Below are 72,089 nucleotides of genomic sequence, written 5' to 3'. Positions count from 1 at the left end.
TTGTTACAGTGGCTAATAGGAAACTAATACACCTTCTTTCTGGGATCATTTTCCCTCTTTTCAAAACATCCTTTAGGTATTCTTTTAATGAAGGCTAATTGAGAGTCCCTTGGACTGCAAGGAGATCCAAACAGTCCATTCTGAAGGAGATCAACCCTGAGATTTCTTTGGAAGGAATGATGCTAAAGCTGAAACTCCAGTACTTTGTCCACCTCATGCAAAGAGTTGACTCATGGGAAAAGACTCTGATGCTGGGAGGGATTGGGGGCAGGAGGAGAAGGGGACGACAGAGAATGAGATGGCTGGATGGCATCACTGGCTCGATGGACATGAGTCTCAGTGAACTCCAGGAGTTGGTGATGGACAGGGAGGCCTGGCATGCTGCGATTCATGGGGTTGCAAAGAGTCAGACACGACTGAGCGACTGATCTGATCTGATCTGATCTGAATTGGTGTAAACTCATTTTATTATTTTTCTGGAAATTCCTTGATTATGTCCTTTTTCTTTTTTTATAATTTTATTTGCTTATTCATTTTTGTCTGAGCTGGGTCTTCACTGGTGCTTGGGCTTTTCTTTAGTTGCAGTGTATATACTTATCATTACAGAGTCTTCTCTTATTGTGAAGCATGGTCTCTAGGGCACAGGCACCGTAATTGTGACACATTGGTTTAGTTGCTCTGTGACAAGTGTGAATCTTCTCAGACCAGGGATCAAAACCATATCTCCTGCATTGGCAGACAGGTTCTTTACCACTAGCGCCACCTGGGAAGCAATTACACTCCAAGAAAAAAAAAAGGAGATATAATCTCAAAAAGGTTAAGAATCACTACTCTGGAGAAACTTCAGAAATGAAAATAAACCCTCAGGCATATTTTGTGTCTTTCTTCACTATCTCCTTGCTGTTCTGATTCCTAATCCATTCCTTCATTTCTGTAACTTCCAAGAGAGACTTTAGCTTCTTTTCCCATGTGTGATTTTGGACTTATACAAAATGGAAAGAAAAATACTAAAATTCCAATACATAAATTAGCAAAGGAAATTTTTCAAAAATTTGAAATCAGATAGAACACAGAAATTTAGAAAATACTTACCGTCTACCATTAACATTCAGAAAACTAAGATCATGGCATCTGGTCCCATCACTTCATGGGAAATAGATGGGGAAACAGCGGAAACCGTGGCTGACTATTTTGGGGGGCTCCAAATCACTGCAGATGGTGATTGCAGCTGTGAAATTAAAAGACGCTTACTCCTTGGAAGGAAAGTTATGACCAACCTAGATAGCATATTCAAAAGCAGAGACATTACTTTGCCAACAAAGTCCATCTTGTCAAGGCTATGGTTTTTCCAGTGGTCATGTATGGATGTAAGAGTTGGACTGTGAAGAAAGCTGAGTGCCGAAGAATTGATGCTTTTGAACTGTGGTATTGGAGAAGACTCTTGAGAGTCCCTTGGACTGCAAGAAGATACAACCAGTCCATTCTAAAGGAGATCAGTCCTGGGATTTCTTTGGAAGGAATGATACTAAAGCTGAAACTCCAGTACTTTGTCCACCTCATGCAAAGAGTTGACTCATTGGAAAAGACTCTGATGCTGGGAGGGATTGGGGGCAGGAGGAGAAGGGGACGACAGGATGAGATGGCTGGATGGCATCACCGACTCAATGGATGTGAATTTGAGTGAACTCCAAGAGATGGGTGATGGACAGGGAGACCTGGTGTGCTGCGATTCATGGGGTCCCAAAGAGTCAGACATGACTGAGTGACTGAACTGAACTGAACCATTAACAATGAAATCGTAGATAAAATAAAGTATTTACACCGGATGAATCAACAAAAATTAAGAAAAACACACTTCCCAATGTGGTTGAGATTGCAGTGAAATTTGATGACAGTGACAAGCTGTTGTTCAAACTTTTTCAGAAGATGACTGTGTGACATGTATTCCAAAAAAAAATGTATTATAAATCTTTGATTCTTTAATCCTATTTCAGGGAGTCTTTCAATAGGAAATAATCTAAAGGATTAAAAACCACATGATTATTTCAGCATAGACAAAAACAACAGAATGTTAGAAGAGACTTCAATGTGCAAAAAAGAAAAATTCATTAATAATGCTACATTTAGGGAAAATTATACAAAAATTTAAAGTGTTAAACTTTTTAAAAACTTTTATTTTATATTGGAGCATAGCTGATTAACAATGTTGTGTTTGTTTCAGGTGTATAGTGAGGGGACATTCTCCCGTAAACTCCCCTCCCATCCAGGCCGCCACATAACATTGAGCAGAGTTCCCTGTGCTATACAGTAGGTCCTTGTTGGTTATCCATTTTACATATGGCAGAGTGTACATTTCCCTCCCAAACTCCCTATTCCGCCCCCGCCCCCCCCAATAAAATGTTTAATTTTAAAGACTGAGTAGCAGACATGAAAAATGCTTAAAGCACACTCTTAGTTTTCATCTTAGAGGCTCAGAAAAGGGAAGGAGATTTCTGAGATGCAAAGTTCTCAGAAGATGTGGACCTAGGATGCAAATTTCCCTCTTTGTTAAAAACAAAAAAAAACAACTCTGAGCAGATGGCTATGCCTCATGTTTGGATAATTCTACTGTGTGAGTAACAAACTGAGAAGCCTATGACTACATGTGTATAGTTTACAGTTCTCAGAAAAAATATCTGACCAAAAATGTTACTCTGGCACATACTAAATGAACTACATAGTGATTGCTGAGCAGAATAATAAGTAGACCCAAATGTTCACCTACTCTGTTCTCATGAGGAACAATGTATAACCATCAAGGCTTTAAGACTCAGTGGGGAGATTTTCTTTTCACAGGCTCTCCAGCCGTCTTTCATGCCCCTGATGCCATCAGCTGTTGACTCATCATTGTGGTCACCAGCCAACTCATTTTTGCCAATTACATCCACCAACTTCATGTCTGTGTAATTCTCCCTCAACCCAGAATTCTTTTCTTCTGGCCAGAAACTCATTTACCTTTGAGTTCAAAGGCCATATCCTCTGGGACACCTCCCTGATGATTCTCCATCAGTGTTAGAGCTTTCTCCCAGAGCTTCCCTGCCTTTTTGTTTTTATTTCCATGTGGGCTTCCTCCATGGCTCAGTGGTAAAGAATCTGCCTGCAATTCAGGAGCCGCAGGAGACGTGGGTTTGATCCCTGGGTTGGAAAGATCCCCTAGAGGAGGAAATGGCAACCCACTCCAGTATTCTTGCCTGAAGAATCCCATGGACAGGGAAGCCTGGCAGGCCACAGTCCACAGGGTTGTAAAGAGTTGAATTGACTGAATTGACTTAGTACACATGCATAGATACTGTGTTATGGTAAATTGAGATTCTATTTATTTCTTCATTATGACTGGGAGTTTCCCCAAATCAGAATCATGTTCAGTCAGTTCAGTTCAGTTGCTCAGTCATGTACGACTCTTTGCGACCCCATGAATCGCAGCACACCAGGCCTCCCTGTCCATCACCAACTCCTGGAGTTCACTCAGACTCACGTCCATCGAGTCAGTGATGCCATCCAGCCATCTCATCCTCTGTTGTCCCCTTCTCCTCCTGCCCCCAATCCCTCCCAGCATCAGAGTCTTTTCCATTGAGTCAACTCTTCACATGAGGTGGCCAAAGTACTGGAGTTTCAGCGTTAGGATCATTCCTTCCAAAGAAATCCCAGGGCTGATGATCTCCTTCACAATGGACTGGTTGGATCTCCTTGCAGTCCAAGGGACTCTCAAGAGTCTTCTCCAACACCACAGTTCAAAAGCATCAATTCTTCGGCACTCAGCCTTCTTCACAGTCCAACTATCACAACCATACATGACCACAGGAAAAACCATAGCCTTGACTAGATGAACCTTTGTTGGCAAAGTAATGTCTCTGCTTTTGAATATGCTATCTAGGTTGGTCATAACTTTTCTTCCAAGGAGTAAGCGTCTTTTAATTTCACGGCTGCAATCACCATCTGCAGTGATTTTAGAGCCCCCAAAAATAGTCAGCCACTGTTTCCACTGTTTCCCCATCTATTTCCCATGAAGTGATGGGACCAGATGCCATGATCTTAGTCTTCTGAATGTTGAGCTTTAAACCAATTTTTTCACTCTCTTCTTTCACTTTCATCAAGAGGCTTTTTAGTTCCTCTTCACTTTCTACCATAAGGGTGGTGTCATCTGCATATCTGACGTTATTGATATTTCTCCCAGCAATCTCGATTCCAGCTTGTGCTTCTTCCAGCCCAGCATTTCTCATGATGTACTCTGCATATAAGTTAAATAAGCAGGGTGACAATATACAGCCTTGAAGGACTCCTTTTCCTATTTGGAACCAGTCTGTTGTTCCATGTCCAGTTCTAACTATTGCTTCTTGACCTGTATACCAGACCACCTGACCTCTCAAGAGGCAGGTCAGGTGGTCTGGTATTCCCATCTCTTGAAGAATTTTCCACAGTTTATTGTGATCCACATATTCAAAGGCTTTGGCATAGTCAATAAAGCAGAAATAGATGTTTTTCTGGAACTCTCTTGCTTTTTCGATGATCCATCGGATTTTGGCAATTTGATCTCTGGTTCCTCTGCCTTTTCTAAAACCAGCTTGGACATCTGGAAGTTCACAGTTCGTGTATTGCTGAAGCCTGGCTTGGAGAATTTTGAGCATTACTTTACTAGCGTGTGAGATGAGTGCAATTGTGCGATAGTTTGAGCATTCTTTGGCATTGCCTTTCTTTGGGATTGGAATGAAAACTGACCTTTTCCAGTCCTGTGGCCACTGCTGAGTTTTCCAAATTTGCTGGCATATTGAGTGCAGCACTTTCACAGCATCATCTTTCAGGATTTGAAATAGCTCAACTGGAATGCCATCACCTCCACTAGCTTTGTTCGTAGTGATGCTTTCTAAGGCCCACTTGACTTTACATTCCAGGAAGTCTGGCTCTAGGTGAGTGATCACACCATCGTGATTATCTTGGTTGTGAAGCTCTTTTTTGTACAGTTCTTCTGTGTATTCCTGCCACCTCTTCTTACTATCTTCTGCTTCTGTTAGGTCCATACCATTTCTGTCTTTTATCGAGCCCATCTTTGCATGAAATATCCCCTTGGTATCTCTAATTTTCTTGAAGAGATCTCTAGTCTTTCCCGTTCTGTTGTTTTCCTCTATTTCTTTGCATTGATTGCTGAGGAAGGCTTTCTTATCTCTTCTTGCTATTCTTTGGAACTCTGCATTCAGATGCTTATATCTTTCCTTTTCTCCTTTGCTTTTCACTTCTCTTCTTTTCACAGCTATTTATAAGGCCTCCTCAGACAGCCATTTTTCTTTTTTGCATTTCTTTTCCATGGAGATGGTCTCGATCTCTGTCTCCTGTATAATGTCACGAACCTCCATCCATAGTTCTTCAGGCACTCTATCTATCAGATCTAGTCCCTTAAATCTATTTCTCATTTCCACTATATAATCATAAGGAATTTGATTTAGGTCATACCTGAATGATCTAATGGTTTTCCCTACTTTCTTCAATTTAAGTCTGAATTTGGCAATAAGGAGTTCATGATCTGAGCCACAGTCAGCTCCTGGTCTTGTTTTTGTTGACTGTATAGAGCTTCTCCATCTTTGGCTGCAAAGAATATAATCAATCTGATTTCGGTGTTGACCATCTGGTGATGTCCATGTATAGTCTTCTCTTGTGTTGTTGGAAGAGGGTGTTTGCTATGACCAGTGCATTTTCTTGGTAAAACTCTATTAGTCTTTGCCCTGCTTCATTCTGTATTCCAAGGCCAAATTTGCCTGTTACTCCAGGTGTTTCTTGACTTCCTACTTTTGCATTCTAGTCCCCTATAAGGAAAAGGACATCTTTTTTGGGTGTTAGCTCTAAAAGGTCTTGTAGGTCTTCATAGAACCGTTCAACTTCAGCTTCTTCAGCATTACTGGTTGCGGCATAGACTTGGATTACTGTGATATTGAATGGTTTGCCTTGGAAACGAACAGAGATCATTCTGTCGTTTTTGAGATTGCATCCAAGTACTGCATTTCGGACTCTTCTGTTGACCATGATGGCTACTCCATTTCTTCTAAGGGATTTGTGCCCACAGTAGTAGATTTAATGGTCATCGGAGTTAAATTCACCCAGTCCAGTATGGGCAGCTGTGACAGCACACAGAGCGCGGCCGAGAGGAGCTACCACACGTCCAAGGTCAGGGGGTTGCTGTTGATTTGGAGTTGGATAAAGATGGTCTTAGATTTTGGCCACACACACAAACTCTGACCTTGGACAAATTATGGAGCCTCTCTGAACTTCTGTTCTTTCATCAGTATTCTAGAGGTTAAAGAAAACCTATTCATTAGGTTATTTGTTGGAGAAGGCAATGGCACCCCACTCCAGTACTCTTGCCTGGAAAATCCCATGGATGGAGGAGCCTGGTAGGCTGCAGTCCATGGGGTTGCTAAGAGTCGGACATGACTGAGCGACTTCACTTTCACTTTTCACTTTCATGCATTGGAGAAGGAAATGGCAACCCACTCCAGTGTTCTTGCCTAGAGAATCCCAGGGACAGGGGAGCCTGGTGGGCTGCTGTCTATGGGGTCGCACAGAGTCGGACACAACTGAAGTGACTTAGCAGCAGCAGCAGCAGCAAGCTATTTGTTGTTGTTGTTTAGTCTCTAAATCATGTCTGACTGTTTTGTGACCCCATAGACTGTAGCCCGACTGTAGTCTATGAGATTTTCCAGACAAGAATACTGGAGTGGGTTGCCACTCCCTTCTCCAGAGGATCCTCCTAATACAGGGGTTGAACCCATGGCTCTTGCATTGGCAGGTGGGTTCTTTACCACCGAGCCATCCGGGAAGCCCTTATTAGCCTATTAGGCCATTAACACATGCTTATTAGCACATGCTAAATGTCCAACAAATTTTAGCTATGCACTCAGGAAATGAACACCTGGTTAGACCAAGACCAAAGTCTTTTTTGTTATTTTTTTAAGCTTTTTTTTTTTTTTTTTAGGGGAGGTTTGCTGAGCTGGGTCTTTGTTGCAGCATGAGGACTTCCTCTAGTTGCAGCAAGTAAGGACTACTCTTCATTGAGGTGTATGGACTTACTTGCCCCGTGGCATGTGTGATCTTAATTCCCTGACCAGGGATTGAACCTGTGTCCCCTGCATTGGAAGGCAGATTCTTAACTATGGACCACCAGGGTAGTCCAGAGACCAAAATCTTTTGAATCCCAGATCAGTGATGCACTTCCTGGGCCAGGAAGAGGTGTGTGAAGCACAGATCTTCCTGCTCCTTGAGCCAACATGAGTCCAGCTCTGAAAATGTTGCTTCTCCTATCCCCTGGGAGCCCTCAGGCACTGGGGAAATCCCTTCACCCACCTCCTTCTGCCCCCACAGCAAGGAAGGCCCAGGAATAGATCATTGTAGGAGCAGGAGTCAGAGTCCCGAGCCACTGTCCAGGTTCCCACTTTCTCCCTGTCCTGACCAAAAGACAGTGAGTCACTACCACATCATCCATGACACCCACTGGTCTTGGAGCCAACGATCTCATGACATGAAGAAACTGTCTTTCTGAGAAGAATCTATTCCAAGTAACCAAAAAATTGCTTCTCGACGTCTACTACCATTTCTCTGAACTTAAGTTACCTCCAAGTGACCCCTTAATCCTGACATTACATACTGGGGACCTCATCTACCATGTTACTGAGAGGAATCAGGACATTTCTCAGGAACTTTCTCGACTTCCTTCCTCAGAACTGCAGTTGAAACATAACAACACATAACAATAAAAATCACACAGCCTGAAATCAGAATGGACCCAGAGATGAGGCTGGTTTCCATCTGTTAGTAGCTGAGTAATTTTTAGCACATTTTCTAAACTCTAGCCACTTATCTGGGCCACTAATCAGTGAAATCAGGTTTTAAAAAAACACCTTCAAGATGCTATGAGGATTAAATACAATAACGTGGTGAAGAACCACAAACTCTGTAGGTACTCATATATCAATTATCCACTTGTCTCCCTTTCAAAATACTGTTGTTTCTTCCTTTCTGTCCCTGAAGTTCCAGCTGTTAGATGGACTGCCTTGCCTCCCTGTCAAGTCACCTCAGTTGTGTCTGACTCTTTGAGACCCTATGGACTGTAGCCCACCTGGCTCCTCTGTCCATGGGATTCTCTAGGCAAGAATAGTGGAATGGGTAACCATGCCCTCCTCCAGGGGATCTGCCTGACCCAAGGATTGAAGCTGGATCTCTTGTGTCTCCTGCATTGGCAGGTGGGCGTTAGACACAGGACAACAAGGGAAGTCCCTGGACAAGTAGCTCTAATAATCCAGCATATTGGATAAACAATTCTAATTGGGGGAGAGGAAGGGTATAAAAATGGTCTTTCTTTTATGAAGTAATAGTGATATTAAATAGAATTTGCTATTTTTATTAAGGTCTTTGTTAAAAGTAAAAGAGGATTTCCCCAATTAAAACAATTATTGGCGTGAATTATTCAAAAGTCTGTGAATAGTTGTTTTAAATAATCACTCGGATCATAGAAAACCTCCTGCCCCCAACCCACTCTCAGTCTAAAAATGTTAATACCTCATTGGTAAAAATGTGTTACCTCTTTCTAACTGCAAAAGGAGACCATCTTGCTCGTAATGCTAACCTGGGTCTTCACCACAGGGTACCCACCTGTTCAGACCACTCCATGAATTCCCACATGTGTCACATGGATCTTTTACTGTCTCTACATTTATCTTTATTATTATGATTATTTGGGGGGCCACACTATATGACTTGTGGGATCTTAGTTCCCAGACCAGGGACTGAACCCTGGCCCTCAGTGGTGAAAGCTCAGAGTCCTAACCACTGGACCACCAGGGAAGTCCCTTGACCATATTGAAAACTCTCCACACTCCCCATTCCTTAGGTTTGTTTTGCTCCCTCAAACTGCCAGGTCCTCCTTCTTGCATGTATTCACCTGCTGAAATCATGGTGGATCCTCCAAGCCCCCACAGAATGCTGCTTCCTCCATGAAGCCTTCATGATGCCCCAGCCATTCATAGTCTCTTTCTCCTCACAGGCTGTTTGGGCCTTTCCAGCAGCACCAAACCTGGCTTATTTGAGCTTGGTAGTCACCCTCTGCTTGGAGGAGGAGTGAGTAGGGATGATGATAAATATAGGCTTTTGGTCAGGGAGGTCTGAACTGGAATCCAGTCTACAGCATTAGTCCTCAAGGCAAGTGACCTAACTTCTCTGAACCTTGGTTTCTTCGTTTGTATGATACTGTAGGGCTGCACCCTGCAGTAGGCCTTACAAGGTCTGAGCTTGCCCAGCTACAAGATCGAAGAAAGAGCCTGGAGTTAGCAACAGAGACATCGGTGGTTTGATGGATGGGGGAACTTACACATCTGAAGCAAGGTCCTGGAGCAACACCCCACCATGTGTGACACAGGGCAGGACATGGTGGCCATCTTGTCTCCCAAGGGAAGGGGAAATGGCCAGTTATAGGGGAATTGATGTAAGGTGGCTTCACTAGTTACCGGGGAAACCAGCAGAAGGGCATGCTCCTCACCACCACTTTGATAAGCTATCACTAGCTAGGGCCTGGGGCAGGTACCTAGGGACACAGGTGTAAGTGAAGCAGGCACTGGTCAGGCATGGTCCAGAGAGTAAGAGAACAGCCATCTTGAGTGGCCAGATCATACAGATAGGTTCTGAAAGTGCCCCTGATGTGAGGCACGCACCCTGAGGTAATATACTCAACACAGAGCCTTCAAGGTCAACCATTAGGCAGAGGTAATCAGTATTAAGATGAGGACCTACTCCTTCCATCTCCCAACACATCCAGCCCTTAGCTTGGTGAGCTTCTGTCCTGGTACCACACCATGACATTTTCTGCTTCTTTTTTCTTTCTCCTGAGACAGGACTCAATTAGCCCCTGATGGTGTGAATACAGATGGATCTAACCACAAAATGGGGCTGCCCAGGTGGCTCAGACAGTAAAGAATCCATCTGCAATGTGCGAGACCTTGGTTCCATCCCTTGGATGGGAAGATCCTCTGGAGAAGGAAATGGTAACCCATTCGAGTATTTTCTCCTGGAGAATCCCATGGACGGAGGAGCCTGGTGGGCTACTGTCCGTGGGGTTACAGTGTTGGACATGACGGAGTGACTGAGTGTGTGCATGCGCATGCAGAAACAAAACATCTCCAGCTTTAAAGAAAGAACAGAATGCTCTAGTGGAATAGTGGAATGCCCCTTCCTCTGTGAGTGGCCTTTCTCTCTATCCTTTTTTTCTCTTGATTCTTTTCCCCTCAGTTTGCCCCACCCCTCCCCCATGCCTGCCAAAAGCCTCCCCTGATTTCTATCCATTTCTCCAACCTTCCTGCCAGTTCTGGAAACTACCTGATAATTTTTTCAGTTCATTACCTTTCTATTTCCATTAGTCTGAGTTCCCTTCCATTACTTTCCCCACAGAACCTGGCTGATAAAGACAGACCTGTCAACAGTGACTGACTTTTCATACTATGATTGTCAACACTTCACCTGCCGTGCAGGCATTTGTAGTCACAAGACGTGTGACAGCTCTCACCGGCAGTCCATGAGCCAATTTCAAATCTCAGAGTATATTTTTATATTTCAATAGCATAATTATGTGCTTATTTTTATTGGGTTTGCCAATATTGGGTTTGCCAATAAGTTAGTTCAGGTCCTTCCATAGCATCTTCTGGAAAAACCAAAAGCAAACATTTTGACCAACCCAAATAGAAACAGAAACTTATGATTTATGTTAAAGTTATTATAACTTTAACTTATGATTTCAAGGATGTCATTGGAGGAAGAAGCTAAAGTCGATAATTCCTGTTTTAAATATATGCCTGTAGTGTAGCTTCTTTTTTGTTTTCTTTCCACCAACCAAACATGCTTCCCACTAAGGAGAAATCTTCCACTGATCATGTCTGGGAAGGAAGTAGGGCTTTGCTTTCCATTTCATAACTTGAAAGAACCAAATACTCCCTTCCTCTTCCCTAGACAGTGAAGCTGGGACAGGCACATGACCAAAGACGGGACGATTGGATGCTCCGACTGAGGACTTTGAACTCAAGGGAGTGACGCAAAGAAACAGAAAGTATTGTTACTTCACTCAGTATAAATATCATATGATATCATTTATATGCGGAATCAAAAAAATGGTGTAAATGAACTTATTTACAAAAACAGAATTAGAGTCACAGATGTAAAAAACATAGTTACCAAAGGGAAAGGGCATGCATGCTACGTCGCCTCAGTTCTGTCTGACTCTGTGCAACGCTATGGACTGTGGGCCACCAGTCTCCTCTGTCCATGGGATTCTCCAGGCAAGAATACTGGAGTGGATTGCTATGCCCTCCTCCAGGAGATCTTCCCTACTCAGGAATCAAACCTGCATGTCTGATGACTGGGATTGACATATACACATTACTATATATAAAATAGATAACTAATAAGAACCTTCCTCTCTATAGCATAAGGAACTCTAATCAATACTCTACTCAGTGGAACTCTACTCAATACTCATTAAAGTAACAACTTTAATGGGAAAAGAATCTAAAAAGGAGTGGATATGTTTATATGTATAAGTGATTCACTTTCTTGTACAGCAGAAACTAACATGACATTGTAAGCCAATTATACTTTAGTAATTTTTTTTATGCATTGGAGAAGGAAATGGCAACCCACTCCAGTGTTCTTGCCTGGAGAATCCCAGGGACGGAGAGCCTGGTGGGCTGCTGTCTATGGGGTTGCACAGAGTTGGATATGACTGAAGCGACTTAGCAGCAGCAGCAGCAGCAATTTTTTTTTTTTAAAGCATTATCTGTGGCAGCAACAACAACTGCTGTTATCCTGTACATGCCAAGCCACTTCAGTCCTATCCAACTCTTTGCGACCCCATGGACTATAGTCTATAGACTCCCTTGTCCATGGGATTCTCCAGGCAAGAATACTGGAGTGGGTTACCATGCCCCACTGCAGGGCATCTTCCTGACCCAGGGATTGAACCTGCATCTCCTGCATTGCAGGCAGATTCTTTACTGCTGAGCCACTGGGGAAGCCGCTGTTATCCTAATCACCCCGGCTATGGGTAAGCATCTGAGGACATGAAGCACTGAATGAGATCAATGTCAAAGTAATTTGCCCACAGTCACAGAGCTATTGGAGAGCTGAGTTTATGGTGGGACAAGACTTCTGCCCAACATTCCTTGCTTGGGTCCAGTGCTCTGCCAACTATACCCTCTCCATGGGAAGATATCAGACTTGTCACTGTGAGTCAGCCACCACATGAGCATGAGTTCTACATATGCTGATTCTAAATTGGGCTCCAAGCTGCAAGGTGGAAACCCAGGAAGGAACATGGACTTCCCTCAAGAAGAATGCAAGAACGTTGACTCGATTTTCAAATACCATGGGATAAGACCCAGCAAAGCCTGCACAGTCAGGGTGGGTTGCAGATGGATGAAAGCGGGAGGCAACCACCCTGAGTAGTTCTTTGCCTGCTCTCTGTGGTCTTAACAAATCATGTCTGGTTACTATGATTCTGTAGGCATGGGAAGGGGCAGTGTACATGGTAGCCTGTCTCCTCAGCCTCATTTTTAGCTTCCTTCCAGCTTGTCCTTGCAGAATCTGGGAAGCTGAAAACACAACTCTTAGACTCCCTTAGATTTTCAGTGACATCAAATCTGCCAATAAGACACATCTACAGGAGACCTGAATTTAGAATGCATTATGTGGGGAGAGTCATCCATTCTCTTCAGGCTTCTCAGGTGGCTTAGTGGTAAAGAATCCACCTGCCAGTGCAGGAGATGCAGGAGACCCAGGCTCAATTTCTGGGTCAGAAAGATCTCTTGGGGAAGGAAATGGCAACCCACTCCAGTATTCTTGCCTGGAGAATTCCATGGACCGAGGAGCATGGTGGAATACAGTCCATGGGGTGGCAAAGAGTCGGACATGACTGAGGATTAAATCACATCATAAGAGCACATGGGAGCCATTGAAGAATAGGTACAATACTATCCAGATGTAGCAGTGTGGATCAAGGTGTAGAACAAGGCCAACTGCTGTCAGGAGGCTGGTTGGGAAGTTGTCTCAAGTAACCCATGGATGCTGAGACAAGGTTCTGAACTGTGATGATGACCATCAGGATGGACAGAAGACCCGGGAGATATTTAAGAGATAAAATCAATAGCATGTAGTGACTACTGAATATGGGACATGACTCTTGAATATGGAAGGACAGTAGCAATCAAGGATATTCTTATTTGGGGGCATAGATAACAAGGGGAACACTAGAACCATTTATCGAGAAAGAAGATACAAGAAGAAGGAGGAACAGATTGTTCCTGAGGGTAGTGGAGAGAGAAGAGACTTAACTTAATTCAAGTTAAGTCCTGTTGTGTTGGCATGTGAATGACCAGTGGAGGTGTCCAGTTGGCAGTTGTACATACATACCTGGAATTTAAAAGGCTGCACTAGAGATAAAGATCCGTAAGTGATGGTTAAAGCCTGAGAGAGATACCTGAAAGAGAGTATAGAGTGAAGGGCAACCCAACATTTCAGAACTTACTATTATTATTATTTTACTTTATTTTATTGATGTATAGTTGATTTACAGTGTTGTGCTAATTTCCACTGTACAGCAATGTCATTCAGTTATACACATGCATATATTCCTTTTCACATTCTTTTCCAATATGGTTTATCACAGGATATTGAATATAGTTCGTCATAGCACTTATTAGTTTGTAATGTCATTTAAAAAAATGATTTGTTTCCTATGTTGGGTTATGAACTCTAATATTTTTTTCTTTGAGTCTTTTATCTACAATAGTACCTTAATGGAGTAAGAGCTCAAAAAGTTGGAATAAATAAATCAATAATGAGTTAAGTTAGTAATTTTAAAAGGGAAAGGTTTTAAATAGCTAGAAAAATACATCTTCCTCATGCTCTCAAGAAGAGGCACCAGTGAAGAGAGAATGGGGAAATATATAGGATTCATGAAAAAGGAAAATCAGACATAGGAGGGGCACCAATCTGGGCCTGAGTGATATTTCCAAGTGCAAGATGCAAGTGCTCAGTCATGTCCAACTCTTTGCAACCCCATGGACTGTAACCTACCAGGCTCCTCTGTCCATGGAATTTTCCAGGCAAGAATACTGTACTGGGTTGCTGTTTCCTTCTCTGAGGGATCTTCCAGACCCAGACACTGAACCCTTGTTTCCTACATTGGCAGACAGGTTCTTTATCACTGAGCCACCTGGGAAGGGGTAAGAGGCCTCTGAATATATTTGCCTCAAGGCCTTGACCAATCAGGGCACCAGAGAGGCTCACAGGAACCCAGAACGGATGCTCATGGACCACCTGGAAGGAGGCGCCCTCCTTGAAGTCCCTAGTTCCCATTACCAACCAGTAACAGCTGTATCTCTCAGATACTGTTCCTGATCTTTCTATGACCTTATTTAGAGATTGATTCAGAAAGTAAATCTCCTATATTTACTAACCCCTGGTAAAGTAAAACTTCCTTTTCTTTGTTCTAAAAATGTCTCATCTAAGTTTCAACGAGTGTCACGTCTGAAGTGCTGTCCACTTCCCTTTACTTCATCACTTCCTGAGCTGCATCCAAACCGAGATATCCTAGAAGCTGCCTCCAAGCCTCACACAGTTCAGTGAACCAAGGGACCCGTAGACAGCAATTACAAGTGTTTGTCATTGACCTTGAGGTCAAGCAAGTAGGAGAGGTCATACACCGATCAGAAGTTCTCCAGGGGGCCATATAGCTTCCCTGGTGGCTCAGTGGTAAAGAATCCACCTGCCAATGCAGGTTTGATCCCTAGGTTGGGACGATATCCTGGAGAAGGAAATGGCAACTCACTCCAATATTCTTGCCTGGAAAAGTCCATGGACAGAGGAGCCCGATGGGCTACAGTCCACAGGATCGTGAAAGAGTCAGATACGACTTAGTGACTAAAACAACAATATGGGAAATAATTTCTATGAAAACCCTGGCAGTTATTTTGCAAAATCCCATATCCCACAGTGATGGTTTGCAAGTCCTAACATGCTTTTCTCCATCTGCTATTCAGCAAAGCTAATTCTAAAGCTTATTCTAGCAAGCATTAATCCAATAAAATTGATCTGGGTTTACCCAGTTTGACACAACGACCACTGTACCCTCCTTTCCTTTGGAGGAACAATTTGTGACAATAAATCCCCATTTCCTCTTCACACCATTTATTCTCCATCTAACAGCCCTACTTTTTATCTCAGATTTTGTGTCTAATGAAATTACAGTCAGTGTATATTTGCTTTATGTTTATTCTCCATTTCTTGCCACTGGAATTTATTCCTTAATACATCCTAATACCTAAAACAGGATCATACACAAAGCAAATTCTCCACAGTTATTTTTTAAATGGATGACTCTATCTTTTCATTCTCTTTACTAAATACCTTTTAAATATTTATTTGTTTATTTGGCTTCCCTCAGCATGTGGGATACTTGCAACACATGGGATTCAGTTTCCCAATCAGGAATCGAACCCAGGCCTCTTGCTTTAGGAGTTTGGAGCCTTAGCCACTGGACCACTAGGATAGTCCCTTTTTTCTAAGTGTTCTTTCAATTTTCCTCTGGGCTGAAACCTGGCTGTCCTTGGGGTGTCACAGTTACCCTGAAGCTTTCGCAAGAGAAAGAACTCAAGCCTTTACCCTCAGATATCTCTCAGCCTAGAAGTTGGGGGCCAGCATCAGGTCCCCTCTTTGCTGATAATACAATATGTCATCAGCAACTTTGTTAGATGAAAACCCACCAAAACAAACAAAAGCCCAGTTCTTTGATCATTAGACCATGGTATACCTCTCTTTGTAACTTTCAACTATTGATCTCTTGATCAGCCCGCTCCACTTCTTAAATATTTGGCAACTGGAACCAAGTCCTCCTCTTTGACCTAAACCTAGGGAACCTGGACATCCATTTGGATGACCAGCACCACAGCCTTCAGCCCTTTGCCTTTCTCACCTCCAGTCACTTCTGCTTCTACTTTCTTTTCTATCTACCCGCTAGGTCACACCCTGTGCCTTGTCATCACTCTTAACCTCTTCACATCTAACATGTTCAAACATCCTACTCTCTGACCACAACAGACCATCTTTGTGGCCTCCCTCCCTCCTCTCTTTCTCCCTCTGTTCCTCACTCTCTCCAGCATCCCCACTATTTGTGTATTTCAGCCACCAGAGATCTCTAACCCTTTGGTCGACTTGACTCCATCATTTCCTCCAATTTTTATTTCTTTTCAGCCCCCCACCAATTTGACAAGCTTTTGTCAATTACTCCCCCCTGCTTGGCCCCTCTGCCCTCTCATTGCTCTTCCTGGCAAAGTTCTGGATCTGTCTAATATCTGCCCTCTCAAGTCCTACACCAAAGTCAATGAGCACTTTAAGAGAACATGGACTCAGGACTTCCCTGGTGGTTCAGTGGCTAAGACTCTGCACTCCCAATGCAGGGGGCCTGGGTTCAATCCCTGGTTGGGGAACTAGATCCCACACAATGCAACTGAGACCCAGCACAGCCAAATAAATATTAAAAAAAAAATAAAAAGAGAACATGGACCCCATTGCACATTGATGATACAAAAACCAACTGGCCTTTATGGTTGCTTAACAACCCTTCCATGGTTCCATAATTTGATGGCTATCCCATCCCCACAGGAAATTATCCTCCTGTTCTTCAGTGTTCTACCCTACTTCCTCTTCCCTCACTTTAGATCAGAGTAACAGAAGACTTTCTTAACCACCAATCAACCCACTTTAAAACCTATTGAATCTTTATTCTTTTCTTCTCTCCTGTCATCCAGTAGAAGAAAGATTCCCACTCTTATCCAAGGTCAGTCTCTACACTTTTACTCTGAGTACCATCCCATTCAGCCTCCTCAAGGCTCTTCTCTCATCAGTCATTCTCCATCACTTTGTGACTCCCTGTGTGCCTTGCCCCATGCTAATAGCTTGGGGGTGTTAACTTACTCAGTCTTCCTCCAAAAGACTGTGGTCAGTCTATGATGTGGTGGTCACTCAAAGTATATACCCCCTTAACTAGTCCAAGTTTATATGTGGTGGGAGAAATACATTTTATGCTCCTTATTCCAGTATCATTAAATAAAATTCTATTTAGTCCCCTTTCCAACTTTTTCTGGTAAAATTAAGCCAAAGGCCTGCTGTTTGCTTATTATACAAATAATATGCCCCTCAGTGCTAGTCTTCATAATGAACAAACAAAAAAATCTCAGCAATACTAGCAGTGTTCACTTCCCCCAACAGCTTCCATAGGAGAAAGAATGGTTATACAACAGAAACCAATTCAAAAGATCCATGTTGAGAAACATTAAGTTAAGAATAGCCACAAGACTCTCATTGTTTTTCTGTGCATTATGATGATCTGTATGAATATTCATTACTATCTCCAACTTTTCTGTTCTTAGTTAAAATAAATATGCCCTTGCAAGCAATATTTGAACAAAAAGATCTTAGACAGCATTGAAGCCTTCAGAAGTTGCTGTGTCCTCTAAAATTAAGCTAGAAAAAGACAGCTGTAATTTGAGTGTGTTGTTTTAAGGGCTAATGTGTTGCCCTTCTTTAGAAACATGCCCCCATATTCTTTGAGACTTTTCTCATTAAGAGATGGAGTCAAATTTCCCTTCCTTTGAATGTGGGCTGACGTTAGTGATGCACTTCTGATGAATACAGTGAGGTAGGAGTGATGCTGAATGACTCCTAAAGCCAGTCATCAGAAGTTATACAGCTTCCAGGACTTCTGTGGTGGTCCAGTGGTTAAGAGTCTCCCTGCCAATGCAGGGGACACCGGTCTGATCCCTGGTCTGTGAAAATCCCACGTGCCTCAGAGCAACTAATCTCTTGTGCCACAACTACTGAGCCCACACACCCATAGCCTGTGCTCTGCAACCCTCAAAGAAGCCACCACAAAGAGAAGCCTGGTCACCACAACTAGAGCGTAGCCCCTACTCTATGCTACTAGAGAAAGCCTGCATGCAGCAATGAAGACCCAGTGCAGCCAAAAATTAATTAATTAATTTAAAAAAAGGTTATGCAGCTTCTGCCTGGCTCTCTCACTCTTGGAACCCAGTCACCATACTGTAAGGAAGCCCAGCCAGCATGGAGAAACCATGCAAAGGTGTTTTGGGAAACAATCCCACTGAGGTCCAGCAAAAAGCCGGTATTACCTCCCTACCTGTGAGTGATGGAGTACCCAGGAACTCCAGCTCCTTCAGTTGACATTGTGTGTACAAGAAACAAAAGTTTCCCTCGAGCCCTGCTCAGTTGTAGACTCACAAGCAGAATAAGTATGGCCTCCAATTTTTTTTTTCTTTCTTTCTTTAAGGCACTATATTTCAGGATAGTTTATTTCACAACAATGGATTAATGAAAGTGTTGCCTTGAAAATAATGCTGAAAAAGCATTTCCAGATCCTTAAGTGATATAAAGATGTGAAAGATTTCTTGTTAAGACTGAGGAAGGTTGTTGGCACTTTTGTTTCAAATGTGTCATGGAAAGATAAAAGAATATGACTCCCTGACATTTGTAATTAAAAAAAATGGGTAAGTCTATTTCATTCAATTTACTCAGATAGGAGGTAGCAGAGAAGAAATTTAAAGATATGTTTTCTCCAAAACTCATGTCCTTACCCAAAAACCCATACAGTACCCCCACTCTGTTTTTTAAAGGGTTTTTTTTTGATGTGGAGCATTTTTAAAGTCTTTATCAAATTTGTTACAATACTGCTTCTGTTTTATGCTTTGGATTTTTGAGCTGCAAGATGTGTGGGATCTTAGCTTCCCAACCAGGGATTGAACCTGCACACGCTGCATCGGAAAGACAAGTCTTAACACCTGGACCAATCTCACTCTGCATACAATTAATCACCCAAACCCATAGACTCTACCTTCTTACTTAATTACTTAAATTCCTTAAATTAATTTACTTCTCTCAAACCCCTGCAACAGTCATTGGGCACTCATCTCTCAGCTGGATTGGACAAGAGCAATGCTGGAGCAAGGAAAAACCACTTGAGAGGCTGTGCCAACATCTGTTCCCCAGCCAGCAGCCAGCAGCCACTGTTTTCAGAGATAAACCTGATCATCTCATTCCCCTGCTTGAAATCACCCATAGGGGCCTCTTGCTGAAGAGCAGGCTTTCAGCATGCCATAATTAAGTTCATGATCTGGCCCCTGTTTTCTCTCAAGCCACATCCTTGCCTCATCCTCTTTCGTTATATGCCTTGCTCCAGCCACTTGTGGCTTCTTGGAGAGAATTAGAAAAAGGCTTCCTTTCCTGATTTTGTTCTCATCAGCTGGAAAGTCATTAAAGATACTGGATTTTTTTTAGTACAAGGCACTTTATTGCCAACTGTCAAAACAATCTCATAGTAAATAATAAAGAGTATGATATGACTTCCCTGGTGGTTCAGTGGTTAAGAATTTCCCTGCCAATGCAAGGGTCACAGGTTCAATCCCTGGTCTGGGAAGATTTCACATGCCGAGGGGCCACTACCAAGCCCTTGCGACTAGAGCCTGTGCTCCACAGCAAGAGAAGCCACCTCACTGGGAAGCCCTCGAACTGCCCCTAGAGAGTAGCTCCTGCTCTCCACAACTAGAGAAAGCCTACAAACAGCAATGAAATCCCAGCACAGCCAAAACTTAATTAATTAATAATTTTAAAAAATAAAGAGTATAATATTGAAATGTGAGTGGGACCCCTGGAGTCAAGGCATAAAGCCTACATAACTATATGAGGTGATCCTAGCAGCTTACATTCATTTGTGAGCATATGGGAATGAAAATGCCAAAGTCTTCATCCCTTAGGAGCTCAGTCTGGTGCCATAAAATAGGAATGTTGATAGAGGCAAGTACCCACCTGCTGCCAGCAGAGTACTGCGGGTAAGAATGGGCTCTCCCACACCCACATTCATTCTCTCTTCAGGATCTCTTCAGGGTGGAAATTCCTAACCCTTTGGTTAAGTGGTTGGTCCTAGCTTGGGAAATGCCACCCACAAGATACAACAAAAGTGTACCCACGAACAACACAATAAGGAGACACCCTATCTCCAGAACAGGAAAGCATGCTTATAACATTAGCCTGACCCATCACCCAAAAAACATGCCTCTTCCTGCACTAGTCAGTCCCTGGGCAAAGCACCTCCTGCCCCAGTGGAGTCTATTCGAGTGAATTCTCAGAACAAAGCTTCCCTGAATTTCCATGCTGGTCACCCCTTTGGCCTCTCTCGCAGGACTTATGGGGAAGTAATGACTGATGAGCAGCCTCTCATAATGAGGATGATTTTCCGTCTTCTATGACTAATAAGCCTGAGCAGAGAATGACATCTTGGGTCACATTTGAGGCACATATTTATGTACAGGAGAGTTATGTTTTTATTCTTAACTTCCTATTTTAGTCATTCCTTTTATTGTCATGGAAATAAACCCATACAGAGTGTCATGTAGTCTGATTGGGACCTAATTTCTGTGGGGGCTAATGCTGAAGGAAGTTTGATGTACATTGGGGATCCTTAGAGTCTTTCTTACCAAGAATCAAGTAGAGGCTTATTAGAAATTCAGGTTCCTCAGCTCAGCTGTATAGTTTTGTATCAGCCAGTTGGAGGTGGGGACCCAGGAATCATTTTTAACTAGCTGATCCTGATATAAGTGGTCAAGTGAATCTGAGAACCTCTGGTGCTCTAAGGCCAAATTATAGTTTAACGTAGTAAACAACTTGTCAGGACTTTCCAGGCAGTCAAGTGGATAAGAATTCACCTTCCAGTGCAGGGGATGTGGGTTCGATCCCACATGCTGTGGAGCAGCTAAACCCAAGGGCCACAACAAGAGAAGCCAGCACTGCAACTACTGAGCCCACACACTCCTCAAAAAGACAAGCTCTTGCATTACAACTACAGAGAAGACCCCAAACATCATTGTTCTTGAGGATATTGATGAAAATGTTCTTTGCATCTACAGTTTTCTTAGAATTATTCAAAGCCATTGATTAAGCTCTCACTGTGTGCACAGCACTGAACTCAGGGATTCGGAGAGCAAGAAACAAAATTTTTTTTAATATTAAAAAAAAAAAACAACGAAGTAAGAATTTAAGAAGACTGGTGTTGGGGAAGAAGAAATTTTCCTCTGCTCTTCTAGGTTCTTCTGGATGGTCTGAGAATTAAATTGACATGAGGCATTAACAAGAGAAAATCAAACAAAAGTTTAATAACATGTACACATGGAAGAGACCTAGGAAACCTGTGAAACTCATCAAAATAGCTGAAACCCTCACCTTAAATATCAGTTACAGACAAAAGAGGATATTGAGGGTGTGGAGGATGTTTTGCGACTCCAAAGGGGAGAAAGGCAGTTGACATGGAGGTGGAAAAGCAAATGTTTGGCAAACAAATGTTTGCTGGCCCTGCAGAGACAAGGGGAAACAGAGGGGAATTTTAAAAAACAGACTTTGATAGGTCCCTTCCTGATCACACACCTAGTTCATGCTATAGTTATTTATGGGGACAGCTCCCTTCCCGGAACAGTCCCTTTGCCTACATTTTTTTAGACAGTTAGGGGAGAGTTCAAACTTTCACCCCAAATCTTTGGGGCTTAGATTGCTTTCAGCTCAAAATAATCCACATGCCAGAGATTTTGGGTGGTAAATTTTGCTCTCCTATACTAGGAAGTCAAACCTTACATATATCTCCTTGTACAGAATGTAAAGGAGGATTCAGTAAATATGCATGGAAGTCATCAGAGGAATGGATAAAGAAGATATGATACATATATACAATGGAATATTACTCAGTCATCAAAAATAATGAAATAATGCCATTTGTAGCACCATGGATGGACCTAGAGATTGTCATACTGAGTGAAGTAAGTTAGAAAGAGAAGGAGAAATATCATACGACATCCCTTATATGTGGAATCTAAAAAGAAATGGTACTAATGAACGTACAAAACAGAAAGAGATTCCCAGACTTAGAGAATGAACTTAGGTTTGCCGGAAGGAAGAGATAGTTACGGAGTTTGGAATGGACATGTACACACTGCTATATTTAAAATGGATAACCAACAAGGACCTGCTGTATAGCACATGAAACTCTGCTCAATGTTATGTGGTGACCTGGATGGGAAGAGAGCTTGGGGGAGAGTGGCTACATGTATATGTATTGCTGAGGCCCTTTGCTGTTCACCTGGAAGCATCACAGCACTGTTAATTGGCTACATGCCAATACAAAATAAAAAAGCTTAAAAATACGCATGGAAGGAAGAGAAGGAAGAAAATAAAAAGAAGGCAATATCAGAAGAATAGCACAAGTACGTTTATCATAATAAATATGGCTGGAGGCAACACACAGAATCATGAAAAATAATAAATTATTGTTCTAAGTCACTAAGATTGGTTGTTACATGGCAATAGGTGACTGAGAGACCATGCAAAAGGCCTCAGACATTGGCTAGGAGCCCTGAGGCCCCATCCATTTCCACCAGCCCTCCTTCTGGAAACTAGATTCTTCTCCACTACTCCCTCCCACTGCCAAAGTCCTTCCTGACAAATCTGGATAGGTGTCCTGGGGCTATTCTCCATAGAGCCTGACATCCAAATCAGATCATTTGTGGTGTGCTATTTGAGTTTCCTGGGACTGCCCTGTACCATGACCATAACAAGTAGTCCTGCAACTTACGCATTTATTCCCTTATCCATTCAGCAAATGTTGATGAGTGCCTTACACATGTGATAAGAATTTTTTCATGTCATGAAATAAAAATGAACAGAGCAGGCAAAAACCCCCACCTTATGGAACTTGCATTCTAGTGGAAGGAGAAGAGGGAAATATATTGATGAAAAATACATTTCATATTTTATGGCAAGAATCCCTTGGACAGCAAGGAGATCAAACCAATCAATTCTAAAGCAAACCAACCCAGAATATTCATTGAAAGGACTGATGGTGAAGCTGAAGCTCCAATACTTTGGCCACCTGATATGAAGAGCCAACTCATTGGAAAAGTCCCTGATGCTGGGAAAGATTGAAGGCAGGAGGAGAAGGGGATGACAGAGGATGAGGTAGTTGGATGTTATCAGCAACTTAAAGGACATGAGTTCGAGTCAACTCCGAGACAGCAAAGGATGGGGAAGCCTGGTGTGCTGCAGTCCATGGGGTGGCAAAGAGTCAGACATGACTTAGCGACTGAACAACAACAATATTTTTCTCTGTCCATTTAGGTCTTCTCTTTCCCCTTTAGCGTGTATTGTGTGACTGCATTAACCAGACCTCCTTAGCAGATAACATTCCTTCCTAACCTCGTGCGTAATTGGGTCATGATGACTCACTACTCACTTTGTACATGCAGATCTGGATTGTATAAACTGTCAGTATATCATCTGATGAGTAACCCTCTATCTCAAAAATGTGTATCACTGTTCTTTGACCTCTGACTGGTTAACTGGCTTTCTGAAAGACTGTCTCCAGGGTTATAATCTTCAGGTTGGCTAGAGTAAAATTTTCCATTTCTTTCTTAGATCGACTGTGGATTAACTTTTTGTCAACAGAGCAATGCATAAATAATAAATCATAGATTGTGATAGAAAGTGTGAGCACAAGAGGGGGCTCAGGAGAGCTAAGATTCAGAGAGGGATACAGGTTACAGTTTTACATAAAGAGATCAGAGGACCCTTCCCTGAGGAAGTGAGACTTCCACACCAGGCTGGTGCAAAGGCCCTTGGGCGGTATCGGCCTGGAGCATTTGTCTCTGAAAAACAGCAAGGAGTGTGATGTGGCTGAAGCAGAGTAAACAGAGAAAGTCATAGAGGAGAATAGATCAGACAGCTGTATTAGAGTTCTCCAGAGAAAGAGTAGGATATATATATGTATATAATGTATTATGTGTTAAATATTATATATATATATGTCATATATATAAAACACACATATATTATGTTATATAACAGACACATATATATTCCATTATATATATATGCATTATTTATACAGATACATATATATACACACATAACCCATATATACACACATAACACATATATGGAAGCCAAGAAGCCCTGCAGTCTGCTTAATTTGAGTCCAGGAGGCTGTGTGTGTGGAGGGATACTGTTAGTACAAGTCTTGGGCTCCAAAGACCCTAGAATCAGGAACTCCACTATTTAAAGACAGGGGAAGATGATAGACATCCGAGTTCAAGAAAAGAGCAAATTCACCCTTCCTCGGCCTTTCTGTTGGATTCAAGCCCTCAGTGAATTGGGTGATGCCCACCCATGTAGATGAGGGCCATCTCTTTTTCTGGTTCTACTGATGGGAATGTTAACCTCAGACTTCCCTGATGGTCCAGTGGTAAAGAATCTGCCTGCCAATATAGAGGACACAGGTTTGATCCCTGGTCTGGGAAGGTTCCACATGCCACAGAGCAACTAAGCCCTTGGGCCATAACTACTGAACTGCAAGTAGAGAAAGCCCACGTTCACCAAAAAGGACCCAGAGCAGCCAAAAATAAATTTTAAAATTTTTAAAGAAATCTGTTTTTAAAAACGCTAAACTTTTCTGAAAACGCTCTCACAGACACACAGAGAAGTAATATTTAACCAACTCTCTGGGCATCCCTTAATTCAGTCAAGTGAAAGTGTTAGTCAGTCATGTACGACCCTTTGTAACACCATGGACTATAGCCCACCAGGCTCCTCTGTCCATAGGATTCTCCAGGCAAGAATACTGGAGTGGGTTGCCATGTCCTCCTCCAGGGGATCTTCCAGACCCAGGGATTGAACTGAGGTTTCCCGCATTGCAGGCAGTTTCTTTATGGCCTGAGCCACCAGGGAAGCCCTAAGTCAGCCAAGCTGACACATACATTAACTGTCTCATTATCCACGTAAACCCATGAACATTCATTAGAATAGTGTCCCCTGGAACCAGTCTGGAAAATACTTATCGTGGAGATACCTGCGTCTGCAGATAACCTGTGCTCAGAGCAGACAGGCTCATATGACTGTGCTATTTGCTGTGTCTCAGGTCCTAGAATGATGGGCCCTCAGAAGATGTCTGCAGGAAATGGTTCAGTGTAGAAGAGCCTGTGCTAAAACCGCAGGCTGCCAGCCTCCTCTGTCCTTCTAATTCTGTGACCAGAGTCTGAGCAAGGGAGTCGGAGGGGATGCGTGTAGGAGAGGAGGATTCACTGGGTACTAAATACTGGAGGGATTACAATAAGGTCCCTATATTCCCAGGTGGCTCAGCTGGCAAAGAGCCCACCTATCAAAGCAGGAGACACAAGAGACTCGGATTCAATCCCTGAGTCAGGAAGATTCCCTTGGAGGAGGAAATGGCAACCCACTCCAATATTCTTGCCGAGGAAATTCCATGGGTAGAGGAGCTCATGGGGTCACAAAGAGTTGGATACGATTGAGTACACATGCACCACCACCATACGAACCTTCAAGTTGTGAATTTTCAAAGACGTGAACATGCGTCTGGTCCCAGCAAGGACAGCCTGTGCCATTAACGTCAAGCGTGAGTGAAATTGCAGCTGGCCCTCCGTGTCCTATTGATGATGCTCCTTCAGCTCTACTGTTTCCCACCTCCTCTCCCTCCTCCAGTCACTAACTCTTCCTGCCTGTTCATTCAATGCTAGTCTCTATATGTTATCTGCTAACTGTATTAGAGTACTTTTCAAGGTACTGGACTGTAAGGTTTAAAATGTTTTATTTTTGTGTGTCTGTCTTTTATGTCTTCTTTGTATGAAAATTATTATAAACTTATTATAGTACAGTACTAGAGATGGCACCCCACTCCAGTACTTTTGCCTAGAAAATCCCATGGATGGAGGAGCCTGGTAGGCTGCAGTCCATGGGGTCGCTAAGAGTCAGACACGACTGAGCAACTTCACTTTCACTTTTCACTTTCATGCATTGGAAAAGGAAATGGCAACCCACTCCAGTGTTCTTGCCTGGAGAATCCCAGGGACGGGGGAGCCTGGTGGGCTTCCGTCTATGGGGTCGCACTGGATCGGACACGACTGAAGCGACTTAGCAGCAGCAGCAGCAGTACTAGAGAGCCGATTGTGTTAGTTGGGTACCTAGGATAACTTTGTTGAATTTAGAACAAATTGGACTTAGGAATACAATCTCCAAAGGGTATTTGTTCAAGTGTAGGGGACATAATTGCTCACCCAGCTCCGCTCCCAAACAGCACGGTAGGAAATTGATCTTTGTCGCCACCTGCAGCCCAGAGACCACACTGCAAGTTCCGGGCCTCAGAAATAGGCTTATGGGATGTGGATCCCGGATTTGCTGAGTCTGTGCCTATTGAGCAGGCAGAGATGGGAATTTACTTTGGGGATACATAAAATTTTTTTGTTTTTGTCAAATCACTAACAAACTCTTTTAATTACACAAAAGTGAAATCCAACTGGAAAGTGTGAAAGTGTCAGTCACTCAATCGTGTCTGACTCTTTGTGACCCCATGAACTGTAGCCCACCAGGTTCCTCTGTCCATGGAATTTTCCAGGCAAGAATAGTGGAGTGGGTTGCCATTCCTTTCTTCAGGGGATATTCCCAACCCAGGGATCGAATCCAGGTCTCCTGCATCGCAGGCAGATTCTTTACCATCTGAGCCACCAGGGAATACAGTTCAATAACTCAAATGCCAGTGTTTCTAAGACATTAGTTTTTCTATCTATGCTCATCATGTTAATTTCTGACATGCTCACTTAAGAAATGGTTGTATACTGTAGCAAACTGCTGTTACCAACCAATATCCCATAGGGGCCTTCCCTGGACAAACCTCGCATGTCCTCCGCCTGCCTCTTGTTTATAGAAAAGCTTTAGCCTCACAGATCATCCCCAGGTTCCAAAGAATGAATTTAATCAGAGAAGTGAAAAAATGTAAAAATAAAGGAAAACAGTGAAGCATGACAAAATAATAATACTTTAGCCATTAAATGAAGTTTAGGACAATTAATTTCTTCTTAAGGGCTATATGGGCTTCCCTGGTGGCTCAGACGGTAAAGCGTCTGCCCGCAATGCGGGAGACCCAGGTTCGATCCCTGGGTCGGGAAGATCGTCTGGAGAAGGAAATGGCAACCCACTCCAGTATTCTTGCCTGGAAAATCTCATGGATGGAGCCTGGTAGGCTACAGTCCATGGGGTCGCAAAGAGTCGGACATGACTGAGCGACTTCACTCACTCACTTTAAGGGCTATAGATGTCTTCCCTGGGCTTCCTTGGTGGCTCAGACGGTAAAGCGTCGGCCTGCAATGTGGGACACCCAAGTTCAATCCCTGGGTAGGGAAGATCCCCAGGAGAAGGAAATGACAACCCACTCTTGTACTCTTGCCTGGAAAATTCCATGGAATGAGGAGCCTGGTAGGCTACAGTCCCATGGGGTCGCAAAAAGTAGGACATGAACTGAGCAACTTCGCTTCACTAAGGGTTATGGATAATATTCTGACTCATGTTCTTTTAGCTGTTTTACAGATATTGAAACCCCCACCAGGTAAAAATTAACTGTACGTGCTCCCTACAAGCACGGAGACCCAAGACTGTTTGGAACAAGAAGGTTGATGATGTTGATTCCTGGTTATCTCACCACCAACCCATCAGAAGAATGTTGGAGGATCCTGGGATGCTCTCTCTCTCACCCTGTCTCTAAAAATCTTTCCCTGAAAACCACTGAGAGTGGGCCTTTTGAGCATTAGTTACCTGGACTCCTTGCTGGGTGCCTGCAGTAAACACTACACTTGCCTTCACCACAACCTGGTGTCAGTAAATTGGCTTCACTATGCACAGGTGAAGCCTGTGCATAGGTGGACCCAACAGTATTCAGGAAAATTTGGTTTCCATTAGAGTTTTCTTCTTCACTTTTACTTTTTCCTCCCTAAATTTGGGTTTAGGCTTCCCCAGACTTCCATGTATTATATAGCCTATGGAGTGTGTGATATCTTCAGCATTTGTTCTGCAGCTGCTACTGCTGCTAAGTCGCTTCAGTCATGTCCGACTCTGTGTGACCCCACAGATGGCAGCCCACCAGGCTCCGCCGTCCCTGGGGTTCTCCAGGCAAGAAAACTGGAGTGGGTTGCCATTTCCTTCTCCAATGCATGAAAGTGAAAGTGAAGTTGCTCAGTAAGTGTCTGACTCTTCGTGACCCCATGGACTACAGCCTACCAGGCTCCTCCGTCCACGGGATTTTCCAGGCAAGAGTACTGGAGTGGGTTGCCATTGCCTTCTCCAGGGGCTATAGTAATACAGTGGCTTTAGGGTGGGCATGGGATCCCAAAGTGAACATTTGGGTCGTGAAGGAAGTGTGATATTTTTTTCAGTCCATGTGACTTTGGATATACAAGTTACAGGAGACCCTGAACACATCATCCCTCTTGCGTAAAGTCTCTTCAGAGCTTCTCAGAATAAAGACAAAGTCCTCTAAGCATAAGCCACTGCCTATGTCTGGAACTTTTTGTCAACACACATATACAACATACGTATGCACACAAGCAGACACGTTCATGCATGATACATGCACACCATACACTTGTGCACACGGGTATGTACATATGCATAGATGCATGCACTAACACACACAGCTGCACTCAGGACTTCCTTGAAGCCTGTGTCTGCCCACAGCTCCTCCTGCCCCTCACTTGGCTGGCTCTCATGCGTGCGTTACCTCTCTTCAATCCTTTCCTGACCCCTTGGGATGGGACCCTCCAGTAGCCCAGCTCCCTGGTGCTACCTGAATGAGAGGTTACCACACTGTGTTCTAATCACCTGTTTACTAGTTTCTGGCTCAGGACCTGCCGGTTCAGTTCACTCTGAGATGTCAATGGTGGATAAGACCTCAAGTGTGCCTCTCCCAGGAATTTTCATAATAACCGCTCTCTGATGGGCTGGTTGTGGAATGAAGCCTTTGGTGTGGTCACCAGGAAGGAGGAAGAATTTCAGAGACAATACTTGGGGCGGGGCGAAGAATATATTCCTGGCATCCCAACATGTCTGTCAGAAGCTGCTTCCATTTCCTACTCTTAAATCCCCAGGGCCAGAACATCCCATCATTATTTCAACCCAAGGTTCCCTGAGTGCTGTTTGGAGTGTTTTCTAGTCATTCCATAGAAAGCAGTCAGTGGATGTTGGCTTTTATTCATAATGCCTGGTCTCTTCATCTTTAAAGCATAGGGGCCATGTCTTCTAAACCTCTTGTATCTTCTCCCTCTCCCAAGCACTAATACTGTGTTGACATATATTAGATGTTCCAAATGTTTTTTACTTAAATAGAGAATATGATCCAATGCATCTTTGCTGGCCCTTCTCTTGTGATCTGTGCCCGCCACCCACCCAGGCATACCCAGGCAACTCCCACTCCTTGGCCCTGTTCCAAGCTGGGTCAAGTTGAGTTATCACTGGTGAAGGAGAGGAGCCAGTATGGGAAGATGAAGCAGGGGTCAGGCCAACCTTGGAACCACAGCATCAAAGCTGATGCCAGGACAGGGCCAAACAGAAGGTAGGGGGTGGGAGGGGGTGAGAGGCAGAGCAAAGAGGAAGCTGAGATGAGCAGAAGACCTAGTAAGAGCCCATTGGTCCAGTGCTGATCTCAGGGTCCCAGACTTGAAATCTGGGTCCTACTTGAAATACTTGGCTGTTTCCTCCAGGTCTCCTCCTTCACCAGGCATCCATAATCTGGCCCCACCTATCTTCCCATTTAATTTTTTGGCAACTCCCCAGCCATAAGGCTTGGGTCCCTCCCTGCACGTGGGTGACTCATCCACACCCTAAATGTGCTGGGAACTCCTCCATCACCACTTCCCAAGTTATTCCCTCTGCTTAGAAATTTCTTTCCCCACATTCTCTGCCTGGAAACTTTTTCTCTGGGGCCCAGATAAAGCGCTCTTTCCTTTGTGTAGGGCTGTCTAGCCCTTTCCGCCAGCTATACCTCCACCCTGTGTGGTGTCATCTCCCTTGCTGCCAGGCGTCCTCCCGGTGTATCCCAAAGTTCCAACAAGGACCAGGTGATCATCCGCTCATTAGTTCAAGACTGCACTTAGGGCCTTCGATGTACCAGCAACTCCTCTGGGCACTGGTGACCCAAATTGAACAGAGTGCATGCATGCGTGCTAAGTCCCTTCAGTCATGTCTGACTCTGTGCGACCCTGTGAACTGTAGCCTGCTGGGCTCTTCTGGCCATGGGACTCTTCAGGCAAGAATACTGCAGTGGGTTGCCATGCCCTCCTCCAGGGGATTTCCCCAACCCAGGGATCGGACCCATATCTCTTATGTCTCCTGCATTGGCAGGCTAGTTCTTTACCACGAGCACCACCTGGGAAGCCTATAATTGAGCAGAACATGCCCTCAAATAGCGCAGAGTAGTCCCAGGACATAAATACATAGTTATGGGGCTTTCCTGGTAGCCCAGTGGTTAAGAATCCACCTTGCAATACAAGAGACACTACTTTGATCCCTGTTTCAGGAAGATCCCACATGCTGCAGAGCAACTATGCCCATGTGCCACAACTACTGAGCCTGTGGTCTAGAGCCCACGAGTCAAAACTACCGAGCCCATGCGCAGCAACTACTGAGGCTTGTGCACATACATCCCGTGTTCTGCAACAAAAGAAGCCACTGCGGTGAGAAGCCTGCGCACCACAACAAAGAGTAGCCCCCACTTACCACAACTAGAGAGAGCCCTCGTGCAGCAGGGAAGACCCACTACATCCAAACTGTAAAAGAACTAATTAATTAAAAAAATACATAGTTATGATATGATAGCCAGGTGACAAGTTATGAGGAACATGCAGGGAAAGAATCTAAATTTATTAGGGCCACAAAGCCTGGCATGTCTTTCTTCTGCTTAAAATCTTCCCATAGCATCCTTTGGCACTTAAAAATAAGTGAAAACACTTATTTGCCTTCAAGATCCCCACCATGATCCAGTCCTCTGCTGGTCTTGTCCATCTCCTAACCCTCTCCAGGATGCAGCCCCCCAGCCTTCCACTACTATTTGGACACACTGAGGCCCTTCTGTCTCAGGGCTGTGTGTTTGTTATTTCTCTCCTGCATCCCTTCCTGTTCCCACTGCCTCGTATCCTTCAGCATCAGCTCAAATGTCACCTCTTCCAAGAAGTCAGAGTCACCTCCCCTGAGTGCCTTCTCTAATGTTACCATTGAATATCTACTGCCCTCACCCTCTCTCATGCAAATTGCCCTTGTCTGTTTTCTTGTTTGTGTATTTGCTTGTTTAGTGTTTTTCCCATTCAATTATCAGCTCCGAGGAAACTTAGTTTTGTTGCTCCTAGAATAAGAGTGGATAAAAATTTGTGGAACAAGGTTGGGGTCAAACAGACCAGGTGTACATGTACAGCCTATGTGACCTTCAGCAAGTTAAGTATGTCACTTCTGTTAGTCCAGTCTCTTTACCTGTCAAATGCGGGTAAGAATACTTGCCTTGCAGGATCATTGTGAGGGTGAAGACAGGTCTTTGTTGCTTTGCGCTGGCTTTCTCTAGTTGCTCTGAGCAGCGCACTTCATTACAGTTTGCATGCTTCTCATTCTGGTGGCTTCTCTCGTTGTGGAGCACAAGCTAGGTGCACAGGTCTCGGTAATTGTGGCATGCAGGCTCTAAGGCCCACGGGCTTCAGTAGTTGCTGCACACAAGCTCAGAGGTCGTGGCTTGTGGGCTTCAGAGCATGGGCTCAGGAGTTGTGGCATATGGGCCTAGTTGCTCTGCAGCATATGGAATCTTCCTGGAGCAGGGATAGAACCTGTGTCCCCTGCATTGGCAGGCGGATTCTTATCCACTGCACCACCAGGGAAGTCTCTGAAACACACTCTTCTTAAATGTCCTGGCTCACGATACAGGTTGGCCAGATGCTGAGTGGTTGTATGAAACGAGAAGAGTACCAGCGGCCCACTCCTCTGAGCCTTGATACGACAAGCTCCCTGCTCTAACTTGAGCCTAACCATGGGTCCTCTATGTAATGGAGAGGGCTCCAAGGATGTATAACAGTTCTAACTACAAACTGTCAGGTGAGATCCACCTCTGTTTCCGAACTATAACCAGTCAACTCAACTCATCAGTTTCACGGTAACCTTAAACTCAGTACATCCAGTCCAAACCCACTGCCTCCTCATAACTGTTCCCTTTGGTCCTCACACATCAAAACTAGCAGACAATCAACGGTACTGGTCCATCAGTTAGGAGACTGATTCATTGTGAAGTGTCTGATAGAAAAATTGTTACCTGAACTATTAACAAAACTGATAATGTAAACAGCCCAAGGCATTATCCATAGATAGAGGAGGGGAGTTGGATTCTGCCTGGAGCTTCTTGGTTATTTCTAGAAGCTCCAGAGCTGAGGAACCAGAGAAGAAACCATGATCAGGCTTCCAAGAAGGACTCACCAAATCACCCCATCCCTTTGCATTAAATGCTGTACATAGAGGCCTATGAAGGCCCTGTGTTAGTTGCCTACAGCTGCTGTAACAAATTACCACAAACGTAATGGCTTAGAACAAGACACATTTATTATTTTACAATTCTGGAGGTCAGAAGTCTGAAATGGGCTTCACTGGACTAAAATCAAGTAGGCAGGGCTGTGTTTCTTCCAGAAGCTGTAGGGGAGAATGTATCCCCTGCCCTTTCCCAGCTTCTAGGAACCACCTGTATTCATTGGCTCACAGCCCCTTCCTCCGTCTTCAAAGTTAGCAGCGTTGCATCTTCCATTCTCTTTCTGACTCTCACCCTCCTGCCTCCCTCATATGAGGACCCTGATGATTAATCATGAAGGGTCCACTGGGATAACCCAGGATGGATTAGCTTTCACTTAATCACATTTGCAAAGTCCCTTTTTTGCCAGGCAAGGTAACATATCCACAGGTTCTGGAGATCATTATGTGGCGTTCTTTGAGGGGGCCATTATTCTGGTCAACCCTCAGTAGGATGAGCTTGGTTTGGGAGCACCAGGCCAGAACCCAGCTTCCTGCCTCCCTACCGACTCTGTTCAAAGTAGAATTCAGTGCGGGCTGAGGGCTCACTCTCCTTGGTAAGTCTCAGGGGCTGCTGGGGTTCAGAGGAGCCAGAGAGGAACCAGCCAGGCCAGGCAGCAGCCTCGAGCCTGAAAGCAGGGCCTGAGCTTCTCTGGAAGAAGGTGAAGCAGGTGGCCTCTTCTCCGCCCTTGTACAGGTCCTCGATGTTCACATCCTGTGGGGGCAAGGCAGAGGAGGCTGGATGGGACAGCCGACTGTCAGCCCTCGAGGCTTCTGGGTCTTGGCCAAAGAGGGAACCAAAAGGTGAGTCTTTCGCTAGGGAAATTCCCTCTGCAGGTTCTAGAGGGAAGGATCTGGGCACTGGGTGCAGAGAGAGATGGTAGAAATCCAAACAAGAGGGACGTGTGGAACTTGCTGGACCACAGACAGGCAGAGAGATGCCAGACCACCCTGGAGGTCTGTAGGGGCCCCCAGCACAGGGTGCGATTGCTCACCTCCAGCTGCAGGGAAGGCCCCTCCCCTGTCTCCACACATGCCAGGCAACGGCTACCTCCCTGGACTCCCAAGAAGATGGGGAACTTGGTGCGTTCCAGGCCTCTGTTGGGGAGTATGCAGATGGTCTCTGGGAGGGAATAAGAGAAGAGAGCCAGGTGTTGAGGGGAACCCAGATTGCAAGCTCTTAAGCGAGCTTAAGAGCTCAGGTAGGAAGCTTGGGTAGGAAGCTTGGGTAGGAAGGAACTGGGCCAGGGCACAGCTGACCTAGCCCCTGCATGCAGGCTGGGACTCCTATCAGGGCCCTGATCGCTTACTGGTAGAGCTCTCCCTGCCTCAATTCTCACTGTCACTGGAGACAGAAGGGGAAGGAGAGCCTGGGGCAGATGGAATTTGTGTGAGTCCCAGGAGGTGAAGGCCCCAGATGCTCACCTGCATGACAGTTGTCTGCATTGGGATCTCCCACCAGGAACTGGCCATCTCTCATGTACAGAGCCTTCTGCTCTGCATCCTTAATTCTGGAACAGGAATCGATGTTGATTGTCCACCCCCTTCAGACACCCCGGACCCCACAGCCCTTCCACTACAGGCTCTGAATGACCTGCTCATTGGCAGTTCTGTGTTGAGTCCTGCCCTAGGCCACAGGTGCAAGGCCTTGCATCACGGTCACAGAAGCGGAACCTAGAACCAAGATCACCTGCAAAGTTGACTGAGCCCTTTTGTAACCATTCCCCAAAGCCCCCCTGATCATCGCTAACAAGCTTCCTGACTCCCAATTAAGCAAAGACACCTGCTCCAGTAAACATCCCATAACACCCCAACCAATCACCCAATGCCATCCTTCCAGCAGGGATTATCTTTGTCCTGAGGCTATAAGAATCAGCTATTAACTCACAAAAACTATCTTTCCCTGGTCTGTCAGGAGGTCAGCCCATTGCACTTGCAGTGTCCTCCTTATCTCTGCTCTTTGTTCTTAATAAACTCACTCCCTTCTGGAATGCTCTCTGTCTGGAAATTCTTTCCCAACCTGCATTTAGACTGCTCCAACATCCTGCAGGTGAGAAGTAGGGACGCTACTCCATCCAAAAGTAGGTCGAGACCAGGTTAGCCATAGGCTATAGGAAAGTTCTCCTGGGGCTGGGCATTTTTCAGAGACTGCATCTCTGTCTTTACCAAACTTGGCCCCTGTCAGGCCCTCAGGGCAGTGATGGGAGCCAGGGTCTTCTCACTGAGGTGTACAGAGTTTTCCTGACCCTCCAGCCCTCCAGCATGCAAGTATGTAAGGGGTGGGGCAGGGGGCTGGAGTAGGCCGCTTTGGGTGTACCAAATACAGATAGTCAGCAGAGAGTCAGAGCAGGGCCCTGATGACTGGCAGTGGGGTTGGCAGTGGTTCTAATGATCAGTATGGGAGTGCAAACACGTGCAGGGAGGCTGAAAAGGAACCATGGTGAGTCTGTGCAGATCAAAGCCATGCCCACAAGGTTAACCCATTGCTGGCTGGTTTCAGAGATGGCTATCAGTTGCTCTCAGGCCTGGGGATGGTCCTTACCTTCAAGGGCAGAACCTCTGGGCCAACACCACCACTTCTAGGGGATTCTTCTTTCTCAGTAACAGCTCATTATAATACCCTGAGTTCATGACTGTATGTGTTTAAAGCAGGTTCCCTTGTATAGTAAAAATGAAGACCTGAAAAGAACCCGTTTTGGCAGCTGGCCTTCTCCCTCCAACCTCAACTACCAGGAACTGCCATCCACATTCTGTTCAGGGACAGAACCCAGGCTAGAGACCCCAGAGAGCTGACATCCTGTTTTGTCATTTTCAGGCTCCATGCACATGTGTCTTGCCTTCTCAGCCATGCTGTAACTTCCTGGAGGCCCTGACCATTCCCCCACGTCTAGGAGAGGATGGGGCCACAGAGAAGACAATGTTCCCAGGTGGTGTTAGTGGTAAAGGACCTATCTACCAATGCAAGATACCTGGTTCAATCCCTGAGTCAAGAAGATCCCCTGAAGAAGGGAATGGCTACCCACTCCGAGTATTCCTGCCTGGAGAATTCCATGGACAGAGGAGCCTGGTGGGCTACAGTCCATGGGGAGGGACTCAGTCACAAAAAGTCGTCATGGAGAAGCTGAGGGAATGCGTCCCAGGTGTTAACCCTATTCTATTTTTATTATGCCCAAACTCATTCCTTGAAGGGCTCATGATAGTTTACAACAAAAAACACGGATAATAAAGTGGTAACTGAAAAGTAAAGACTCAAATATCAAATGAGAAAAAAGTAAGAGTTAGAAGCCCAGAATGGGAGTAAAAACCACAGAGGTTAATATATGAAATGCTATCATTGAGATTCAAAATTATCTCTGAGCTTTTAGAGAGAGGAGGCTGAAGCAGTACAGAGAATGTGAGTCTGAGTCCTAGTCCTGTGTGACATCAGGTACTTAATAACCTTTTTGAGCCTCAGTTTTCAAATCTATAAAATGGGTTTAGTAACACTCCCTTGTAGATTTCTCAGGATGAAGGCAAGGCAGTAGAATGGCTGGCTTCTTGCAGAAGCTCAGGGAAGAAAGCTTCTGTGATTATGGTAAGTGCCTTAATTATGGGGCACTTGAGCTTTCTGGGTGAGAGGGAACTTCATCCTTCTGACTCAGCCTTCTTTTCTTCTTTCTCTCTCATTCCAAGACCGCTGATTAGGAAAGGTAGACTCCAGGAAGACTTACATGTAGTATTTTGCCATGGGAAGGGAGCACATTTTTGCAAGCAGGCTTACGGGTCCTCACTGAGGGGGGAAAAAAGGGCTGTCAGAGTGTGAATGGATAAAAAAGATGTACATATACATAATGGAATCATAGCCTGTCATAAAAAAGAATGAAATAATGACATTTACAGCAACGTGGATGGACCTAGAGATTATCATACCAAGTGAAGTATGATACTAAGCCAGACAGAGAAAGACAAATATCATAAAATATTGTTTATCTGTGGAATCTTAAAAATAACACAAATGAACTTATTTACAAAACAGAAAGAAATTCACAAACATAGAAAACAAGCTTATGGTTACCAAAGGGGAAATGAGAGGCATAAATAAGGAGTTGGGGATTAAAATATACACACAACTATATACAAATAGCAGAGACATTACTTTGCCAACAGATTCGTCTAGTCAAGCCTATGGTTTTTCCTGTGGTCATGTATGGATGTGAGAGTTGGACTGTGAAGAAGGCTGAGCGCCGAAGAATTGAGGCTTTTGAACTGTGGTGTTGGAGAAGACTCTTTAGAGTCCCTTGGACTGCAAGGAGATCCAACCAGTGCATTCTGAAGGAGATCAGCCCTGGGATTTCTTTGGAAGGAATGATGCTGAAGCTGAAACTCCAGTACTTTGGCCACCTTATGCAAAGAGTTGACTCATTGGAAAAGACTCTGATGCTGGGAGGGATTGGGGGCAGGAGGAGAAGGGGACGACAGAGGGTGAGATGGCTGGATGGCATCACTGACTCGATGGACATGAGTCTGGGTGAACTCCTGGAGTTGGTGATGGACAGGGAGGCCTGGCGTGCTGCGATTCATAGGGTCGCAAAGAGTCGGACACGACTGAGCGACTGAACTGAACTGATATACAAATAGATAACTAATAAGGACCTCGTGTATAGCATAGAGAATTGTACATATATACTGCTGCTGTTGTTGCTATTTATTCACTAAGTCTTGTCTGACTCTTTGAGACTCCATGAACTGTAGTCCACCAGGCCCCTCTGTCCATGGGATTTCCCAGGCAAGAATACTGAAGTGGGTTGCCATTTCCTCCTCCAGGGGATCTTCCTGACTCAGGAATTAAATCCATGTCTCCTGCTTAGCAGGCAGATTCTTTACCACTGCGCCACCAGGGGAAACCCATTTATCTATCTATCCATCTATCTATGTATAACTGAATCACTTTCTGGGCAACTGAACCTAACACAGTATTGTAAATTAACTATAATTCAATTAAAAATTTTAAAAAAGAATGGCTGAAATTTTAAGAAAAGAAAAGGGAAGGTGGTGGAGCTGGAGAACAGATACCCCAAGGGCCCCAAATCACCCCATCACAAGGCAAAAAGTTCTCACCAGGAACTTGTCTATTGCTGGCCTCTGAGAATTCACCAAGGTGCCCCCAGTCCAGCCAGTTCTAGGCCCTCTGAATCGCCTTCCTTTAAGGCCATGCAGGATCACATCTAGCTGAGCTGGCAGGGGTATGAGCCATGACCGTGCCCTGGGGCCAGCTCTGGGAAACAGGATGGAAGGTACCCCCAAAGAGTTCAGCCAAGAGACATTCCCCAGGGCTTAGATGGGGGTGGGTGGGCTCCAGCATCACAGTTTGAGGAAGAACTTGGCTTAGACCCTGTTCCACTCCCCAGCCTGGCCTTAGAGACACCATCCTGACTTCCTCTGGGCAGCACTTCTAGGAAGAACCTGCAGCCTGCACCAGGGATGGGCAGGATCTCCCTGCAGGTAGAGAGCATTGTTCTGGGGGATGCTTTGTTGAGACTGTGACCTACCAGAGGTTATCCAAACTCCCCCGCTCTATTCCAGATGGAAAACAGCACACACATGAGACACAGACTTGTGTTCTGGGGAAGAAATGGTCCAAAAACTGAAGCCAGTGACCTCTATACAGATCCCAGACCACAGAGCTTCACACAGCTCCACTCCTGCCAGTTGGATCATCTATCCCTAGAGTTTTTCCCTGAAATGATCACTTTCAGAAAGGCCATTCTAAAATCCAGCACAGAAAGAAACCCAGAACCAATCATGGCATGAGGCTGGGAGGAGTTGGAGCAGAGTCCAGAAAAGTAAATACAAGGATGGCTAGGGCTGAGGCTAAAGAATAAATCTGATTCTCTCACCAAGGAAGAAGGGAAAGAGAAGAGAAGAGGAGAGAAAGGAGAAATGTAGAGGAAATGGGCAAAAGGTAGAAATGAAGAAGCAGGGCTCAGAGAGGGAGAGGGTGATCCTGAGCAACATTTTGGGAATCTACAAGATGGAAGTCCTGCAGATGGCAGGACTTCCAACCATCTCAACCTCCCTGAGCTCCTGGCCTGGATGTTAGAAGGATGGCTGTAGTCAAGGTGCCTTTTAGTACAGGACCTACCACTTGATCACCTTGAACAGGTCATTTCCTCTCTCTCAGCTTTGCAGTGAGAGTTTGAGCATTGGTAAGGACAAAGGATCATGGAACACCAACAGGAGTACAAATTCTGGATAGATGTTGGTGATGTGAATCAAGGTCTTAAAGCATTCTGTGTACTTTGTAATTTCATCTATTTTCCATATTCTAAGGGAAAAATAATGAATTGCCCAAGTATTTAATAATAAAGATGTTCATGGCATCATATTTTATAATAGGAAGAAATTGGAAATAATCTATTTTCCCATAATAGGTGACTGGTAAAAATGGTAAATAAGAAAGTGGAGGCTCAGTGATAAAGAATCTATACAGGAGACATGGGTTCAATCCCGGGGTTGGTAAAATCTCCTGGTGAAGGAAATGGCAACCCATTCCAGTATTCTTGCTTGGGAAATCCCATGGACAGAGGAGACTGGCAGGCTACAGTCCATGGGGTCAAAAAGAGTCGGACACAATTTAGCAACTCAACAGCAACAAAAATTATGGTAAATAAGAAAGTATGTGTACATGAAAGACAATGTTATAGAAAAACATTTTATGATATATGAATGTTCAAAATACCAAGTGAAAAGTGCAGGTTATAAATACTGTGTGCATTATGTTTTCATTTAAATCTACCCACATACATAGAAACAAAGATGATCAATATTTTACAGCACTTATCTATTGCTGACATGATTATGGGTGATTTTTATTTATTTATTTTAGCATTTCAACGTTTTTCTTTATATGAATATGAATTTCCTTTGTGAATGAATGAAAGTCGCTCAGTAATGTCCGACTCTTTGCAACCCCATGGACTGTAGCCCGTCAGTCTCCTCTGTCCATGGAATTCTCAAGGCAAGAATACTGGAATGGGGGAAGTATATGCTAAGTTTCAGTTTTTTTAAAAATGAAGTGTTTAATCCAAGTCATTAGTTTTCCAGAATGTGCCTGTGCATTGAATCACTTGGAGGACTCCTGAGAAGTACTGTTTCCTGGACTAAAGTTTCCTCAAGTGACTTAATGATCAACTGGGCTGGGGAAATGGTACACGAGTTCAGTTCTTCTCAATCTTGAATGAACATATAAATCATCTGCAGCTTTTGTTAAAATATAGATTCTGATTCCCTAGGTCTGGGGTGACCTAAAACTCTGCATTTCAAACATGCAACCAAATGGTATTAATGCTGGATGACACTTTAAGTGTCAAAGGACAGATGATCCCCCAGCCCTTATAGGCTGACAGCAGCATGGCCTTGATACTCACTCTCAGCCAAACTACTGGAGAAACTTTGGTTGGAGCAGCAGAAATATGGGCAGCCTGGTGCTGTGCCAAGGGCTGGCTGGGGCAGATCAAGTAGAGTGCCAAGCGTCAGGCCAGACAGGCTGATGACTCCCCGTCTTGGTCAATGTCAACTCAGAGCCAACAGAAAGTCAAGAATGGTCCAGTCCAGCAGGATCTCTGGGACTCTAGAAGCCTCTTTTCCTGGTCTGGCCTCAAACCTGTTTCTCTCCTAAAGACCCCCAAATCAGGAATCCCTGCCTGGGGTCTTGGTATAGATTATGATGTAGAGAAGTGAGTAGGAATGAGAAGCCGGCTTCCAGTTCATCAGAGAGCCTGGGTTCCTGGTGTGGAGCACCTGCCATAGTTCTTCCCAAAGTACCACATACTCCCCAAAGCTTTCCCTTCCCAATTGTCTCCAAGTGACCTTTCATTGGACATTAGGCTATAGCCCTCTCTGGACACCATCTTTGGCTATCTCAGTTCTCATCAATTCACCTGTCCTGGACCCAATATCACCAAAAAATATCCCTGGGCTTCCTTAAGCTCTTTTGCACATCACACTCACATTGATCCCACCCTCTCCTTCATCCTCCTACACATTGTCTCCATCGAATCTGTTCTCTTCAAGACCAATATTAACTTCTGTAGAGTCAAATCCAATGATTTTTTTGATTTGTCAGATCTTTGGCAACTGCCTCCCTTGGATCCCTTGATATTGATTCACACCTCTCCATTCTCTGCTTCTCAGGTCCATTATGGATTCTTCCTTTTTTGTGGGGGTCATCCCTAAACCTTGAATTCATGAGCTAACATCCTAAGCACTTTCCTTTCATGTTCCATGGAGCTACAATCCATCCATTTCCACAGGTGTAATGATTATCTTTCTCTGATGCCTCCCAAGCCCAGATTGATCATCCTTTATCTCCAGCAGCCTCCAGGATACCACCCTCTGGATATCCTGCCATCATTCTCAACCAAATGCATCCAAGGTCAAATTCATCTTTTCCTCCTCCAAGTCCGTTCATCCCTCCCAGGATCATTTCTCTTGCTGCCATAATATTCCCCTAGACAGTGAGACCAAAACCTGAGAACTGTTGACAATTTCTCCTACCTTTTTGACTCTATGACAGATTTATCAACAAGTTCCAATAAATTATATCTTTAAAATATAACCTTTGTTTTCTTCATAGCCATTAGAATTGTGCCTATATTCCTGGTTTCTCCAACTTCAGTACAGCCCAACCTATCTGAGATTTCTGGACTTGTATCTGCTCTCATCACACCCCCACCCCACTCCAGTCTACAGTGGTTTCCCACTGTATGATACACTTTTCTAGGTGTATTCACTTCTCCGTGGACACTAAACCACCTCCCAGGTAATGAGACTTCTTTCTTATTTTCCTCATAGGTATTTTCAAAGTTATCTTTGATTTCCCTACCTCCAAAGTCATCCCATCTAATTGCTGTCCATTCAGATCTTTTGGCATTAAGGTCACTGGACATGGATATAGATAATTATAGATGGATAATTATAGAGGATGATCAATCTGGGCTTGGGAGGCATCAAAGAAAGATGATCATTGCACCTGTGGAAATGGATGGATTGTAGCTCCATGGGATATGAAAGAAAAGTGCTTAGGATGTTATCTTGTGAATTCAAGATAGATAATAATATACCATAATTATAATACCATTAGTATTATCTATAGTTGAGTATCTAGTTCTGCCAAGTTAATTATCAGGTCAGACTTACAAAGTCATGTCACTTAACCTCCAATCTTCAGTTTCAGCATCTATAAATCATGGAATTAGAGTATGTGGTTATTAAAATTCTTTCCAGATCAAACTATCAGTGATTCTATGACTCACTGTTTAAAGACTATTTTCTTTACCATTGCAATCCTACTCTGAACTCCCACTAAGTTTCATTGCGTTATTTATTGTTTTATATGTAGACATTTATTTCCCTTATTAAATTGAACAGGCTCTTTAGGCCACAAAACAAAGCTTGTAGCTCTCTCCACCTGCCCCAGCTGAGATACATCCATGCTTACAAGTAGGACACATACTGCAGATTCAAATGGAAGGTTGGTTCTAGAATTAACTCTACTACAAGTTTGTTTTGCCACCTTGGAAAGTCCCTTTTTGTCCCTAGGCCTCCAATTTCTTATCATTAGAATGAGAGGCCAGGCAAGATCAGTAGTTTTCAAAACTATTTTAAGTTTCAAAGAAAAGTTTTCATGGGAATCTAAGGAAAATTAAATGGATAAAAGGTACCTGCTTAGCAGAATCATAGAGAAATGGAGATATGGGAACCCAGTAAGCATTGACCACTGAAGTAGGTACTGGGTGTATGTCAATCTCAACTTCCCAATTTATCCCTCACTACACCTTTCCCCTTGGTAACCAAACACTCTACTCTATATAAAATAGATAACTAATAAGACCCTATTGTATAGCACAGGGAACTCTACACAATATTCTGTAATGACCTAAATGGGAAAAGAATCTGAAAAATGAGTTGATATATTTGTATATCTGGAGAAGGAAATGGCAACCCACTCCAGTATTCTTGCCTGGGAAATTCTATGCACAGAGAAGGCTGGTGGGCTAAGTCTATTGGAGTCTCAAGGAGATGGACATGACTGAGCAACTAAACAACTAAGGGAATGGCTACCCACTCCAGTATTCCTGCCTGGAGAATCCCATGGACAGAGGAGCCTGGTGGGTTACAGTCCATGGAGTCGCAAAAAGTCGGACAAGACTGAACAACTTTCACTTTCACTGTGTTAATAGTCTCTCTGTATGCCTAGAAGGATCTGTGAGTCTGAGATCCCTGGAAATAAACAAATTAATTAACAAACCATGCCCTCATGGCAGGTCTGATGGAAAGAAAAAGATAAACCATCAGGGGGTAGATGCAATAAGCCCACAGGTTTTTACACTGGAAACTTTGATTGTTCTAAATAACAAGGACGTGTCTGTGTAGATGCCAGTAAAGAATGGACTCTACCTTGGCCCTTACCTCCCTGGCTACCTCTCAGAGATAGGGGGAACCTGATGTTTCTCTCAGCATGCCAAGCTGCTGACCCCAATTCTTTGGTGCCTCCTGAGTTGAAAGAAATGTCTTATGAAACAGGTCTCAGTCATTTGTACAAGGTGCTGACTGGCTGGCGAGGCCAGGGCCTGGTCTCGGGTGGCTGGGAAATTTCCCCTCCTTCGGGAAATGTGGGAGAAGGAAATGGCAACCCACTCCACTATTCTTGCCTAGAGAATCCTGTGGACACAGGAGCCTGGTGGGCTGCTCTCCATAGGGTCACAGAGTCGGACACAACTGAAGCCACTCAGCATGCATTCATGCGTGCAAACATATATAACTGATTCATTTTGCTCCTTAGCAAAAACTAACACAGTGTAAACCAACTATGCATTCATGCACACATACTCAGTCACTTTAGTCGTGTCTGACTCTTTTGCGACCCTGTGGACTGTAGCCTGCCAGGTTCCTCTGTCCACGGAATTTCCCAGGCAAGAATACCAGAGTAGGTTGCCATGCCCTCCTCCAGGGGATCTTCATGACCCAGGGATCAAACCCATGTCTCCTGCATTGCAGGTAGATTCTTTACCTGCTAAGCCACCAGGCAAGCCTGTAAATCAACAATAAAATTTAATTTTTTTAATTTTTAAAAATTAAAAAAAATATATTAATTACACTGCCTCCCCCCTCCAAAGGCACTGGGGCATCCCTAAAGAAAATCAGGCTTCATCAAACATTGCTGGGTACCACTGGCCTAAATGATTTCTTCTGAAATTACTTTCTAAAATCCGTGCTCCTTGAGGACTTTCCTGGTGGTTCAGTGATTAACAATCTGCCTTGAAATGCAGGGGACATGGGTTTGATCCCAATCAGGGAACCAAGATCCCACAAAGTGCAGAGCAACTAATCACTTGAGCCACAACTACAGAGTCCATGTGCCACAACAAAAGATCCTGCGTGCTGCAACAAAAAATCCAATGCAGCCAAATAAATCTAGAAGTATTTTAAAATTTATTTAAAATCTGTCATCCTAAACCTTTAAAAACTTTGACATGACTTAGCTATACCTTCTCCTCAAATTCTTTTATGTGTCCCTAGACTTATTTAGCATCCTATGATATCTATGTAGGGGATACCTTGCTAACTAGAGAGCTTGCCAGGAGGAATTAAAGGGAGGTTGCCAATCAGAGTTATTGATAGAGGGATAAGAAAAGAGAAAAAGAGAGAACACTGCCTTCCACCACTGACCTGCAGATCCTGGGTGCCTGGAACCTCCAACTGATTTCTCCAGGCTGTCTACACTGAGTTTATATTGCCTGATCAGGATGGGTCAGCCTATAGCAATGTTTATAATTGGCTCCAGGATGGGGAAGAAAGGCATTGGGATTTTACAAGGTCTTTGGCACAGTCTAGCTAATAAGAAGGTGGGAACATTAATGAATGTTTGTTAAAGGGGAGAGAGTCACCCATAAAGCCTTCGCAGAAGCCAAGTGCTGGGACCCTACTCAAAGCTACTGTCATTGATTGGTGGTTTTGGCAGCCAGATAAATGATGCTGGGGTCAGACATCTTCATATCACCTTCCCTTTGGTTCCCATGGGGCTCCATCTAGACTTAGGGAGGCAGAAGAGGCAAGAGTGAGTGTGTCTGAAGGGCCTAAAGACAAATTTTTGTCCGTAGCCAGGCTGTGGCCATCAAGGCAATGTGAGAATGGGAGTTGATGATATTGTGAATAGCCCCTGTTGGGGAAGATGAAAGGGACATCTTTGTTTTTCAACAGGCTCTATTAATTGGTACCAGCTTGATGAGATGAATGTCTAAAGAAATCTACTGCAGTCAGAAGACATTGACCTTAGATTTATCCTGGGATTGAGCAGGTGCCCTGTGCCCTAGACTACAAGGGTATATGACACAGTGTAAGCAGGGCAGGGGTGAAGAACACCTGGGCCTCTGATTGATACTGCTTAATTCAGTCCATCTAGCCACTCATCTGTCCATCCATCCATCTATCCATCAATCCATCAGTTCATCTACCTATTCACCCATCCATCAGTACATCTTCCCATCCACCATCCATCCATCCATCTACCCATCCATCCACCAATCAGAATATCTACCCATCTATCCACCCACTTACAAGGGGCAGAGATACTTAGGCACGGTATTCTCTGGGGACAAACTGCTTTATTGTAATTCTCCTTCATGGGTCATTTGCAAAGTTTCATAAAGGGCTTGATGAGGACAAGGGAGAGGTCAGTCCTATACCCAGATGTCTGCAGAGTGAGCAATGAAAAAATATGGGCAGAGGTGGAAACAGATTTCTGTTTCCTAAGGCCAATAGTCATTCTTCACCCCTTCTCCCAAACTCTTGTCCCCTCAATGGAAAAGGTCAAAGCACGGAGTATTATACCAGGCAACCAATGAGTGCTCACTGAGCATTAACAAGACCTGTAACAGAAACATGTAAGACATGGTCCCTGTTATTAAGTAGCTTTACAGTCTGACTGGGGAGCTAAGTCATAAACACTTGAAAAGACCAGACTCTCTAATCTCTGAGCCCAGGGAATACTGAAAACAATAGAGGGGAGAACCTCCTTGAGTAGAAAGATAAATTCCTAGAATTGAAAGGGCTTTAGCCCTTTATATAATTCCTCCTCTTTCAACTACTCCTGTCAGCTCATCCCTGCTAAAGCCCTTTTGAATTCTATCAGCCTACAAGTGATACAGCAATCACATTTGAAGCTGGAAAAAGCTTGAAGAATGAGGAAGAATTTCAGCTGTTCCCTGCAGGGTGGGTCCATTTTGACAGGCAGAAGAGGGTGAAAGAATATTCTGGGTGGAGGAATAGTCTCCACATTTGACACTCTCTGGATTCCAATAATTTGCCAAACATTACACAAGGTGCTTGGAAACAAGCTGGGACAGACTTTACCTTGAGGTGATCTCAGGGGCCTCAGATCCCAGGTCAGCTTATTACAAGGAGTGGGAGTTAGCATACAGGTGAGCACAAAGCACTGTCAGAGCTGATGACCACGGCTCTCAACTCAGCAAGGGCTCCTGGGAGGAGGTGACGATATGAGACCTTTTCTGTGTGTGTGGGCAGACAGTGTGAACCAAGTCTGTTCTCAGCAGCCCTGAGGGGCCTGTGGCCTTGCTGTCTGCTGCCTGAGACCTTATGCTGCTTCTGGGCTGGAGCTGCTGAGGTCCCTGGAGCCAGACCCTCCGGCCTGGCCTCTCCCTTGCTGATCCTTCAGTGGCAGCTGAACCTGCCAGGCTGGTCTGACTGGCAAGGTGCAGAGGGGACACATGGAACTACCATTTGGACCCCTCCTCTGGCTTCTGCTATGATTCCCCACGGTTTAGGCAGAGACCCTGGAGTCACAGCCTCTGGGCCATATGTCTGAAGGTGCAAAGGTAGTTGAGAAAGATCTAAATCTTGTGGAAACAGAATATTCAACCAATTGAGTCTGGTCAGCTTTTAAAACAATATATTTATTTTACTCGGCTGTGTCGGGTCTTAGTTGCCACACTCGGGATTTTGTTATGTCACGTGGAATCTTCCATTGCAGTACACAGACTCTCTAGTTGTGTCACTTGGGCTCCGGTAGTTGTGGCACTGGGGCTTAGTTTCTCTGCATCATGTGGGATCTTAGTTCTCCAACCCGGGATCGAACCCATGTCCCCTGCCTTGCAAAGCAGATTCTTAACCACTGGACCATGAGGGACGTCCCTGGTCAGCTTTTTAAGTTTCATATTTGGGGAAATAAAGGGATGGTGTTCATTTTGAGCAGGACAGTAAAAGCACTGGAGAAAATTGCAATCATAATAAAGTAAATGATTTATTTCTCTTCCCCTCCATACTAGTCATGTATTGCTGGGTAACAAGTGACTTGACCCGAAACCTCAACAACATAAAGCAGGAACACTTATGTTCTCAGAGTTCCTAAGGACTGGGCTGAGCTTAGCTGGGTGACTCTGCTTCAGCCTCTCACTAGGTTACAGTCACTCAGAGGTGCATCACTTGAAGGCCTAGGTGGGCTGGAGGCTGAGCTACTGTCAAGGTCACTTGTGTGGCCGTTGTCAGGAGCCTTTATTTTCCACCACTGGGCCTCCTTATAGGGCTGCTCACACATAGTGGGTGGCTTCCCCCAGAGCAGGTGAACAAAGAAGCAGACCAAGATAGAAGCCACAGTGTCTTTTATAACTTAATCTCACAAACCGCATAACATCACTTCCATTGTGTTCTATTGGTCATGGAAACAACTGTGGTCCAGTGTGGGAGGGAGCACAGGGGTGGGGCATGAATACCAAGCGACTGGGGATCATCAGTCACTCCAGCTTCATTGTAGAACAATTAGAAAATACAGATAAATAAAAAGAAGGAAAGAAAAATCACCTGTAATAGCATTATCCTGACGTTGCTAAAATGGAAGTCAACTCTTTCAGACTTTTGTTTCTATGCCGAAATATACATAAATAGGTTTTTTTTTTTCATTAAATTGCAATTCCAAGATATGCTACTTTGTAACTCATTCTTCTCGCTCAATATGTCATGAGCATCTTTCCATGTAAAGAGACATCAGTATCTTGGGTTTTAATCGTGCCTTGGATTTCAAAAGATGTGACATGCCCATCTTCCGTCTTCTGAGTTGGAGCCACTTCCTCAGACACCACCACCCTCTCCCATCCATGGCTGAAACATGAAGGTAGAGAGGGAAAAGGCAGCATATGATGGTGGCTGAATTAAAGAGAAGGGGGCAGGGTCTGTGTCCTCAACTCTATGAACACTCTCCCTCTTCTGCACAGTGGGGACCTCGTGTGGCCGGCTGGTGGCCCTGATAGGCTCAACCAGAGATGTGCTGCCCTGTGGGGCTAACAGCTACCAGGTACTTTATCACAAAGCATGGAGGGTTCCCACCACTCCCCTGACCCTGACTCATTAGAGGTTTATTTCATGGGGCTTTTTCAAGGATTCACACCAGTAGTGCCAATCAGCAGGAGAAGAAACTGTACAAGGCCCCAAATCTCAGAAGGATTTACCCAAACTGGGAAACAAGGGCAGGAAGACTGACAGTATGCCCAGCCCTCAAAAGTGGGGGCCATGAGAGCAGAGGCAGAGTGACACCACGGGTGTCCTCCTACACCTCCAGCCCCTGCCAGAGCTGGCCTGCAGGGAGCCCTGGAGACATGTTGCCCTAGTCACATTGCTGGAAGTAGAAGTCGATGATGGGGTTGTCCCAGCTGGTGTCCTTCGGGAGTTGGGTGATCTGCAGAGGCTGGTCAGCTTCAGGCACTGTACAAAGAAACCAGCCTGGGTAGGCAGCCGACTCAAAGCTGGAGGTGAGCCCCGTGTCCCGCCGGTAGAAGGTGAATTTTTTAGACTTCTCGGCACTGTGGTAGAGCTCCATGATGTTCACTGGCTGCGGACAGAGGGCACGACAGGTGAGGGACAGGAGCAAATGGAACATAAGGAGGCAGAGCCATGATCAACAGAATCCTGCAAGGGAGAGGTGCCCCAGCCACAGCAGCAGCAGCAGCATCTTTGACTTAGTGAAGCCAGAGAGTGGTGAGAGTGCCCCGACAGGACCCACCTCTAGTTTCAGGGTTGGTTCCTGCCCTGTCCCACACGACAGGCACTGGCTCCCACCATGGACGCCCAGGATGACTGGAGAAAGCTTGGCATCCAGAGACCGATTGGGGACAACGCTGATCTCCTCACCTAGAGGAAGAAGGGGATGCGGGAACCTTGACTGCCCTTCCTCTCTCTCCCCAACTGTGGGCTGTATCGGACACCCTCCCCCACGGTTGGGCAGAAGGGGAGCTTCATAGCAGCTGTCATGTAGGGAAGGGTGGTCTCCTAAGGTGGTCCAGTGAACGTCAAGACACATAGGATCTTGAAGATGATACTATCTTCCACCCCCACATCCACTCCATTGTCCAGAAAAAAACTTCAAGTCTCCAAACCCCAAGAGAAATTTGATCACCTCTTTCAACGCCCCTTGACCCTCCAGACTTTTCTGTAACCTGTCTTGATAAAACTCCCAATTAGAGTTATTTGGACATCTTTCTACCCTCCTGTGAGAGTCCTGAGATCAGAAAAAGGTCTCGTTCCTCTCTGTATAATTCCTCCATCTCTCTCTCTCTCTCTCTCTCTCATTCTCTCTCTCTCTCTCTCTCTCACACACACACACACACAACCTCATAGAGAGCTCTACTTGGCCCTAACACCTGGTAAGAGTGTTCCAGGTGTGTGCTGCTTAGTGAGCAGGCCCAGTCATGCTGTGAGCACAAAGGCAGATGGTGCCACCTGCCCCTCTAAGTCCCACCACTCTGAGTGACCAAGGACCCTCAGAGAGCCAAGGGGACCCAGAGTAAAGAGGCAGAAACCCCCTCTCACATGGAAGTAAAGATTTAGACAGCCTGCGTTAGTGCTGTCCTCAGCAAGGGCTACCAGGAAAAGGGATGTTGGACGCAGCTCTACCTACCGAGGAAATGACTAAACAGCCATCTTGGAAAAGAATCCCACCTCTACATAGAGGCTTCTGGTGCATGGCGCCATTCTGGAAAGTGTGGTAGTTCATTTGTCCTTGCTCAGAGCCTGGTTTTTTGATGCCCTATCTACTGTGTCAGGTCTGTAGGTTTGTGCTAGTGTTTTTAAGTCCTCTTCAGAACCCCTCCCTCTGAGCATATAGAGAGACCTAGGGAAGTAGGGTCAGGTTTTGGCCACCAACCTTTAATGACCTTCCCCGCTTGTAGGCCTCCGGCTAGAAGCTGATTATCATGCAGGTAAAGCACCTTCAATGCTGCATCCTTCATTCTGAAATATCAGGACAGGATGACACTCAGTTAGGGGACGGGTTGCTCCAGCTCACCTGATCTCTCGAGATTCCCCCAATCTCAGGCACTATCGCCCTCTCTTCCCACTGATCCGGAAGTAATGGCACAGCCTCCTCTCCCACCCCTGGGGGCACATACCTATCACCGGGACAACACCACAGCCTCCTATCTGAGTCTGGACTTTCTCCTTCACCCTCTGCAATCTTTTCTACACTAACCAGACTCTTTGATGTGCCACGTTGGAAAGGAAACTAAACTGTGGGTCAGAGTCCTGGGTTCTCACCCTGGCTCTGCCACCATCGTCACAATAGACAAATGATTCAGTCTCTCTGGGCATGAGTCTCCTCATTGCTAAACTAAGAAGATGGGATAGATGCTGTTCAGGCCTTTTCAAGGTTAAAATGTGCCTTTATCAGCTTCTACCTTTACTTCTTCTGCTTGGTGCATTTATTAATATTTCCACTTGCCTATATAGTCCCTACTATGTGAAGGATTTCTTTACATTTAAAATTCTTTCATTTTGTTTTTCAAATTTAATTCACATTTACAATCTCAGTTGATTTTCTGACATCCTGTGAGGTGAAAGATGTATTCTGAAGGGGGTTCTTCCAGATGTCATATGGGGAAAAAAATGTATGCTATATACAAATTGGCTAAATGTTGGCTAAACACAAAGAAATCTCTACTTCAAAGTAACTAATATGCTGAGTTGTGCTACAGTCCTCTTCGAAAGGGGACCTAGAAAACCTATTTTCCACATTTCCTTGACTGAAGAGCACCACTATATAAAGCCACTCATAAGACTGGCTTCTCTTGGGGGGCAAGCTATACTAGACCCTGAGCTCAGTGAGAGCAGGAGTCTTTTCATTCACTGTTCCAAGTCCAGAGTGGAGCGCCTGACTCAGCATAGGCCAGTGGACAGACAGACTGACAGAAGAGTTTTGCTAAAGCTATTTTGTCCCAAAGGGCAGTAAGGAAGTAATGCCTGAATCGACTTCACTTCACCACATTGGAGGGCGGGGATGGTAGGTAACAGTAGGGATCCAAGCTCCTAACTGCCTTTCTCATTATGATGGACGAGGCCACAGCTCTTTTCTCATCAGGTAACCCCCAAGAGGGAAGCCTGCCCCAGTCTGGAGAGGCTGGAAGAGATGGTCTAAAGGCAAGAGGTAGGTGCCTGTTCACACCTTTCCAGCCACCCCCACTGTAGGCAATCCTGAGCATCCCCTCAGTGGAAAGACTGGACAACAGGTCTACCTGGAACTGCGCCCCTTCCCACTGGACACGAATCAGTCAGGGGCTCAGATACTCACCGGAAGCACAGCGCCCCGCTCAGGACCATCTTGAGCTTCCCGGTGTGTAGACTCTCCTATTTTGAGATAACAGAAAATCTCAGGTGGAAATGGAGGCTGAGCTGCAGGGGACCTGGGCCCCCTGAGCCCTCCCCACCTCCCCCCTCAACCCTCTGCCCTGGCATGGGAAGAACCCCCAAGGAGCAGGGGAATTCTAGGTCTGGGGTCAGGAGAGGCGAGGCTCAGTTCCCCAGAGGACACCTTGGAATTCTCCTTTCTCCTGACGGAGCCCGTGCTGTCTGCCTGCTCCTCCAAGGTTGCCTCAGCCCTTTTAATGATCCCTAGGGAGGGGCCCCTGAAACTGCCTCAGTCTCGGGAGGAGCAGGATTTCCAGAGTGATTTCATACCACCTTAAGCTTCCAGAAACACCTGCCACTCATTATCTCACTCAGAGAAGGAAAGTTTTAGAAACAGTCTTCTTCTTCGAGCAATTCTGAAGAACTTCCAGGGGCTTTCCAGCCCTTTGTGATCACTGAGCTCCTAGACATCTGGCCCTGCCAGACCCAAGGGAAACATGCAGTGAGCTAGAACAACCCCCTTTCCTCCTTTCTCCCTGCCCTCCTTCCTTCTCTCCCTCTTTCGTTTCCTCCCTCCTTTCCTTCCCTTCTTCCTTCTTTCCTGTATGCCTTTGCCAAGACTATGGAAAATGCTGGAGGTGGAGCTCCCCGCGTGCTTAGGTACTGTTAAGATTATTCATTGTAGAAAAACCTGAAAATCCAGATTGACAAAAAAAAAAAAAAAAAAAGAATTCTTGTCTCCAGCTTGTGTATCATCAGCAAACCAAGAACAATTTTTCCTCTGCACATACATACCTGTAACCATCACTTTACACATACTGCATCCCAGATATGCTCTGTTTAGTCTCTCTGTCCTGTTCGACTCTTTGCGACCCCATGGACTGTAGCTTGCCAGGCTCTTCTGTCCATGGGGTTTCTCCAGGCAACAATTCTGGAGTGGGTTGCCATGCCCTCCTCCAGGGGATCTGTGCAACCCAGGGAAATAATCCAGGTCTCTCGCATTGCAGACGGATTCTTTACCGTCTGAGCCGCCTACCCTACTTTCAACTCGCTTTAGTCACGGAAGCAAAATAGCAGAATCTCTTTTCATATCAAGTACAATGATATACTTCCCTGGTAGCTCATATGGTAAAGTGTCTGCCTGCAATGCAGGAGACGTGGGTTTGATCCCTGGATCGGGAAGATCCCCTGGAGAAGGAAAAGGCAACCCACTTCAGTACTCTCGCCTGGAAAATTCCATGGATGGAGGAGCCTGCTAGGCTACAATCCATGGGATTGCAGAGAGTCAGACACGACTGAGCAACTTCACTGACTGACATAATGATATCAGAATATTGAAAAGCTGCAGAGTATTTCTATGCAACATCATTTAATTACAGCAATCAATTATTATTAGCCGTTGTTATCATAATGTGTTATTGAAAATCTTTCAGTGACAAACATCTTTGTATCAACATCTTTGCTTATGTGTCTGATTATTTCCCTTGAAAAAATCTAGCTTGGGCCATCTATTATTGCTCTTTCTTCAGTACATAACTGATAAAATAATGTGTGATTGTATGACATTTCATGAAGTTTTAATCCTTCCATATGCTCCGTGTAATGGATCTAAATGAAAGGTAAGGGTCAGTGCATAATAACAATTTAATTATGTCTTGAGCACCACATAAAACCATTTATTGTTAAGTCATATATTTTTAAAAAATATTGTTTTCAGATGAATGGACTAAAGTGTCCTAAAATGTTAAAAAAAAAATAAATAAAATATCACATGGTTCAAAGGGTAGAAAAATGATTCATCACTCATAATGCTGCTACTGTGATAAACACCTTTCAGAAAATTAGATCCTTATGTAAAAATTATTATGGCCAAATAGAAAAGACACTATTTATGCAAATAGTTGCAAAAGAGAACAAAACAAAAAAAGACACTGCAGAAGGAGTTGGCCAATAGGCAAAATGACTTTAAGCAAACAGGCTTTCATTTGAGAAGTGGTAATAGGGAAGAAGGTTTTGTTTCTCCTAAAAAGGTAAAATGCCAACTGCTTGGTTTGCCCCCTGTGATCCCCTGACTCTAGTGAATTGCACCTGTGTGACCAGAGGACGCTGCCATGGTGCTTCAGCAAGCTCCCTCCTCCTTCTGCTAATAAAGAATGAAGCCAGTATGTGGTCCCCCTCTCCTCGCCCCCATGATGCTGAACATCCAGAGGGTTGTGTATAACAAGGGGGCAATACAGAGTGAAAGGATGGGGCAATGAATGGATGAACCAAGAAAATGAAAGAAAGAAATATAAAGCAAATCCCTGCTAAGAAAACTTCTCCAAACTTGAAAATAAAACACAATGATAATGGCATGTGCTCTCGGTGTTGTACTGGAGCATTGTCAAACAGTCCCACCAACAATTGCATAGTTCTCTGGGGAAAGTCCATCTTTGTTTGACTTATCAATTACCATGGGTTAGATTATCAGACTCCGTGAAGTTAGGTGTGAACTACGAGAAGATTGATAAATTGCAAATAATTTCTGCCTGATAGAAAAATAGTCCTAAAAGGTATCAGTTGTCAGTTTAGTTCACTTGCTCAGTCACGTCCAGCTCTTTGCAACCCCACGGACTGCAGCATGCCAGGCTTCCCTGTCCATTACCAACTCCCAAAGCTTGCTCAAACTCATGTCCATCGAGTTGGTGATGCCATCTGACCATCTCATCCTCTGTCATCCCCTTTTCCTCCTGCCTTCAAACTTTCCCAGCATCTTTTCCAATGAGTCAGTTCTTTGCATCAGCGGGCCAGAGTATTGGAGATTCAGCTTCAGCATCAGTCCTTCCAATGAATATTCAGGAATGATTTCCTTCAGAATTGACTGCTTTGATCTGGGTACAGTTGTATTGCTTTACAATTCATTAAGCAGGGTGTTTTTTTTTTTTTTTTTAATTTAAGCCAATCCACTCCACCATTTCTTTCCTGATTGATCATATAAGTTTCTGTTCCTTGACTTACCCTTTGAATCAGCTTTATAATCCTTCCAGTTCCTTCATTTATTAATAATGATATATCTTTGACACATGCTCATTGTATGTTTGTGTGAAAGTCATGTTTTGGATTTTTTGAAAATTAAACTGGCATTATATAAAACAATGTTCCTTTGCCCCAAATTCACACATCATGTGTCATGGTTTTCAAATATATACACAGATTCTTTGATACTTCACCCTTTAAGAAGTGGAGCTTAATTCTCTTTCCTTTGAGTGTGAACTGGATTTAGTGACTAAAGAATATATTGGGTTGGCCAAAAAGTTCATTTGGATCTGTCTATAACATCTTATGGACCATGGAGGTGCCCAGAGGCTGTTCCAGCCTGCAGAAGGGTAATGTTCCCAATGGAGACTTCTCATCACCTTTGAGTGGCAGTGCCCTGGAGGTGAGTGCAGATCCTGTCCTTGATGGGGAGATGAGGATTCAAACAGTGTCAGAGTACACACCTGTACTACTAGGTAAGAACACATTCACAAACAGCTTATTATAGCAAAATGGTCATTTTTATTAGTAAGATAAATTAAACAATAATTAAAATAGCCAATATTCATTTGATGTTCACTATGTCCCAATAACTGTTTCTTGTTTGTTTTTTTTTCCCCAAGAACTATGTTTAGTGGTTGGCCTGAATGTTCTCATTTTGTGGTCAGAACTGCCCTGGGTAGTTAATACCATAATTATTATGCTTCATTCATGGAAGCCAAGAATAGAAAGATTAACTTTCACCTGATCAGTTCAGTTCAGTTCAGTCGCTCAGTCGTGTCCGACTCTGCGACCCCATGAATTGCAGCATGCCAGGCCTCCCTGTCCATCACCAACTCCCAGAGTTCACTCAGACTAATGTCCATCGAGTCAGTGATGCCATCCAGCCATCTCATCCTCTGTCGTCCCCTTCTCCTCTTGCCCCCAATCCCTCCCAGCATCAAGAGTCTTTTCCAGTGAGTCAACTCTTCGCATGAGGTGGCCAAAGTACTGGAGTTTCAGCTTTAGCATCATTCCTTCCAAAGAAATCCCAGGGCTGATTTCCTTCAGAATGGACTGGTTGGATCTCCTTGAAGTCCAAGGGACCTTCAAGAGTCTTCTCCAGCACCACAGTTCAAAAGCATCAATTCTTCAGTGCTCAGCTTTCTTCACAGTCCAACTCTCACATCCATACATGACCACTGGAAAAACCATAGCCTTGACTAGACAGACCTTTGTTGGCAAAGTAATGTCTCTGCTTTTGAATATGCTATCTAGGTTGGTCATAACTTTTCTTCCAAGGAGTAAGCGTCTTTTAATTTCATGGCTACAGTCACCATCTGCAGTGATTTTGGAGCCCTGGACCTATAATTAATATTAGAGTTAGAATCAAGCCCAGGAAACCTGAATCCAAAGCTATTGACTCCAAAACACAACACAGCAGTCAGAGTGATCTTTTCATAGTCTGAGTCAGATCACAGCCCATCTGCTCCCAGAGTCTCTAAGAGTAAAAGAAAAGACTTGGCCATGTTTTCAAAGCCCCACGAAATCAGGCCCTCTTTAACTCTTGACCTCATCCTTTCACCACTCCATGCAGTACATTCAAGGCACATGAACCTCTTGCTCTTTCTTGAACAAGTGAAGCATGTCCCTACCTCGGGGCCTTTGCACTGGCCATTCTCTCAGCATGGAAAGCTCTTATCCAAGACATCAGCATGGCTCACTCTTTTACTCTTTAAAGTCTTTGCTAAACTGTCACCTTCTGAACAAGACTTACACTCACCACCCTAAACTGCTCTCTGCTACTTCCAATTCCCCTTTCCATGCTCCATTTCTTTGCACAGCACTCACCACTTGTAAGCACATTGAATAATTTGGGTGTACTACTTATCGGCTCCCCTGCCAGTCCTGTTGGAAAACAAACTCAAAGGAAGATGTTTTCTATTTTCTTCATTGGCATATTCTAGACACTTAACACCTTCGATAAATGATGCTGCATTGACATTGAGTAAATTACACACTGTATCATGTAGAAAAAGCCAGACAATTGCCTAACATTTTGTTCACAATTATGATTTTATTCCTCAGAGATTTTTTAAAAACTTTTTTTTGGAATATAATTGCTTTAAATTGTGTGTTAGTTTCTGCTATACAACAATGTGAATCAGCTACACGTATACATATATCTCCTCCCTCTTGAACCTCCCTCCCACTCTTCTATCCCATCCCTCTAGGTCATCACAGAGCATTGAGCTGAGTTCCCTGTGCTATACAGCAGCCTCCCACTAGCTATTTGTTTTACACATGGTAGTGTATAGAGGTGCTTCCCTGGTGGCTCAGATGGTAAAGAAACTGCCTGCAATTCAGAAAGCCAAGGTTCAATCCCAGGATCGGGAAGATCCCCTGGAGGAGGAAATGGCAACCCACCCCAGTATTCTTGTCTAAAGAGTCCCATGGACAGAGGAACCTGGTGAGCTACAGTCCATAGGGTCGCAAGGAATCAGATATGACTGAGTGACCAACACTTTCACTTTTCACTTCAGTGTATATATGTCAATCCTACTCTCTCAATTTATCTCACCCTCTCTTTCTCTTATTATGTCCACAAAACTGTTCTCTTCATCTGTGTTTCTAGTCCTGCCCTGCAAATAGGTTCATCTGTACCATTTTTCTAGATTCCATACATATGTGTTAATATATGACATTCATTTTTCTCTTTCTTACTTTACTCTGTATTGATGCCTTTGACTCTTCATTCTCTTGATGTAACAGTTAAGACCATAGGTGGACAAACTTTGACCTATGGGCTAAGATGGGCCCACTATTTGTTTTGTTGGAACAACTGTCATGTTCATTTGCTTAAACAGTCTATGAACACTTCCGTACTACAATGAACAGCATTGAATATTTATGACAGAAACTACAGAGCTTACAAAACCTAAGATACTTCATACCTGGCCTTTGAGAGAAAACGTTTGCTGAAGTCTGGTCAAGACACTCTGGATCCAAGTCCTAAATGTGTCACTTATCAGCGTGTATTTTTGATCAAGTTATTGAATCTTTCTGTGTTTTGAAGTCCTCATTTGTGAAACAGGAATAAAAATAGTATTTACGCAGATTGTTGAGCTTAAATTAGTTGATGTATGTGGTCTGCTTAAAAGAGTGCCAGGCACATTCAAGCAGGCATGCTTAGTGGCTCAGTCGTGTCCAATTCTTTGTGACTCCATGGACTGTAGCCTGCCAGGCTCCTCTGCCCGTGGAATTTTCCAGGCAAGAATACTGAGTGGGTTGCCATTTCCTTCTCTGAGGGGATCTTCCAGACCCAGGAATCGAACCTGCGTCTCCTGCATTGGCAGGCAGATTCTTTATCACTGAGCCACTGGGGAAGACTGCCAGGCACATGGTAGAAGCTTAAATGTCAGCTACATCATCACTACCACCAGCAGCAGCAGCAGTTACGTGGCCTTGGGAATTTTCTTCTTCTCTCTGATGTGATGATTCATCTTACCTTTTTGTTTCTCTATAAAAACAGAGTAATAGCCACTTCACTGGGTTGTCACGAGGAGTGGATGAGACAGAGGCTGCAAAGAGCTTGGTAGGCACTTGGCACGAACCCACAGACACCTGCTTACTGCCCTCTTTGTGTTTCCTTGTCTCCTCCCCAGGTACATAAAGAGGAAACTGGGAACATAGCAGAGGCCAGGTTCACATTCACCTAAATCTGGGGCTGGTTCAAGACCAAACACTTCCTTGCACAGGTTAATGTCCTTTCCTGGGTTAGAGAATGAGAAAGCCCCACCTCAGTCTGGCTGAGAGGCCATAGCACATGCTATGGGATTTCCATGTTACTTACATTGGCTAACATTGGCTGCTCGTTTACTGTGCCCGGCACCATCTCAAAAGCAGTACAGGCATTGTGCCAGGGGTCCTGAGAGATGAGCACTAGTCTTATTTGCATTTGACTGACAAGAAAATGAGGCTCAGAGAGTTTGGTTCACATACAAACTAGTAAGAGATGGACCCAGTATCGGTCCCCTAGCAGTTGGATTCCATACTAACTTGTCCCCCCTCCCAAGCTCCATCCCCAACTGTGAACAAATAAACCATGGAATTCTACAGATTCAAGTGATAGAGGAAAGGAGGGCACAGATGGAAACTAGTCGATGTCCCTCTCAGGGTTTTGTTTGCAGGAAAGATCAAGTCTCCAAAAGAACAGGGGCATCTTCCACCACAAGAACAGGAAAGACAGTGGGAACCCCCAGAGTTGGTTCAGAGACAAAAGGCTTCACCAGTACAGACAATACAGTGGTGGCAGGACTTCTCTGGTGGCCCAATGGATACGAATCCTGCCTGCCAATTCAGGGGACACGAGTTCCATCCCTGATCCAGGAAGATTCCACGTATGACAGAGCAACTAGGCCCCCACCGTCTAGGACCTACAAACCACAATAACTGAAGCCCATGCACATAGAGCTTGTGCTGCAAATAAGAGAAGCCACTGCAGTAAGAAGCCTGCACATCACAACTGGAGAGTGGCACTGCTCAACACAGCCAGAGGAAGCCCGCGTGCAGCAACAAAGACCCAGCACAGCCAAAAATAAATTAATTTTGTAAAAAAGAATGTGTTGGATTATGAATTTTTTTTTTTAAATGCAGTGGTGGACATCCAAATGGAAAGGATTGCTCACCCCCTGGGATGACTTCTAGGTGTTTAGGACATCCTTGAAGGACCCTGCCTGGCACAGGAGAGATGGTGGCGATGCACACACAGCCTCCAGGGGGCCCCAAGCAGAAAGGGACCTCCTCCCCGACTCCAGCCACAATCTGTGGTCACTGTGGGAATGACATAGGGGAAGGTGCCACTGGGCTGTTAACACGTCTGAGAACCCCTGGGCTTCCCATGAGGTCACAGGAAGGTTTGAGGTCTGGGAACTGGCTGCAGCTGGGTGCCTTGTTTCTGCTTAGTTCCATGGCATCTTCCAGCAGGGGAGGGCAGGGGATGGGCCGGTTCTACAAGCAGGGATCAAGGAGTGTGTGGGTGACCCAGGAGGCAGGGTGAGGTTCTGTGTATGTCACACCCACCCGACAGTTTCTCCTGACTGAGTCACCAGGGGCGGGGCCAGAGCCACTGGCAAACTCCTTACCCCAGATGCGGATAAGACACTCCCAAGCAGGTCCAGAGGTTTCTGTCCTCTGCACCTCAGAAGCCCCCAGAGCCTAAGGACTCCCCTCCCATGGGTTGTGTGCTTTGGGCATGACCAGAGTTCTGTCTGAAGAACAGCTGGGACTTGAGCCAGATTCTGGACCTGGGTGTGAAATTGGAATTAAACTAAAAACATGGAAGGGAAAAGCCAGCCGTTCAGAAAGAGGGCTGGTCTGGCTCCATTCTCCCTGGGTCCTCCCCACCTTCTGCCTGTCAAGTGCCCTAAGCTCTGTGTGCATGGCCATGATCTCATCAGAGAGGACACTCTTGGACAGGGTGGATCAGGCCAGCCACACTTTGATCCATCACTTCCAACCATTTATGCAACCAGCCTGTGTGATCTTTGATTCTTTCCACAGAGGACTTGGAGAGGTGAGCACCTGCAGCAGAGTCAGCCAGGACAAGGGGAGCTGCATCAGGGCTCCCTGTGGGGAGGCTCTAAGACTCCTGGTGGCTCAGATGGTAAAGAGTCTGCCTGCAATGCAGGAGACCGGGGTTCGATCCCTGGGTCGAACTTTCACTTTTTCACCTTAGTGATGCTTGGAACAGAGAAGGTAAAATTGTCCCCCATATATATATATATAAATATACTTAGTTGCCCAGGGCTCCCTGGTGGCTCAGTTGGTAAAGAATCCACCTGCAATGCAGGAGACCCAGGTTCAATCCCTGGGTGGGGAAGATCCCCTGGAGAAGGAAATGGCAGCCCACTCCAGTATTCTTGCCTGGAAAATTCCATGGGCAGAGAAGCATGCCAGGCTACAGTCCATGGGGTCACCAAGAGTCAGACACGACTTAGTGACTAAACAGATAGTTGCTCAGTCATGTTCAACTCTTTGGGACCTCTTGGGCTGTAGCCCACCAGGCTCCTCTGTCCATGGAATTTTCCAGGCAAGAATACTGGAGTGGGTTGCCATTTCCTCCTCCAGGAGATCTTCTTGACCCAGGATTGAACCCATCTCTCCTGTGTCTCCTGCACTGCAGGCAGATTCTTTACCTGCTGAGCCACTGGGAGAGCCCATATATATATATGGGTTTATATTCTTTGCAGTTTCTCAAGATGGAAGCTTAGATTATTAATTTGACACATTGACTTTTCTACTATAAGTATTAAACACTATGAATTTCCCTCTAGGCATGCTTTAGTTACATCTCACAAATTTATACATATTGTATTTTTATTTAATTCAAATATTTTCAAACTTCCCCTTAGCCTTCCTCTTTGACCCACAAATTACTTAGAAGTATATCGTTTAATTTCCAAATACTTGGAGTTTTTCTAAAGATTTTCTTTTCTAGTTAATTTCTAGTTAGTTCAGTTATTGTCTGTGTGATTTCTCTTATTTTAAATTCACTGGGTTTTGTTATACAACCCAGAATATAACCTATCATGGTGAATATTCTGTGTGCACTAAAAAAGAAAGTGCATTCTGATGTTGTTGTGCGGAGTGCTCTATTGATAGTGTTTTTCAGGTCTTCTGTACTCTTACTGGTTTCCTGTCTACTTGTTCAGTCCATTATGGAGAGAGGAATGTTGAATTCTCCAACTATAATTGTCTATGTCTCCTTTCTATTCTGTCTTTGCTTCATGCGTTTTGAAGCTCTGCTGTTAGGAGCATACACATTTAAGATTATTACATCTTTTTGGAGAACTGACATCTTTATCACACATAGTCATATATGTGTTTCTCTGCAACGATAGCACCCCAGTGTGTGCATGCTAAGTCACTTCAGTTATGTCCGATTCTGCTCGACCCTATGGACTGTAACCCACCAGGCTCCTCTGTCCATGGGATTCTCCAGGCAAGAATACTGGAGTGGGTTGCCATGCCCTCCTCCAGGGGATATTCTGCAATGATGGGCAGATTCTTTACCCCTAGTGCCACCTGGGAAACCCTGTAGATTTGTACAATCACCACCACTACCAAAATAGAGAACTATTCTATCCCCACAAGGCTCTCTCATGCTATCCCTTCATACCCGCATTTTGGCTTCACCCCCAATCCCTAATCCCTAGCATCCACTATCTGCTTTTTAATAGTCCCCAGTTGGCTGGGAACTGTTTAGTTTTACTCCTGTTATTTCAGCATAAGTATTACTATTAGTAGTGTGTCTTTATAGTGAAAGTGAAAGTGAAAGTGCTCAGTCGTGTCCAACTCTTTGTCGACCCCATGAAGCCTACCAGGCTTCTCCGTCCATGGGATTTTCCAGGCAAGAGTACCGGGATGGGTTGCCATTTCCTTCTCCAGAGGCTCTTCCTGACCCAGGGATTGAACCCCCGTTTCCCTTATTGCAGGTGTCTTTATATGTGCTTTTTAAAAGTCTCCTAGTTTGAGTAGTGAATTTAATCCTTTTTCTTTTATTGGGATTATGAATGTTTTTTGTTGTGTCTATCCTATGATTTTATTTTAGGTTTTCTGTCTACCATAATTTTTGCTGTGCTTCATTCGTACTTTTTGCTTGCTCGATTCATTCTTTTTTTGTTTCAATTCATTTTCTTCTAGTATGTTAGAAACATACAATTATATTTTCACTTTTATACTGGTTAACTAATTTCTGATACACAGATTTAAATGTATTTTTCTTTTTCTCTAAAAATTTATGTTTATTTGTTATTTAGCATGTTATATTCTATAAGACCTCGCTCAGGACTGATTTTATGTGCTTCAAATAAATTAAATTTTTATTTATTAGAAGAAAGTGTGAGATCAAGATATTTACTCCAGTTTAGACTGGGGGTCAGCAAACTATGGCCCATGGACCAAACCTGGCCCACTAACCATTTTTGTACAGTCTATGAACTAAGAACATTTTTTACACTTTTAAATGAGTGAAATAAGAACTTCCCTGGTGGTCCAATGACTAAGACTCTGATGCTTCCAATGACCACGGCCAGTCCCTGGTCAGGGAATTAGATCCCAAATACCACAACTAAGAGGTCACATGCCACAACTAAAGATCCTGTGTACTGCAGTGAAGATTGAAGATTCCATGTGCTGAAAGTAAGACCCAGCACAGTCAAATACATACATAAATAAATATTTTTTAATAAAAATAAAAAATAAATGAGTGAAATAAATTTTAAGGAATAATATTTCATAACAGTAAAATTTATATGAATTTCAAATTTTATCTTATCTGTTCACAGATAAGGTTTAACACAGCTTTGCTCATTGACTTATGTATTGTCTATTTTTGCGCTGCTACTTCAGCAGAGTTGAATAATTGTCACAGAGACTATATGACTGACAAAGCCTAAAATATTTCTTGTAATATATGGCCCTTTATAGAAAAAGTATGGCAACCCCTAGCATGTGTGCTAAGTCACTTCAGTCATGTCTGACTCTTTGTGACCCTGTGGACTGTAGCCCACCAAGCTCCTCTGTCTATGGGATTCCCCAGGCAGGAATATTGGAGTGGGTTGCCATGCCCTCCTCCAGGGGATCTTCTTGACCCAGAGATAGAACCCACATCTCTACATCTACCTGTATTTACAGGTGGGTTTTTTTTACCCCTGCGCTTCCCTCGTGGCTCAAAGGGTAAAGAATCTGCCTGCAATGCAGGAAACTGGGGTTCAATCCCTGGGTCAGGAAGATGCCCTGAAGAAGGGAATAGCATCCCACTCCAGTATTCTTGCCTGGAGAATTCTATGGACAGAGAATCCTGATGGGCTACACTCCATGGGGTTGCAAAGGGTCAGACATGACTGAGCGACTAACACTCACTCACTCTTTATCACTAGTGCCACCAGGGAAGCCCGGCAACCCCGAGATCATCAGTCAAATGTTGCCTCTCCAGGCTTCCCTAACTCAAGTTCACATTGTCCACTTTTTATGAAGTGGGGTGCCGAGGACCAGCCCCGGCTGATCCAGGGTATTCGAAGGGGAGACGGCGTCGGCGACCTATTCAAATGGTAATTAGAGATATAAAGAGTAATAGAATGAGGATAGCTCAGTAGGAAAATTCAGTGGAGAAAAGAGGCTGAGTAGCTTGGTTTATGCAGAAAATCAATATAACCCGTGACACCAGGTTAGCTCTGACCACGGAGGCCGCAGGCGCCCTCTCGAATAGCGGAAGGGGCCCCACCTTAGACACCTTCTCGAGTGGGTCTTAGAAGCCCAGGCAAATAAGTGGTCACAGAGGATATCCACGCTCCAGATGGAGACTTCAGCCGGAAGCTAAAGGAAAGAATGACATGGGGAGACCAAGCATTGGTGAGCAAGGCCCGTAGCTTTATTTTTAACAGGGGCTTTTATACCCTAAGTTACACATAGAGGATAATAGGGGATGCAAAGTCAGCAGTCTTTGATTCTTATCAAAAACCAGGGTTTCTTTCCTGCAAATTTATCGTATACAAATGGTTTAGGTGATTTACATCATCTTCTGGCCAGAAGGCCTACTAACATTTTATGACTCTTGACAAGAACTTATCAACAAAGACTTATTTTCTCTAAGAGTAATTATTTTAAGGTTTGGCGCCATCTTCCAAAGATAAAATTGCATTCCTATAGGGCGGATGTGTAATGGGTTTACAACAAAGAAAATAATTTATTACCTTAAGGGTCTAAAGTTACTAACACCAAGGCCACTACTTATTTTTTCTACATACCAACTATATTAATTAATACACATTCAAGGATACAATTCAGGGGATGTGAAAACTTGGCAACAAACATTGACTCATCAATGAAATCCTTTACTAGTCTTATTCTGACAGTTTCTAACTCTCTGAGAGGCTCTAAGCTATTTGAATATCTTAAGCTTCCCGTGCCTCTGGAGGCTGGGAGACTGTAAACAATGCATAGCTGCAGGAGTCCGGGTAAACTTGTCAGGCGAGTTAGAGAGCCATCTGAGGGGTTTGGATTTAAACACTCCTAATTGCCCAGGAACTTTATTAATTGGAGCTGTAAGTTAACTCTTTGACAGAGAGAGCGAGATGGTGGTGGGGGACAGCCCCCAGTAAAGTCAGAGGTGAGAGCACAAAGCAATGAAGTAGGCAGACTCTGGTTTTTTGGGGGGAAAATGCTCGAGAATATCCGGGCGGACTCCTGAGGCTCGATCCCGCCTTTGCGTATGCCGAGCCTCCTTCCTCACGACCTTTGTCACGAACGGAATGCCTCACCGGCTCCCGGCAGTGGGGAACCTAGGCTTTCTTTGCCCACCAGGTTGATGACAGGCAAAAGAGCAGGAAATGATCTTAGTATTTTTGTATCTCTCCAGGCCTGAGCACCACCCCCTATATTAGAAGACTATATTTGTTGTTCAGTTGCTAAGTCATGTCCAACTCTTTGTGACCCCATGGACTGCAGCACCCCAGGCTTCATTGTCCTTCACTGTCTCCCAGAGTTTGCTCAAATTCATGTCCATTGAGTCAGTGATGCTATCTAACTATCTCATCTTCTGCCACCCTCTTCTCCTTTTGCCTTCAATCTTTCCCAGCATCAGGGTCTTTTCCAATGAGTCGGCTCATCACATCAGGTGGCCAAAGACTATTAGAAGACCATGTTCTTTAGTCGCTCAGTCGTGTTCAACTCTTTGCAACCCCATGGACTGTAGCCCGCCAGGGTCCTCTGTCCTTGGGGATTCTCCAGGCAAAAATAGTGGAGTGAGTTGCCATGCCCTCCTCCAGGGGGCCTTCCTGACCCAGGGATTGAACTCAGATCTCCCACATTGCAGGAGGATTCTTTACCATCTGAGCACCAGGGAAGCCCAATATTATGTTATAAACAACTATTTAAATTATCACCTACCTGCCTTCCAACTTTGATCTAGTATTTCTGATAACAGTTTCATCTGCATGTGAATTATCTCTCTAGATATGAGGTAAAATCTTGAGAAGACTAGTTCATCAAGCACATTGAGACTGAATCATACTGCATTATACAAAACTAATCTGACTCTTTCTATAAATGTAAATGTGTCTTCTGTAGTATTAAAATGTCCTGCGTTGTCCTTCTAGCAAGATGGGGTAACAAGAACCAAATTTAACTTCCCACCTGACTCAACTGAAAAAAATAAAAAAGAAAATGGATAACATTTATGAAGCCATGGTTTTAAAGCACTGAACATCAGCCAGTGAAGGACAGTGATCCCAGAGAGACAGGAAACAAATGTGGCAACCCAATAATTAACCCCACTTTGCAGTAGAAACCCAGGGGCTCAGCATTCTTTCTGATTAGAGGAGATAGAGCTTTTCAGTCTGTGGAAATGAAGATACTGGGAGATTTAAATATATATATATATATATATATATATATATATATATATGAATATAAGAATGAAGGGTTGCATAGAAGGAGAATCCAGAAGATCTATAGAGGGTCCCCATTGCACAATCACCAGAGTACCGATTCACGTATTATAGATGAGGAATCTACCCAAGGCTGGAGATTCAGTTCAGTTAACCCACTCAGTCGTGTCCAACTCTTTGCGACCCCATGGAATGTAGCATGCCAGGCTTCCCTGTCCATCACCAACTCCCAGAACTTGCTCAAACTCATGTCATCGAGACAGTGTTGCCTTCTAACCATCTTATACTCTGTTGTCCCCTTCTCCTCCTGCCTTCAATCTTTCCCACCATCAGGGTCTTTTCCAATGAGTCACTTCTTATCAGGTGGCCAAAGTATTGGAACTTCAGCTTCAACATCAGTCCTTCCAATGAATACTCAGAACTGATTTCCCCTGAAATTCCTTTAGGATTTCAAACAATATGAAAAGGCTGAAGGTTAAGACACTCTAAAAGTTTAGTGGGAGTAATACCTGTCCCCACCAGCTGGACTGGGAATCCCATAATTCCCAGGCATTGGAGTATAGTATTCAGAAGGACTTTGCTTAAGAAGTGGAAAATTAGACCTGGACTAAATACTGCAGTGGTCCCACCTCCCCAGTCTGAAATCAAGACCCCAAGTGATTAAATAGGGCTTCCCTGATGGCTCATATGGTAAAGAATCTGCCTACAGTGCAGAAGACCCGGCTTCGGTCCCTGAGTCAGAAAGATCCCCTGGTGAAGGGAATGACTACTCACTCCAGTATTCTTCTTCCTTATATGTCTTTAAAAATCAAGAAGTCCTAACTATCTGGAATTAGAAATGCAGACAGCTAGTGTGTGCCCTGAATGGGATTCTGGAACAGAAAATGGATATTAGATGAAAAAAAAAAAGGCATAACAATGTGTAACTATTGATTGTTGGGGGCCAGAGTGAGGTACTCCGCCCGTGACAAAGGTCCTGAGGAAGGAGGCTCGACATACGCAAAGGCGGGATCGAGCCTCAGGAGTCCCCCTGGAACTCCTCGAGCATCTACCCCCATAACCAGAGCCTGCCTACTTTACTACTTTGTGCTCTTACCTACACCTCTGACTTTACGGGGGGCTGTCCCCCACCACCTCTTTCGGAGAAGGAGTTAACCTAGAGCTCCAGTCAATAAAAACTCTTGGGTGTGACAAGAGTGTTTTAACCTACAAACTCCTCTGAAGGTTCTCTAGCCTGCCTGACAGGCTCATCGGGCCACATGTGATTGCTCACAGCCTCCCAACCATGAGAGGCACGAGATGCTTTAAACCCTCTAAAAACAGGTTCTTTAGAGAAGTTAGAAAACTATAAGTATAAGTATAGTGGGCTAATTAGAAATTGTGTTGGTGAAGGGTTTTTCATTTGTTGAGCCAATGTTTGTTGCTAAGTCTCCACATCCCCTGCCCTTACACACATTAATGAATATATAGAAGAAATAAGTATTAACCTTTGATATTAATCACGTTAGACCTTAGGCTAAGTAAATTCTTTCCTTAAGTAAAACCCACTACACCCTCACCCTGTAGGAATGTAACTTTACTTGGGTGGCGTCTGTTTTGAGAATAATCAGCCCTGGAGAAATAAGTGTCCTGATTGACTGACCGCTGTCACAAGGAGAGGGTCGTAAATTGTCAGCAGGCCCCCCTGGCCAGAAGATGATGTAACACCCCTAAGACCTCTGTATACCTTTGTATGAAGCACCTGACTTTGATAAAAGTCAGGACTGCTGACCCCGTGTGACTTTTGCATAACATCTCAGTGTATAAAAGTAGACCATGGAAAATAAAGAATTGGGATCAGTTTCCCGAAATACTGGTCTCCCCATGTCGCTCTCTCTCTCACTCTGGTTGAGTCTCCATCTGGAGCGCGGAACCCACCATGCTTACTAATTATGCCTGGGCTTCTAAGATCCGACCGGGGAGGCCTCAGTGTCTCCTCTCCTTTGGGAGAACGGAAGGACGCCTGCGGCCTACGTAAGTGGTGCAAACTTCTTGTCTTGAAGTTTTATTGGTCTCCCGCGTAAACCAAGCTACTCAGCCTCTTTTCTCCACTGAATTTTCCTACTGAGCTATCCTCATCCTATTACTCTTTATATCTTTGATAAAATATTTAAATAAATAGGTCGCCGACGCCGTCCCCGCTTCGAATACCCTGGATCAGCCGGGGCAGGACCCCGGCAATTGATATATTAATTGCAACATTAGTGTTGTACTAATGAAAAATGTTAATAATAAAGAAAACAGTTCTGAATATATAAAACTCTCTGTACTATCTGTGAGATGATTTTGTAAATCTAAAGCTGTTGAAAAATTCAACATTTAGTTAAGACAACCAGAATCCAACAAAGTAAAATTAATAATGTCTGACATCCAATCAAAGATTACTAGGCAAGCAAAGGAACAGGGCAAAAAAGATATAGAAGGAGAAGAATATAAGTTGAAACCAACCAGAACTGGCACAGATGTTAAAGTCGAAAATGAAAAAAATTAAATGAAATGTTAGTCATTCAGTCATGTCCGACTCTTTTGATCCCATGGACTATAGTCCACCAGCTCCTATGTCTACGGAATTCTCCAGGCAAGAATACTGGAGTGGGGTGCCATGCCCTTCTCCAGGGGACCTTCCTGACCCAGGGATTGAACTCAGGTCTCCCACATTGCAGGCAAGTTCTTTACCATCTGAGCCACCAGGGAAGCTCAAATTAAAAAATACAGGACATCAAAACAGGAAATTTAGTTATTAAAACTAAAGTTCACATGTTTAAAAAAGGTTAAGAGTCATGAAAGATTTTTCAAAAACAGATTTGAATGAAATTCTAAGATGAAAACTACAATGTCTAAGATGAAATAAACACTGAATGAGTTTCATAGAGCATTTGGTATTATAGATGAAATGATTAGTAAACTAGAGGACACAGCAATAGAAAATATCCTAAATTATGTATATAGAGAAAAAATATAAACAAAATCCAACAACAACAAAAAAGGAAAATCAGGGGATTTCCCTGGTGGTCCAGTGGTTACGAATCTGCCTTCCAATGAAGGAGACTTGGGTTCGATCCCTGGTCAGGGAAACTGAGATCCCACATGCCACGGGGCAGCTAAACCCGTAAGCTGCAGCTCGACAAACCCGTGCGCCACTAGTCAGAGCACCACAACCAAGGCCAGTGCTGCCAAAGCTAAAAAAAAGGAGAACCAGTGAAATGTGGTGAAATGTGGAGCAGCTCCAAGTGTCCTAATATATGTAATCGAAATCTTTGGAGAAGAAGATAAGGCACAAAAATATATATTTAAAGAAAAATGGCCAGAATTTCTGTTCTAAAATGTGCGTATTTTTGCTTGATCTTAGTCAAAAGGCTGAGAAGCGATTGCATATTTTCTTCACTTGTTATGACAGCAGTCACCTTTAGCGTGTGTCCCAAGTTTGAATCCCTACTAACATACTTTAATAGATGTGGGACTTACGTAAGTTCCTTTGCGTCCCTTCAATTTCTTCATTTGTAAATGGGGTAACAACTGCTGAGAAAGAAGAAATCATTCTGGAATGAGTTAGTCATGAAAACTTTCACCCTATGGGTGGAGTGACTAGTCTTCCTGGTTTTTGCTTATTTTCCCAAAGTAATTATTAATAGCCCTCCTTTTCATCCTCAAAAGTACCCTGATTTGTATGTTAAGTGTTGTGACCATAGTTATAGGGTTACTGAGAGGATTAAATGAGATAGTGTCTGGTGTGATGTGAGTTCTATATATTTAACTTATGAGTAAACTATGAATATATGTTGTCAATGCATATATAGATTACTTCAGTGCTTTCACCTTCATTTACATGTTTTTACTATTAAACAGTGCAAGTTCGAGGTAAGTAGACATACACAAGTGCGTCCCAAGTGGCTTTAGTAGTAAAGAACCTGCCTGCCAATGCAGGAGACATATAAGAGACAAGGGTTCCATCCCTGAGTTGAGACCCCTGGAGGAGGGCATGGCAATGCAGTCCAGTATTCTTGCCTGGGAAGTCCCGTGGACAAAGAATCCTGGTGGGCTACAGTCCACAAGGTCAAAAAGAGTCAGATAGAACTGAAGTGATTTAGCATGCCCACAGACATACGCAAAGTGAGGACTACTACAGATCTACTTAGATTTTAAGTTTAGAACAAACATCTAAAAAACAGCTCTGTGGTATAATTAAAATTAAAATAATTGTACATGTTTTATCATTGTGTTAAAATACGGCAAAATTTGGTCAAAGGCCACTATTGAAGCAGACATGTAATGATTGTATTTTTCATATTATATTTATGAAGTGAAGTGAAAGTGTTAGTCACTCAGTTGGGTCTGATTCTTTTCAACCCCATGGACTGTGGCCCACCAGGCTCCTCTGTCCATGGGATTTCCTAGGCAAGAATATACTGGAGTTGGTTGCCATTTTCTTCTCCAGGGGATCTTCCTGACCCAAGGATTGAACCCTGGTCTCCTGCATTGCAAGCAGATTCTTTACTATTTGAGCCACCAGGGAAGCCCTATTATAATTATAACTAGTGTAAAAACAAAAAAAGGAATAGATTTTCATTAGTCTGCATCTCTTCATCATGACAAATTTGGTCTTGCAGAAACTTAATGTGTCTTTATTTAAATGAAAACACTATGGATGGATAAGGCCCAATACTCAGGGACTAAAGTACCCACTTCAGAACTCCATCATGCTGGTACCCTGATCTGGGACCTCCACTCTCTATAAATGGGCAGGCTACTAACAAGTTAGCCTGCCAAACTTCACGAACACTGGCAGAAAACACAAGGTTTCTGGATTAGGGACAAGGATGGTCTTTTCAACATATGGTGATGATACATACAGTTGGCATCAGAGCAAAAAGGCAGGAACTGAAATCTCTATGGGAACCAGAGCCAGGGTTGGAAAAGCAGGACTGTAATTGACAAATTGCTGGAGGCTCTGCATTGGAGAAGGAAATGGCAACCCACTCCAGTATTCTTGCCTGGAGAATCCCAGGGACAGGGGAACCTGGTGGGCTGCCGTCTATGGGGTCGCACAGAGTCGGACATGACTGAATCGACTTAGCAGCAGCAGCAGCAAAGGGGAAGAGTCTGAAAGTGAAAAACTAGGGAGCCGGGGTGCATGGTGGGGAATCCCCACACACTGTGCGTTTTACCTCCAAGCTGTGGACCAGGTTCTTACAGTAAACATCAGAGGAAAATCCTTTTGTGCTACCAGCAAGGGAAGAAGAAAGGGAATCATTTTGGGGGGAGTCATATTCTCAGTTCCTCATATGTTGAGTAATTTTGAATTGCCCTCTGGACATTGTAAATGTGTATTACAGAACACGTCTGTTACATTCCTCTGAAGAAGTTTTATTTCTGTTTTAGGACTCAGTTCACTTAGATGTGAAATGCAAAGTCTGTCTTTCAACAACAACATATATCTCAGATCAGTTCTTTTATCTTTAACTGGGTTTCCATGTATGTTTCAAGGATCATCTAGAAATTTGGGTCGTTTTTACACAGAATTTTGTGACTCTCTGTCTAACTGCCTCTCTCCTTCTAAGGTTACCTTCTCAGTTTCCAGTGGCTGTGGTTGTCCCCAGACCTCTCCCCTGGTCTTTCAAAGACTGTAGGATTTTCTATTAGTTCTAGTTGTTTCACATCATGCAGCATTAGTTAGCTTGCAGTCTAAAACTGCAAAAATGAGAAACTGACATTTGTGGATTATTTTTTCTAAGCGGCTACTTTACTCTAGAATCTCTCTGCATGTATTTTCTTGTGGTCACTTGCCCAGGCACTCAGATCCCCTCCCTACCAGGCCTTATAGTTGTTTTTGTGAAAGTCTCGGTCCAATACGAGCCTACTCAAGACACCAAAAGAAACTCATATCTTTCTAAGAATAGCTTTCATAATTAGCACATCATGACATTTTTTCTCTGATCTCTTATTTTTATGTTAACTGGAGAATTAAGTCAAATTGACTGATTTCAATTTACTTCCACTGTTCTTCCATTTTTTCATTGTTTCCTTTCTGATATCTTTTTTTGTTTGTTTGTTTCTTTTGCTCCTTCCTTTACTACTTTCAATCAGATGGAGGAAGGTGGTTTTGTTTTTCCTTTATTTATTTTCCTCTCAAGTTTGGAAGTTACATACTCTCTATTACTTTGATAGTTACTCTAGCCATTTCCTGCTGCTGCTGCTGCTAAGTCGCTTCAGTCGTGTCCAACTCTGTGCGACCCCATAGATGGCAGCCCACCAGGCTCCCCCGTCCCTGGGATTCTCCAGACTTAACTAAATACAAAGTTAGTCGTTATTTTTAGCTGGGGAACTGTGCCATAATGAGGGTGGCTATGAGGGTAGGATGGTAACTTCTTCCTGGGTTATCTGAATTTTCCCTCCTTTAGTGTC

At 44.2% G+C, this 72,089-nt stretch overlaps 2 protein-coding genes across 2 annotated transcripts; both read right to left on the bottom strand.

Moving 5' to 3' along the window:
• Positions 1–33,040: 33,040 nt before the first annotated feature.
• Positions 33,041–36,280, bottom strand: IL1F10 (interleukin 1 family member 10). The gene is made up of 4 exons (XM_019969967.2): positions 36,249–36,280; positions 33,964–34,049; positions 33,534–33,661; positions 33,041–33,253 (listed from the first exon to the last, which is right to left on the bottom strand). Exons 1-4 carry the CDS (start codon positions 36,278–36,280, stop codon positions 33,041–33,043), a joined length of 459 nt encoding a protein of 152 aa, XP_019825526.2.
• Positions 36,281–46,790: 10,510 nt separating this feature from the next.
• IL36RN (interleukin 36 receptor antagonist) lies at positions 46,791–51,419 on the bottom strand. Its single transcript, XM_019969664.2, has 5 exons — positions 51,389–51,419; positions 51,149–51,204; positions 49,730–49,815; positions 48,590–48,717; positions 46,791–48,418 (listed from the first exon to the last, which is right to left on the bottom strand). Exons 2-5 carry the CDS (start codon positions 51,175–51,177, stop codon positions 48,194–48,196), a joined length of 468 nt encoding a protein of 155 aa, XP_019825223.1. The 5' UTR covers positions 51,178–51,204; positions 51,389–51,419; the 3' UTR covers positions 46,791–48,193.
• Between the last annotated feature and the right edge of the window lie 20,670 nt (positions 51,420–72,089).

Source organism: Bos indicus, chromosome 11 (assembly GCF_029378745.1).
Source record: "Bos indicus isolate NIAB-ARS_2022 breed Sahiwal x Tharparkar chromosome 11, NIAB-ARS_B.indTharparkar_mat_pri_1.0, whole genome shotgun sequence".
NCBI lineage: Eukaryota > Metazoa > Chordata > Mammalia > Artiodactyla > Bovidae > Bos > Bos indicus.
Note: the sequence above shows the minus strand (reverse complement) of the source record. Positions and strands in the feature narration are given on the sequence as shown.

What these genes read in the sequence shown, in the direction of transcription:
- IL36RN (XM_019969664.2), bottom strand. Translation starts at nt 51,177, where the DNA reads ATGGTCCTGAGCGGGGCGCTGTGCTTCCG. An exon ending in AGCGGGGAAGGTCATTAAAG is followed by an intron (nt 48,718 to 49,729) that starts GTTGGTGGCCAA and finishes TTCTTCCTCTAG; the next exon opens with GTGAGGAGATCAGCGTTGTC. An exon ending in AACCAACCCTGAAACTAGAG is followed by an intron (nt 48,419 to 48,589) that starts GTGGGTCCTGTC and finishes CTCTGTCCGCAG; the next exon opens with CCAGTGAACATCATGGAGCT.
- IL1F10 (XM_019969967.2), bottom strand. Translation starts at nt 36,280, where the DNA reads ATGTGCTCCCTTCCCATGGCAAAATACTACAT. An exon ending in CCCATGGCAAAATACTACAT is followed by an intron (nt 34,050 to 36,248) that starts GTAAGTCTTCCT and finishes TTCCTGTTCCAG; the next exon opens with AATTAAGGATGCAGAGCAGA. An exon ending in TGCAGACAACTGTCATGCAG is followed by an intron (nt 33,662 to 33,963) that starts GTGAGCATCTGG and finishes ATTCCCTCCCAG; the next exon opens with AGACCATCTGCATACTCCCC.